The 51,368-nt window shown below is 31.6% G+C and overlaps 1 protein-coding gene and 1 long non-coding RNA gene across 3 annotated transcripts; both read right to left on the reverse strand.

Moving 5' to 3' along the window:
* Positions 1-344: 344 nt before the first annotated feature.
* Positions 345-44,002, reverse strand: Mnn1 (menin 1). Of its 2 annotated transcripts, none has more exons than XM_076456306.1 (6): positions 43,553-44,002; positions 22,825-22,977; positions 19,086-19,270; positions 12,763-13,028; positions 6,676-7,507; positions 345-6,078 (listed from the first exon to the last, which is right to left on the reverse strand). In XM_076456306.1, exons 1-6 carry the CDS (start codon positions 43,974-43,976, stop codon positions 5,842-5,844), a joined length of 2,097 nt encoding a protein of 698 aa, XP_076312421.1. In that variant the 5' UTR covers positions 43,977-44,002; the 3' UTR covers positions 345-5,841. The 2 variants fall into 2 exon arrangements, with proteins under 2 accessions (XP_076312421.1, XP_076312420.1); XM_076456305.1 differs by having other exon boundaries at positions 43,538-44,002.
* On the reverse strand, positions 37,902-41,098 carry LOC143225992 (uncharacterized). Its single transcript, XR_013014244.1, has 2 exons — positions 41,032-41,098; positions 37,902-40,858 (listed from the first exon to the last, which is right to left on the reverse strand). It is a non-coding gene; the product is annotated as an uncharacterized LOC143225992 (long non-coding RNA).
* Positions 44,003-51,368: the final 7,366 nt, after the last annotated feature.

Consider the following 51,368-nt stretch of genomic DNA (forward strand, 5'->3'; position numbering starts at 1 on the left):
TTGTTGCTCTCTATATATTTTTGGTAACTTGTGTTATACACTTTAATTCTAAAATCTCAAAAGTTGGCCTTACCTTACTTTGCAAACTACTTTTTTTCTTTTCTTGGTTATGTTGTATGCATTTTACTTTCACAGTAAACATTTGAAGTTAATAGGAAAATGCATACAACATAATCAAGAAATATACATATAAAATCTTTTATTACAGGAGTAAGGTAAGAGTAAACTTATTTGTTTTAACTAGTTTTGAACAGTGCATTCAACTTGAAGGATTTTGCACAAAAAAGAAATTTGAACATCTGCTTTTGTCATATTTTACAATAAAGAAAAACAAAACAAGTGTGTTGAGTTTTAGGAGATGGTTTATTTCAGCCTGGGAAACTTTACTTCACCCATTTCCAGTGTTATTAACATATTTAAGTATGAATTTTAAATTCAATATCTGACATTTTCACTAGAAACATATTCTTTACAGATGAGGAAGAAATAAAAATGTTAAGGTGAAACTTGATGCTCTTGCATATGCGAGTTGACAGTCTTACTGCAAAACTGTCCATGACCACATGACTTAACTAGAGAAAATAAACTTTGGAAAGATACACTGAAACATCATTAAAGTGCAAAAACTACAAGTTCACTTATCATTGGGCATCAATTGTAAGTACACTATCCAACTAAGAAGCAGAATTTAACAAATTCTTCCAAAATACTTCCATGGAAAAAGACATTTACAAACTACATGTAGTGAATAGTTACATTGGTAATCTAAACAAATGGTAAAATATGAGTTTGTGCAAAAAATCTACAATACAATTTGGTAAACAACATCAAGCAAATTATCTTACAGAAAATACAAGGTTTTTTTGCTTATTCTCCCTATGTAACACATAAACGATCTGCATGAAAACACTGCAGAACTAACAACGATACAAAAACAGATATTAAGTGGGCTACCTATTTGTATGTCCATCAATATCATTTACGCTAAAACCCAGTAATAAAGAAAAGTTAGATTTGAATCCTTTGTGCCAACAATACTAATTCATATATACGGCCTAGTGACAATCAAAATAAATTGAATTTGGTGTATTTCAAGCTTCATAAAAAACAAATCAATAATTTTAATTTTATTTATGAAGCTGACAAACTAATGACATTGACAATACCAACATATATTTCTCTAATCCAGATGTCATAACAACCTAAATAAACATCAATCTAGTGATGTTACTACTTTATTTACAGTGACATCAACAACCATGACATGCTGAGATGAAATGCTTACAATATTGATCCCACCAGCATAGATACACATAATCTGGAACCCTCTTATTATTAAAAAACACATTCTACTATAATATCGATGCCACTAGCATATATCTCACAATTTCAAGCCCAATGACCACAATAATCAAGAGAGGCTACTCTTATGAGCTAATTTATGTAATCATTATAAACAACAAATACCTGAAAGCCTATGATCATAATAATCAAAACATTACTTCAGAAATGGTGACATCAACAGTATACATACACATGATAAGGAATCTAGTAATAGTAATCTTTAATAACATGTTACTAATGGTTTGTAACTCAAGTTCACACTGTGAAATAGATCTCAGTGACAGAAAAGGATGCTTGGAAAGATGGCACACAAAAATCCCATTAAACTGACAAAACATTAAACCTCTAAAGCTTACACTAAACATATTTACACATTAAAAAAAATAATTTTTACATGTTAAATGCACTAAGTTACACTGCTTTAGCCAAAGCTCACTTTCAAATTTCTTTTCCACAATAGTAACATGGAGATAATAAATTGAATGTTCACAAGGAGAGGTTTCTCCAATTAATATATAAATCTATATGAATTTATCACAAAAATCTTTCCAAATATAAACTACTTTAACATTCACACAGCTTTGTTCAGCACTTTTGCCATATTCACTAAAATATTTAAAACTATATTATTTTGATCTTGTAATCATTTTATAGTCTTTAGTTACAAAAATACTTCTAATTATTCATACAGTAAGTCATAAAAATACAGCATAAACAATTTCTTTTAAGATTAACTCGCATTCTGAACCAACTTCTCTTTAAAGCACACTTTTCCTTTTAAAAACTATCAAAACAAATTATGAATATCACACCTTATTTAATTTTACAGTTAAAATCGTACATCGTTTATTACTTAACAGTTATCAAATCTCCTGCAAATAACACTTTAAAACATTTATCCTTCAAATTTTCCAATTGGAATTTACAACCTTTTCAGTCATGCCATAAACCATAATTAAAGTTTTGCTTAATAAAAGTCTCTTTGATAGTAATATTAATAATAAAAAACACATGAATCTATACTATGTCTCGGATTATTTCACAACTTAATACAACTGTGTATTTGACAGTTTTATATATACAAAGTTAGTTGTATACATACCTCAATTTTGGTCCTGTAAAGACATATTTTTCCAACATCAATTATTTGAAGTCATATCTACTACAGTTATTAAAATCACATTATTTAAATTTTTGCTTAAAGTCTGGAAAGAAATGTATATTCAAAAAATAACATTTTAATTAAATGTTTGCAAGCAGATATTTATATATGTAAAAAAATCTCATTAAGCTTTTGCAGAAATATGACTGGATTCTAGCAGGATTTACAGAATACTAATATACATTCCAGGTATTCAAAATAAATACAACTAGTTAATTTTGGAAACCTAATTCTAACATATTTAACATGAGAACACAAGGTCTTATTAAAAGAAGATAAACTTCCTGCACACACACAGAATTTCATGCCAAATTGGAAATTATTCTAATTATGTAATGGGGAAAAAAAACAAACCCACAAAGGAATTATTATTCAATACTGATTTCTAAATGAACAATTTATAGATGTTTGAAGGTTTTTGCATTCTGATTCTAGTAAAACAGTGGTTGTAAAAAGCACACTTTACCAGTGGTAACACAAGATGCACTTTCCTATCTTTTCTAAGATGTCCTTTTAAACAAAACCATTTTTATATATTTATATCTGTACACAAACACAACATATTAAAAATTAAGGTTTTATTATTTTTAATGCTGAATATTGTTCACTTAAATCACTTAACTATCTCTACAATAATATATTGCTAAAAATACTTTTCTTTTAAAAACAAAACTTTCTTTCTCAGAAATGCTGTTCTGAAAAAATTAATACTCCTTTAGGATTTCTGTAGGAATTATTCAATGGAAACAACACAGTATTGTGTTCGTGACTTTAATAACTGCTTTTACTTTTTTCACTCACAGATATTTCAATTTGTGAAATGAAGGCAGATATTAAAATTTTTTTCTTAGGCATATATATATCTGCTTCAGCAGAAATGGATGCACAAATTTCTTACACCCTTTGATATGATTTCCATCTCCCTCAAAATTTTACACACAAAATTTAACATGTTATTTACCTTCTTTTTAAATTCGAAAATAAGGTACTATTTTACGAAGATTTTAATTTCATAGTTATAAAACATCCAGTATTTGTGTGAAAGTTCTTAAGAAAACTTTTCCAATCTCTGAACAACAAGCAACTTTCAGAGGTTCATGGGTATGACACAGATTGATTTTACAAACCCTTACTTTAATAATTTTCTCATTTTAATGAATTCTACAGTCATTTAAACTTTCCCCACTGCCCCTTCTAGCAAATGATGCACACGCCAACCATCCCATTATCTCCATGAAGGCAAAAAATAAATACCATGTCTGGTGCAGGCACACACAAAACCTATAAAACTCTACTGAATGGCAAAATTTTTCATTTTATGGTTTACTAGTGTAAAAGGAAGCTTGTAAGCAGAAAGTTTAGTAATTGTTTCCTATCTATTTATAAGTGTGAAATGTATTATATACAAACAACATACAGTTTCAAATGTCACAGTTATGCACTGATGATAATATTAAATCACCTAAACACTGCCTTAGAATATTCTATTTCTGGTTGTTGTGTAATTTAATTTAAAGCCTATGGTTATTTAGTTCGTTTTTATTAGTGTAAAGTTTCAAACAGTATTTTATTGTGACTCATTTGTTATGCATTTTCATTTGCAAAATCTATTTCATCATATATACTTTTTGACTATTAATGTAAATACATCTAAGTACACTCAATGAACATCCCCAATGGTGGCTTATTTAGTTTAAAATATATATATATAGTGTGTATTTATATATTACAAAAGAATTAATCCCTCTTTTGCAATATGTACTACACACACTAAAATCACATTTTTATCAACAGTCAATAGTCTCTTGGTTAATGTCTTCTACATGCCATGTTGTTTACAAAGTTATATAAAGCTAAAATTATCAAAACCTATGCTATTTCTTCAGACAAAAGTTTAATGATTAAATTCAACTAAGTACATTAGAAATGGCAATTTTAAGTGTAAATATAAAATTCAAGTTGTAGGGGATGTACATCTATATCCTTGCTATCATGAGCACTGATTCTGACACATTTTCCCAAATTTTATGCTCATACATCATTTACAAGATCAGATTTTAGTACTCAATTATAAAGTACAAACAATCATTTTCTAGTAACATAACTGAAGTATTTTTTTATTTTTAAAACGTTTTGGAATTAACATTTTTTGAGAAACAAAGACAATAATAGCAGATGTATAATCTTTAATCAGAAGCAATTATAAGCAATATTTTAACCACCCAAAATCCTATTCCTACACAAGTTTTCTTACACAAACACCAGATGTTATACAGTGCACATGTAATTAAAATTCTGTTGTTCACACCCAGTGTCTTATGACACAGAAAAATATGTACAGTTCTTAAAACATTCAACTTGTTTAACACAGCCCACACCCAAGTGAATTTTGATGATGCAAAGTGGCATGTGAAATGAGTAAAATGTTTACCTATATCCAAATGCAAGTGTAGAAAACACATTAAATGTCGACTTTCAAACACATTTCAGATGCATTAAGTTTAAAACATACAGTTTGATTAAATATGAATCATGAGCTGCATAAACTTTTACAAACATTTTCAATGTTTCTCTCTCCAAACTGTAACACATATCCCAGTCCTTTAAATATATATTGAAGATAACTCATCTCTACACTTATTTACAAAACAGAGAAATTTCAATATATATGAAACTACCACACAAAGTGTACCCAATTGGGAGGGGAGGGGGGGCGGTCAATGCCAAACTTTCAATGTTAAATGAGTTAAAACATAGAGTTTTTTTAGTATTACTATTTATTTAGTTTCACAAGATAATATAAAAGTCATATGTAAACATGTAATATTTCATCTATTAAACCATCAAAAAATTTTGGCTAAACATCAGTCATACAAGTGCATTAAAATATAACAATACAAGATGGCTCAGAATCAAAAAGAAATAACAGTTTTTAAAACTCTAAATAAATAAATGAGTCTGCCTGAATTTTATTCTCTATTTGTAGTGACACACATCAAAGTATGTACATTCTAACAGCAAAATTAGATAGACTGTACGTGTATAAATTATTTCTTAATAACATGTAATGATAAACATACTACACGGATATATACACTTATGCATGAAAGTAATATAACAGGTGACAGCACAAAAGCATTATGAAACAAAGTAACATTATAACCATTATATACAATTCATCACAGAGGGCACAACTTTACACAAAATCCTTATGCATCAATACTTTTCCTGTCAAAAAGAAAAAGAAAAAAACAAGAGCATATACATGCCATGGTCTTGTGGAAAAAAGCCAATACCTTCCTTCTTCAGCATTTCAACTGACTAGGTCTCTCAGACTATTCACGCCGGCTGCGTTTTGTTGTGCGTCCTGTTGTAACAAAATCAAATTCACTGCTGTGTCGTCCACGCTTCACAATTTGTACCTGTGACTGTGCAGTCAACTGCAGCTGAATGGCAGAAGTGTTTAGCTTTTCAGTCAGCAACAGCTCTTTCAGACCTGTCATCTTCTGACTCGAAAGGGTAACAGAGATGTGTTCTGTTGTAGTAGTACCAAGTTCATCATTGCCATCTCCCTAAAAATACACAAGTTTACAAATATCAGATACATTTTTAAAACATTTGACTACTTTCAAAGCCTTAGAAAACACTGGGTTTACAGCAAAATTACTGATTAGTAGATTCTTACAAGTATCTGAATTAAGAAAAGCATTCTGATTAAAAGTTTCTACATTATATAAGGATGGAAAATAGCCATCAGTTTATTCAGGATGTATAAATATAAAACGTATGTGTATATATATGAAGAGATTTGAATGCCAGAAGGTCAGTAATCTTGAATAACTAGTTATTCTTCAGTTAATGTAAAGCCAATATAAATTAAAATAAAAACGTATGAATTACACACAAAAAAAAGATCAATTCTAACTAGACACAGATTTAAAAAAAAATTCTCACTATTTTAAAGACAAAAATACAAGTGTTGATGAATTAACAATAATGAAATATTCTTCAAAAGAATTTTAAAATCCTCTGCTTAATCTTTCTAAACTAAAATTTAAAAAACAACAGAAAGCAAAGCTCTAACACCATATTTTTAAAAATACCTCATAAAAACAAAAACCGTTTTATATTCAGATGCACCACCTGAGTATTCTATACTGTCTACTCACTTGAGTTAATAGTGCTGGACTGTCTGCTTTCAACATTGCTTCCACAGTAAGCCCTGGAAATGGTGCTCCATTTGATTGAGAACTGAGGAGGTCTCTACAGTCACCTGACGATGATGGTGAGCTGGAAGAACGTGAAGAAAAGGGCTCCCCAGACCCAAGAAGATAGTCAGGGTTAAGTATATTATCACTACAAGCAGCAGCCAAAGCAGCAATGTTTGGGTGTGGTGCTTCACTTGGATCATAGTTTGTTACTAATGAATGTAAAAATTCTGTGTCTTGACCATCACCTTGTGTCTTAGCTTGATGTACTGAATCAGCTTCAGCATCACCACTTATTTTCTTTAGTAATTTCTTTTTCATTTTTCCAGCTTTTTTATCAGAAACATTTGTGCTTCCATTAACTTTTGTTTTTACAATGTCTTCTTCATTCTTCACATCATTCTTTTGAAGACTATCCCGTCTACTATGACTATGTCTTCGATTAATTGAACCATTCTTTTCATCATCCACCTTTTCTTCTTTTTCCTCAGAAATCTTAATATCCACATGGGATCTTGTTTTTGCAGGAAACTTTGAAATGGTGGCAACAAGAGGGCGTGCCCAACCAATATGCAAGACAGGAGTAGATGATTCTTCTTCCCATGCACAAAGACCATCATAAAACCTTAACAGGTGAGCAAAGCATTGTGGATCATGCAGACAGTTACTATCTGCTTTCTCAGGAGCTTCAACTGCTTGATTACTAACCACCTTTACTAAATGTGGAATAAGATCATTTGCAATTTCCAAAAATTCTTTGTAAATTTCTTCATCTTCTCTTCCATAATTATATCTGACAAAAAATGGGGGAAAAAAAAAAGACTAAGGAATTTTGAAGATTTCAAATTTCTGTGAAACATGGTGTAGCTTATGGTGTGATGTCCACTGTTATATACTCCTAAAATGTATATTCATTAAAAGATCAAATTAATTGAAAGCTTATGCCTCAGTTCAACAAAAAATACTAATGTAACCATAAAGTTTTTGGAGATGTAAGTAACTTTGAAAGCCCAAAATCTTTTCTTTGCTAATGTTCAAGAAAAGCTTTGAACTCATTTATATCTATCTAAAACATAGAATTGAAAATATCCTATGGGAGATCAATGTTTTCAGCCACATTTTGACAATGGCAATAAACAAATACAACTTAGTTTACCCACTGTGTGAAGACTTGCCTTCAAAATAGAGTTCCAATGAAATGTACTTTTTTACTGAGTGGAAATGTATAAACCAAGATCACTAGGACCAGTTAGAATGTTGGCCTTGCAGTTGTGAAGTTACTAGTAATGTATTACAAATTTATTTACCAATACTTTAGAAGCTTAGTGCAAACCTTTTCTTTGAAAGATATATAATTTCATAATTTATTATTAACATACACTTTAAAGAAGAGATCACACCCTACTTGATCAATTTATATACTCTAACAGGCTAAATTTGGGAAAGGTCACCACTTTTGGGCATAAAATTTCCAATGCTCAAATTAGAAAAATTATAATAAAAACATTAGACCAGAAACAAAAATAATAAAAACAAAAATTAAAAATTTGCTTTGATTCTTTTCTTGATTTCATGTCTTTTAGTATTTTGTTCTACACCAAAATCTACCTGAGAAGGTACATACATATAACACATTTTTTTTAACACATACATATAACACACACACACACACACATATATATATATATATATATATTTTAATACTTCAAGTACCCTTACAGCCTCAGCCCAAATTCTGACAAATAAGACAATAGCAAACTGCTTGAGTTGAGCTCCAAGAAGATGAAAAACTGTATGGTTTTATTTTCAATTACTTAATTGTTAAATTTTAAATACAAATGATAATTTTGGACTACCCTGTATACTTTTGGTTTGAGCTTGAGCACCTTTTTTAAATGAAAACCTAAAAATAAGTTGGTTCTTTAAAAAGAAAGAATGTATTTAACTACAGCAAATTTAATGGCCATTGGTTTGGTATGTAGGATGAATGATCAAGAAAAGTATATAGTTAAAGGATCCCCTTGCTCATGCACAATTTGATTATTAAACAAAAACCCTTAGACCCCAAAACCCATTATAATAAAGCTGGGCATATCCCCTTACACCACTCACAAGATAATGAGCAGGACTACAGCTTGGAAAAAGATATACAAGTTTCCAGTTACACTTCAAAATCAATGGCTATTTCATGAGAAACATGGCCAAAGAAACTAATCCCAGCAATCTCACATGGTCAATTACTTACAGCCTCCTGATAGAGATCAAATGGATTTCTGTGACTGGTTCGCTTAAATGTGTTCTTGGAAGCACGGTTCTTGGTGCAATGATGGTGTATAGAAAAGCTTGTGAAGATTTGTAGTGTAAGGTTGACCTCACTATCCTTAATAACAGATTGTTACAATGAAAACTGCAGAATAAGACAATAATGCACAATCAAAGCCATCACACTAAACAAGTACAATAATGGAAGCAGCAGTTCCAAGAGCAGTATGAGAAGTAAAAATACCATTCTTATAAATCTTAAAAGGTTGGTAGGAACCTTTACCCCCTTATATACTAACAACAGAAATGTTTTCCAAGAATATACTGAAAATAGGGAAAGATTCAATGACATGCAGTAAACATGAATTAAAGAATGTAAGTCCAATATTACAATTTTCAGTCAGTCTTTGTTTCAGTTATATTGGCAAAACAGCTGAAACTATATGAGCAGCAGACCTAATGTTAAAAAACTAAATTCCATACAATATTTTTGATGCAAAGCAAGACTTTAATAGATGTATTATGACAAGAGATAAACAAGTTCATCTTACAGGTATTTAAACATGAGTGTCTAAATAAAATTCTACATATCCCTGGTAACAGTTATCAAACTGCTAAGTTAATATTAAAATGTCCAATGCCTATTCATTAAAATTATGGAGCATGTATTATTATATATTTAATTCTTACTTCAGTAACCATAATAAAAAATTAATGAATTATTAAAAATAATAATGAATATAACTAAGAAATGTGTTCTAATTATATATAATTTTTTTTCACGAATTATGCTTGATACCTATTAAAAACTATATCATTTGTTTGTAGCAAGCTAGAAATGGCAACACCCCAAATACACAATAGCAAACACCTGACTTATTTAAAATCAAATTACGTGTGAAACAACCAACCAATTACATTGTTCCTTACTCCAGTAATGATACAGTTATAACCAATCAGAAACTCCTCAAGACAGTTGCTTTGCACATTAACTCAAATAAATACTTATTACTTAACAACTGTCAGTACGTGCCTTCTCACTACTATTTTCTAACCAATCTAAATATTTTACTTCAAAATGTGACAAAATTAGTAAAAAAACCACGTACCTAAAGATAATTCTTATGCACTCACTGTCTATACTCATTAATATTTCTAATGCTAGTTTTTTAGAAAATTTAGCTGATAGCCAAATATTACATAAAGTAACACAATAAATAATAAAAGTTAAGATTTTCCTAAACTGTAAATGTATTTCGTAAATACTAACATAACCTTAAAATTCAGCTTTTTTGCAATCAGTAATGTTCTCTATCTGCACAAAATTTTCAATGTTCACCACTAGCCTTTCACCTCCTGCTTCTGCATATCCATATGTATATGATTATGCATCAGTTCTCCACCAACCAGAGTGTGACACAACTTCTATCATAACCAGTGCCCTGTCCAAATTTGTACTTGTTAATAACTTTGAGACTTCTCATAGGACTTACTCCTCATATTACCAGCAATGGAGAAGACTAGTATCTATCAGAAAGACATTTTCAGTTTAGAAAAAATGTAAACTTTTGATACATCTTACCTCCTCTCACAAAAAGGCTAGAATTCCACACTGAAAAAGAAAACACTACACTTCAGCCAATTTTTGTTTTTATGACTGTTTAGCAATAGTACACATGTAACCATTTCTAAAAATGGAAAAAAGTGAATGGGGACACTGTGTACATCCTCTCACAAAATAGCTAGAAACTCACACTGGAAAAAACACATCAGCTACTATTTGCTCTTTTACAACTATTTCACAAACTTATAAAAAGGGTGGAAAAACATAAGAAATCCTATAATACATATTACTTATTAATGGGACCCCTGGGTATCAAGTAGCTAGAGTGTAATAGACTGCAGTGTTTGATCTCATCCAACAACTAGCAGTTCACTGGTAGGCAGGGAATCACCTACCTCTTCACACTGAAACAGAAATTAAAAAGAAAAATGAGTTTCTGTACCAAAATTCATCTTCACTTGTATATATTTCCAATCCAACTAATACCACCATGAAATGACATTCAACAGATGGTAGTAACATGGAAAGCCCTGGTAAGATGACATCTCCAGTCTAAAACCAGGCAGCATTAGGTTTTTCCAGGTCTTCATAGGAGAAGGATGCCTGACTGAACACAAGTGGGAATACACGTGCTGCATCCAACTACAGCCAATACCAGATTTGCGAAGGACCAACATCCAGCAAATAGTAAGAAAAGAGACCCCAAACCTCCAGTCCAAAACCTGGAGATAATGGGCATTTTTCATCCAGTCTGCAGTAGGAAGAAGAATAATGGCCAGAACACATGTCAGGACTAATTAATCAGACCATCTCCAACTAGCACCTGAACCCATGGGAACATCTGGAGAATGATAAGTAGAAGGAATGTCATGCCCTTGACAAAATAATTGAAATCATGACCAGATCTTCTCCAAACAACACCAGACCCACGAGAAAGTACAGGAGAGGAAGAAATGCCACAGTGGGAAAAACAGTCTGCCACATTTATGTATATAACTATTTATATACACAGTTGTATAACCAAAATGTGATGGCATCTAGAACTGTACACTAGGTCCAGAGTAGGAAGTGAGATACACCATCAGCACCCATATAATGCCACAACCCTCCTCTCAACTGAGTGGTATAATGGATCACTCAGGACGAAAAGCCTTCATGATCCACTACACCCCAGCAACTGAGAACTGGTAAGCAGCAAGGACTCTCATATTTACTAGAAAAATGTAGGGAAAACATGTTGAAGAGACCAGAGGACCAAACCGCCAGAGACAGTGCAATGAGTGACTGTGATACACTCTTTCAAAAAGCACGAAGGGGATATCAAACAAAATATTTTTCGTATTTATATATACAGTTAAATAATCAAAGAATCATAAATAACTATACTAATACCATAGAATTCATCATTTATTAAACTCGGGAACTAAGTTGTATTTACATCTAAAAATGTAAGAACTATTGAGCACACTTAAGACACAACCTACTTCCTTGTAACCTTCAACTTAAAGGATGTGGTAGCCTTTTCACAGATTAAAATGGCTGAGAAAACCACTAGAGGGACATTCTGAGCTGTCAACTGGTTATTCATATGTATATATTGTAGTAAGAGTATACAAGGGACCATTTCTGAAAATGGAAAGAAGTGAACAGGGCCACTGTGTCTAATTCAATGCATAAGCCATATCTCAATAAAATATAAAGAATAAAAGGACTTGATAATGTTGATGTACAACATTTTTTGTACTTAACAATAAGAATTATAGAACAAGGGGGTACAAATATAATAAAAGCCTCTTCACCTAAGACAATTTTATTTTTCAAATAGGGTTGTTGGCCAATGGAATGGGTTGTGAAAGCAGTACATTTGAGTGTGTTTAAAAAAAGCTTGATAGACACATGAATGATAAGTACTTGCTTTGATTATTTTTAATAGATTTAGTCTGACTCAGAGGATGGACAAAAAGGTCCCTCGTTGTTCCTAAACATCATGATATGATTATGACATTATGATATATGTACATTTTGGATATTTCTCTAAGCATGTCACAAGATCTGAAAATATCAATTCCAAAATATTTTTCACTATACAAATAGCTACAAGTATTTATTTTACATAAATGCCAAAACTTGGTCTTACTAAACACTTGAAAGGTGCTCACAAGATGTGAATGGATTCAAACAACAGATATCTTAAGCACTGAAATAAAATTAAAAAGACATACTTTCGAATGACATCTGCAGCATTTGCCCAAGCTTCTAAAGCATCCTTGTACTGGCCATTTCTGTAAAAAAAGCCTCCCAAATAAGTATATGGGTAGACATGATGGTTAGCATAGTGCGTTTGTGCTGCAAAAATTGCTTGGTGAAACAAGTCAATAGGAGAAGACCTTCCAGGAGTGGGATTAATCTCTTCCAAGTCTCCTAAGTTGCCAATTGCCATTGGATAATTCTTCAAATCTCCCTGATCATACAGTAACCACAACAGTTTCTGCAATATCAAAAAAGTATTCATATCTAAGTATCCTCACAACCAACTAACAGATTGATAAACGTGTAGAGATAAGCAAAATGTGTGTTAAAATTACTTTTAAACATATTTAAAATTGAATAATTGGCAATAATAGTCAGCTAAAACAAAATCTGCCTGGGATTCTTTTTTGTGGAAAATATTTTAAATATTCTTTATTGTTAATACGAACTGGGATATAACATAAACAATGAAATATTAATTATTCTTTTGACATTATTTGAGATAGGTTTAAAAATAATGCAATTTTATGCCAATATAAGCATCATTACACATTACCAGTGTTTTCACATAGATGTTTAATATTTTAAAACTGAAATTCTTAAATGCTTGATTAGTAATTTGCAAAATGTCATGATAAATCTAAGCTTAGGATGTTTTTACATTCTGTCAGTTTCTACTTTAAGTTAAAGAGTTGATCACATGAGTTCATTCTTAGCTAGTCAGTAAAATGATGCAACACTACTTATTGGTAGTTAAAAACACAAGTCACCATTTGCCAATAACACTATAACAAAATTTTTACTTTTTCTTGTTCCTGGACAGAAAGTGTTATTTTCCAATTGCTTATGCCTAAAGTAAATGGAAAAGACCTATTTTTCTCTTCACACTTTACTTTTGTGACCTGGATAACAAAGTTTTCAAATTTATCCATTTTCCAGAACATTCCAGGTAGATTCAGTGCTTATTAGCTGATAGAGAATTTTCTCGAACTTACAAGAATTTTCAAGAACTTTCTAGAATGCTGTAGAACTTACAAAAATTTAGCTATGTATGTGGCTAATTTATCAAAACAAGAGCAAAAAAGTACTGTAACAGCATCTGCTAAAATGTGTGAAGCCTACAAGACATATTTCGGCATGCCTGTCAGGGATCAAGACAAACCCTGGAAACCTCATTTTACCTGTGAGTACTGCAAAAAAACTAGAAAGTAAGACGGATGATTTTTGCTTGCTTGAATAGCAAGATTTTATATTATACAAATTTTAGACCTTTTAAATTCAATTTTTTTTTAAATTTCCAGTAGTATAGAAAAAATATCACATATAAAATATTTTGCATGAACCTCTTACACATCAGTTGTGGATGAAATAAATTTATTCTTCATAATAACAATTTTATTTTGCTCTTTTGCAGGATGGTACAGAGGGGAAAAGAGAGCCAGGAAGTTCGTTATTCCAAGAATTTGGTGTGAACCCACTGATCACTCAAACAATTGTTACTTCTGCATGGTGGACCCTTCCAAATGTCAGGTTGTCAAGAATGTATCTGCTATCATGTATCTGGACCTTCCATCATCCATCGCCCCAGTGTCACACTGCCCTGAGCTCCCTGTACCCACTCTGCCAGAGAGAAAGAAGCCATCTCGAAAAACTACTCACTTCTAAACATTTTTGTATAACTTTAGTATAAATACATGTAAATCTTGATTCATATGTTGTTTTATTTTTATTCAGACCTTATGTAAATGAAAATGTGCAAATTTGCCTGTTTTTACATTGAAAACAGTTTAATTTCTAAATTTCATTATTCAGGTCACAAAAGCAAAGTTTGAAGAAATAATGGCCATTTTCTGTACTTTTACAACATAAGAAATTAAGAAATAATACATACTATCCAGGAACAAAATCTGTGTTACATAGTGTAATATACTTGATAAAAAAACAGAAACTGAATGAAGTATCAAGCAACCAAATAAAAAAAAAGAAAGAAAAGCTTAGTCTGAAAAATTGAGACACCAAAGTTTAAATTTTTCATATCAATTACATATCATGCATGAAATGATTCATAATTGATTTGAGTTATCAATGATTATGAATTTTAAGAACTATGGACACCACATCATAGAGCTGGCACTGGATACTGAAGTAATTAAGCCCATATTTTCCTTCAGATTGAGTTCTTTCATTTCAAAACCTTCAATCTTACTAAAGTAGCACAAAAACCTATACTTTAAATGGGAATAAAAGCCATAAGGAAGCTGACATTAATTCTATGAAAGTCAAGGCTCAAATGGACTTAAGTTGAGCAAGTAGTACAAAAAGAGAAAGAATAAAAATATGACTATTAAAAAATACAGACACTAAAATAGTTGGAGTCAAGAATTCAAGAATCCACAAAACGTAAGACTGAGGAGCTACGAAAAGATTGTGGAAGTTTCACCCCTCACAAGTTATGGCATGTTTTGCCCAATGTTACCACTGACCAAAGAGTTATACTCATCCATATGTTCCTTCTCTGCATGCTGATCATTTTCCTTGTCAGTGTCACTCATGCTGAAAGGTTGTTCTCTAAAATAAAATTGATTAAAATAACAAGAAATTGACATTCTTTAGTATACCTTGATCACTTAAGCACTGTAACAAAGTCCAAAGGAAGAATTTACCAATGGCACTCTACGATACTTCATGACTGGCCTTTAAAGAAATCCTAAGATGACAATAAAACTTGAATTCAAACTTATTTTGTAAGTTTCAATACTTTTAAGATAAAAAGTTTTAACCCATTTACTGTAGCTGGACCATATATTACGCAGTGAAATAAAGGGCAGCAAACATAATCTAACAATGGTCTGTCAGGCTCATAAGAATTACATAAAAGATGATCAAAAGAAAAATATGAAATTTTGAGCAGACTAAAGACTCAACTTGCCAGTTTGAAGATTGGTTATTCACGAGTCACAGACAGAAGTAAGTGTATATAAGGAAGCATTTCCAAAATGGAGAAAGGTGAGTGGGGCCAGTGTGTTGGATTCCATACAAGAGCAATAACTCAGCAAATAAGAGGTGCTTATTTGGTATTCTAACTTTTCAATATTGTTAATTTGAGTTCCTAATTCATAATAAACTATTACATTTTGTATTTAGACATCACAAACAACTCATACAAATCAATGCTGCATTCAACTGAAAACAAATATTTGAAACATATTTTGGAGGTTTTAAAGATTATGCAAATAATATTTGAGATTTCTGGGACAAAGAAAATTTTTTTAATCATAACATTAAATCACTTTGCACCCAAACTAGAAATGAAACAGATTATTTTCACAAACAAATCTTTAGTAAAAATATTTCATTAAAAAAATCTGACTTTTAGTACAGAAAATATTTGTAATCTTTACTAAATGTCTTCCAAATTTTGTGAGGATACATATGCTCTTTCAAGAGTTATAGTGCAAATACTTAACATATGCAAATGGGTAGATGAATTCATCTATATTGTATTGAGGCCACAGCAATAGAGTTAAAAGAACAGATTTAAACAGTGATAACATAATTGAATGTATGATAAAATATAATAAAAACAACACATCAAATGTAGAATGCCTTGTCAAAACTAAATTTAAAGATGTGGCATTGTCTAATTTTATAAATTCAACTCCTCAAAAAACCCTTCGTCTATTACACAGGTTGCGTTTTCTGCCTTAAAAGATCTTTAATACAGAAATTAATACATGTAAGCTCACGTGCATGTGTGTGTGTGTATACACGCACTAGCACAAATACCCAGCTTTTTTCAGGTTAATAGGTTGATAGTGTGTGTGTATTCTGAACCCATTTTAGCATAAATATATAACCTGCCCAACTACATTGCTAAGCACCATAATATAAAAGGCATTGTTGGAATATTGTTACCAAAACATGTTGGCTTATGTATATAGATTTGAAGTTGTTATACAAGAAACCACTTGTCTTCCATGTGATTTTTGCTAACTTGCCTTATTAAAATATGTATGCGTGCATATGGATAATTAATACACAGAGGTGCACACCCACAAGGTCCAACTCACTATGAATATAAAATTACAGGTTTCCAGGTTATTTCTTCTTGAAGCTACAGCAGTCACAGTTCTTTTCTGTGTGGATTTTTGTCTCATAAAAAAATGTGCATGCACACACATACATGGATAAATAACAGCATCCAGTTTCACATTTTGGGTCCATTCAACATAGATACAAAATCTCAGGTTTATTAATTCTTTGTTCTTAAATCTACAATGGTAAAATATAATTTTTTATGTATTTTGTTGTTATTTGGAAGATTGCTTCACAAAGAATCTGTGCATGTATGTAGATAAGTAATAATACCCAGATGCACACCCTCAGGATCCACTTAAAACATGCAAAAGGTTCTTTCCTCTTGGAGCTGTGGCATGCGTGTGCACACACACTAAGATACACCCTTTTATTATTATAGATTATTTATTTTACCTACAGAGACACCTATTTTTACATTTCAGTCATTTTTACAATAAATATTAAACATGAAAAACAAGATATAAAAATACATACCCACATCTTTTGTTTTGTTGTTGACAATATCACACTTGTTTTTTTATACTAATGGTTGTAATGCATTAAATAATGCACCAAAGAACACAAAATAACAACATAAAAAAAAATCACAATTTCCTATAACTTTTACAATTTTCTGGCTTTCTAGCTATGGGACAAGACACATTAGAAAATTATCCAAAATAGTTGTTCATGTGGGGGCAAAGCTTGTACTAACAGAGAAATTAACAATTCTTCTCTTTCAGAAAACAATGTTATATAGTATGTTATTTAATAGACGAGAACCTTGGCTTTCTATTGGTTATACAAACTGTAGAATTAAATGTAAAAAAAACCTTAAATCTTGAAAGAGAGAATGTGACAAGAGTAGTCTAATTTTCTACTTGATAGCTCTGTAACGATAAAAATTGAAGGCCATGAAAATTATGGTTTGTCTGAGGAATGATGATTTTATAGTGAGTAACTTACATTAAATTTCACACTTACTGGAGAGGTGGTGAATAAAACAGAAAAAAGAGATAACCTAGAGAAAGTGTCACATTTCTCACACCAGGGGAAATTCAGCATCTTTTAAAATAGTGCCTTACGAAATTAAATTTAAATGAGTTAGTTGTTACAATTTTATGCTACACGAATAATACAAATAATATAATAAAATTTGAATGTAGGTCACTAAACCCTTGTGATGTGCAGTAAATGATGTCTGGGAAGAGAGAGTTAATTCTGGTTTTATTTACTACAGAAACAATACTTTCAGGGACCCTGCAGAAGTAGAGGTATTATAAATAATTTATCATCTTTGGTAACATTTTGCTATTGTGAGTAAAGATGGATGTTGCTTTATACTTTTGAGAAAAACACAACCCCCACCTCATGACTCAAGATTACTTATGAATTCTACTATACATGGTAAGCTTGGGTATAAATATCTTAACTGTATTCATTTCTTTTTTTTTGGCTTCACAACCTTGGACTAACAGATACTTTTGAGAAACTGTAGTATTGATACAGAACAAAATTTGACCATTAATAAAAGAAAATTAGCTACAATAAGAGGATACATGTTTTTATGTGCTCATTGACCACAAAAATAAAGGAATGTACAAGCTTTCTGCCTAATTGATTTATCAGAAGACCAATTTTCTGTCCTAGATCACTAATAAAATCTTAAAATTATTGGAACCAAAATATGTTTATATTTTAAAAAGCAACACTTACTAATTATAAGACATCTGTTTTTGTTTACCATTACAGTGAAATGCCTTATCCTTTTCACCAAAGCCCTTTTTTTAACACACTATATCGCCCACATTTTGAAACAACTATTTGTGGAATAACAGATTATTTTTGAACCATAAATCGCCTCTAACAAAGACATGTAATTAGATGATGTTTCAAAACTTCATACTGTTTGCAAGTTAAGTAAGCACCTCTTACAGAATAAAGCTTATTTTTATGGAAATGTAAAAATACTTATACATATGGATTAGATTGGTTGAAAAAATAACAGGCTTTATAGGTAACTGTTAGAAAAAAATAGTACTACTTTCAAAACTTAGGTCTTTACAAGCTTTACAGGTTCATTGGAAAGCCAACAGAATCACATTAAGAACTTAGAAGTCATGACAATGTCTTTAAACTACAGAAATCACAGAAGAAACATTTAACTAGGTAAAGGAATTTGTATTACACTGTATAAAACAAATAAAAAATGAAGTACCTGTTGAAGTGTAGCCAACTCTTTGCTGTCAGCTGTAGCACTAATTGAAGGATTGATTCCTGAAACCAAAGCAGCTACTTCTGTGTGCCGGTTACATTTCACAGGGTGGCCATTTAGATACAACCAAGACTTTTGTGCTGTTGGACCACAAACTGGTTGTCCACGCTTATCTTCATTACCTTTTCCTATTGAAAAAAATTATGTTTTAGCATAAATATTGCTTACTTTACTTCTGATTCAGTGTAAAATAATCTAAAATAGTGTGCCCTAGAGAAAGAGCAGTCTAGAAGTCACACAAAGGAGAGGATGTAGGAAAGTGACAGATAGGACAAACAACTTCAACAAAGAAAATGTGGTATTCTGTTAGTTTCTGCCATAGTTAAATTAACCACACAAGACATGCAGTGACCTCTAAACAAATGTTTAGCCAAACCTTTTTTTTCAGGATATAACAACCAACAGTCAAAATGTGGCTGAAATTTACAAACCAAAAAATAATACAGACCTCCAATTCATTTAAAAAAGATGAATGTGTTTTTAATACTTGATTTGAAATTCAGCTACTGATAAAATATCCAAACACACTAGGTTTTTATCTTAACTAAGTACATTTGTTTAACTTTCATGTCAGGTCACTAGTCAAAGGCCACATCATCACATTTGTTGGTTTGCATTCACAATTTTACTGAGCTACTATTTTATGAACTTATGTCAATAAGTCTGAAATCAAACTGTAGATTAGAATTCAAGCTTTAATATTATATTTGAGTTATTTTCTTATTTTAAAAGTAAATATTAAAAAAAACATATCTAAATATAGATTTTAGTGAATTACATGGTATGTTCAATGCAGCACTGTTTAAAATTAGATGTTTATGATGTCAAAATATTAAGTCTATAGCTTTGTACAAATTAGGAACGCAAAGTCAGAATATAAAATCGGAACCCCATATCCTTTTATTTTACTGAGATATGGCTTAGGTACTGAATCATACACAGTGGCTCCATTCAACTCTTTCCATTTTATTAAAACAGTCCCTTATATACACTTACTCCAAAATATGACATCTCAATAAGTAATCAACAGCTTAGAATGCCCCAGAGTGGTTTTCCCCACCATTTTAACCTTTGAAAAGACTTCCACATTCTTTCAATCCAAGATTTCAATGAAGTAGGTTGTGTCTTTAGTTTGCTCAAAGTTTCATATTTTTAAAATCTAAATATATCTTAGCTACTACGCTTAATAAATTATGGTGGAATTCTATGGTGTCAGTGTAGTTAGTTACAATGTTTTTGGTTATTCTTCTGTATGTATAAAACCTAATAAAAATTTTGTTTGATATCCTCCATGTGTGAAATTTTAAAAGGCTTAGCAACCAATGTCCAGCAGCAACTGGGTACAAAGGTGGTAGTGAGAAGAGATAACTGCTTGCTTTACTTCTTAATTTATAGTTCTATATTTTATGAAAAATAAGTTTAATAATCTATTTCTAAATAATTATAATAAATTAATATATATGTATGTATATAATGCATAACAATTGAAATGTGACTGCGTATTGCAAAATACTAGGTCACTAAAACAAAACCAAGACAGGGAACACTAAAGATCAGTTTTATATCACTGGATATGTAACCTGCATGCACACATACTGCATAAGTGCAAGTTATGTAACATTAGCTAGGCATGAATGAAAGATCACTATGATAAAAAGTAATAAATACAAACATATAATGTTATAAGACTTAAGTTATTTATAATTTATATTTCCTCATTTTTTATGATCTTTATGAGGTTGGTCAAGTGACAGACCCCTAAGTGCAAAGTGATTTCATATTACAATTAAAAAAACTACACTTCATCCAAAAAAATTTCAAATATTATTTGCATATTTTCTAAAACCTCCAAAATACATTTCAAATATTTGTTTTCAGTATGACTTTATATTTTATGTGATACTCTATTTAATAATATTTCTTTGTCCTGGTATCAAAGAACTCTAAGTCAGGAAAAATAAAAATACAAAAATACCTATCTAAAAAAAAAGAAGAAAAGGCTGCCTTGAAAGTTAACATCCGAGATTGCCATGATGAAGAAAGTAGATGAAAACAGGTCCCCTCAAGAAACCTTAACACTTAAAAAAAACAAATGCCCATACGGTCGTGTCCACTTCTTCATAGTATAATGTTTAAAGCCATCTACTATAGCTTTTTGGAACATTTCGAGCTAAAACCTTTAATGCTTTTGCTAAGAGGTTTTTGTTTCTTTGTAGTTAAGCACAAAGCTACATATAACAGGCTGTCTGTGCTCTACCCACAATGGGTATCAAAACCCAATTTCTAGTGTTGTAAATCTGCAGACATACAACTGTGCCACTGTTGTAAGGTAAATACTAACTTTCTTGTTAACAAAAAGTAACTTAAATGTGAAAACTTTAAACTTTTCTACTTAAGTGAATAATGCTTCTGAAGGTAACTTGTCTAAAATTACAACAGCAGAGACCTCTAATGGTTCTTGCATGAAGTAGGACACTAAATCACATGAACTAACAAAAAGCTCTACCAAAAATTATCTATGAATTCCCTTCATAGCTTGTAACTTTTTATTCACAGTAGTGGGTTCAAATTAAAGTAATATTATCATAAAATTAAAATACAACAGAAATGGAAATACTTGAAAGTGCAGTTGCATTATTTCACTTTAATAAACATAAGGAAAGTTATAAACTGCCTTCCCTAAATTACCTAGAACAGCAAACTGCTTACCTATGAACAAAAATTATTTTTTGTAGTACTCATTGATATCTTTATTTTGATTGTCAAAAATCAAGCTACATAAAACACAGTTTTTTGTCCTATACCATTAAAAGTTATCACACTGCACGAAAGCAACCAAAATAGAAAATCATATGTATGTATGTTTAATATTAATCTTGTGTATGGGTTATATTTCCTAACAAATAAGTTGTACATTGCATCTACTTTTGTCATAGTGAATATTTATATAACACTGATATTGAGTGGCTCTATTCTAGTTGGATATCTTCTACTGACCAACCAGAGCAGTCTGTCAATCTTCAATGTAAATGTGTCTTAAAATGAATCAATTTTTTACACATTCATCATCAAATCATGTTGGCTTGAAGTTTGTTACATGATCAAAGTGAGTGAAATTCTCATTTGATATGCTGATTGTGGTACTTCAAGTGAAATATGAAAACTGTAAGTGAAAGAACTATTTTTTATTCTTAGAATAAAAATAATTTTTCTTAGACCATCACTCAAGCTATAACAAGTTAAAAAGGGTCTTGAAATACACTCATTCTTATTTTATAACTATATAAGAAGAGAACATTATTTATTTTCTTCTTATTAAAAAGGGAAACTATGTTCTCATCTATTCCTTCTTACCTTGAACACTTATTCAGTAAGGGTTCTGATAAATCTTTAGTAAAAATACTTTATTACACAATCTTATTTTAATCTACAAAAGATTTGTAATGTTTGCTAAAAGCTTGCAGAATTTTATGAAGATACATTTAGTTATGCATACTTTCATAGTTACCAGATAGTTTCAAAACCAAATGCACTGATAAACTTCATACAGAAAAAAACATTCATCTGAATTTTATGCTACATTTACACAGATAAATTTTATTGTGCTAGCAATATAAACTAAATGAAAATTACAGATTCTTCTTATATTTTAAAACTGGAAGTTTGATACAGGATACATTACCATGCCATGTAACTTCAGCTGTTTCCTCTCCATCTTTTCCAAAAATCACCCAAGCATGATCTTCTGATAAAGCAAGATGAACATCACTATATCCAAGAATTTGACAAGCAGCAACAACAGCAAAAGCAACTCCAAAACAGTCCAGTTTGTTCCCTACAAATAAGTGAAAGACAAACAATTTTATCATTCAGAACTGAAACACTTCTACATAAATTGAAAAACAAAATTCCACACATTTCATTCAACATGTGACACTGATTTTCAATTATCTTTTCCAAAACAAATGGCTTGTAAAGATAAATTCTCCTAAACCAGAGATATGATCACGTGTACCATTATGCAAAAGAGAAATATAATGTGCTTGTCCACCCACAGATGAGCTTCCACTTTGATTTTATAAATGTAAATATACAACATATATGACCTACACTAGAATGTCTACCGATATCAATCTTCTAGCTACAGGTAAATCAATATGTGCATTTCACAACCTTTTACAGCATCACATTCAAAATTTAAACTACTTTATTATCCTTGTAAGCAGTCTGTACTTTATACCAAAGGGTAGTGTATGTTATGTGTTTGCAGAATGATTCACAACTTGTGTGGCAGGGTTATTAGTTATGCTTGGTTCAAAGTGCAATAAATGTTAAAACTCTTATAAGTCTTAAGCTATTTACAATAAGAATTGTAGTTTTCTGTTACAACATCTAGTCAATCTTGAAAGAAAAAGTAACTTAAACATATCTTGCATTTTTTGTGGTGGTTACAAGTTGTCAAATTTAATGAGTAGATATAGAGAAAAATAAAATAAAATACAGAGTTTTACTGAAAAAAGTTTTGGTACTTATTCAGGTTTTAGAAGTTACAAAAATGAAGTTTTAAAATTCTGAAATGAAGTATTTTTAATCTGAACATGAAAATCACTCTCTATATTTGTGAACAAATCTTTAATAAATATACAGAAAAATCTGAATTTTTGAGTGAAAAATGTTTGCAATATTTAATAAAAGCCTGCTAAATTTCATAGATATAAAGTACTTTTATACAGTGTTGTGTAAAATATGCAAGCCTAAGTCCATAAGGTTAAAATGGTAATATGTTTTAACAATAAGTGTACAATATATCTTTACTTTTGTAACTTTTTCAAGATTCTCAGCTTTTTGCATGTAGTTATTACCTTTCCAGTAAAACATGCAATATAAAAAAAGAAGTCATAAATGTACACTAATCCTTTTGTTTAACCAATCATTATCTTTTGAAAATGTTGAGTAACTCGACTTATTTAGTATACATTGGGAGTTTATCTTCTTTGAATAAGCTTATTTGGAGCAGTTTTTCAAATTAGAATTCCAAAATATTGCAGGTTACCACATCTTGATTTAATATTAAAATGATGTACCTCAAAGATCCTGTTTCTCTCTGATAGTACATCTTTCTCTGAACTATTAAAAACTGGTCAGCAAAGTAAAAAACTTCATTACTTTTTCAAATAAAGATTGTTTTAATTTGTTAAATTACATACTTATGCAATATGAATTTCTTTGCTTTACATGTTTGAAATATTACGACTATATATATTTCCAGAATTTGCATTTTGTGGATATTTATAACTATCTGGTGTATTACTATATGTGTCAAACAAATTAAAGAAAGCTAAAATCTCAAAATGATTAAAGTTAAATAAATGATCTTGAAGTGGTGTTCAGAATCCATATAAAACAATGACAATTAATTAAAGATAACTGCAACAGAAGCATGTCTATTTGTATTATTTAAGCCAGTGAAAATAATGGATCTCTGACTTTTCCCTTTTCACAATAGAAATACTCAACTAAATTTCACAAAACATTACAAACTTGCAAAATAAGTTATGTATTAAAACTATTTGTTTTTATCATTTTTAAGTTGTAAAATTTCTAAATTTTTGTGAAAGCTTGAGAAAACACTTCCTTTATTGCTAATTAGGAAGTTCAATTATATATACATATACAAAAATCAATTTCACCTTGACTGATATTTCCTAACATTATTTTCAATATTTTATTTTGTCAAATGTAATAATCAGCACTTCCAGCTCTAAGTCATGAAAAAAAAATATTTATTGGTAACCTAGGGTCTCACCTATCAAATTTACATCATTGTTACCTTTGTCAGTTTATGCTTAGGTACTGTGGTTTTTGCTACTCATATTTTTAGTCAATATTAATGTATTTCTGATAACTATGATTTTCGATAAACAAGTTCATTTACCTGTACATGCTGTTTGAATAAAATAAACTTAATAATATTCAATTAGTAAAAACATCTGACTGGAATATTTTGCCATCACATACTTTACACTATGTCTTGTCTTACAAGAAAATTCCTATAATTTTTAAACATACAACTTAACAAGCTCAACAGGCTTATGAAAGAATGGCTGAGTAAAAAATGTGAATATATTTTTATTCTTAACATTCAAATACCCTTTCAGTTAAGTTTCATTCAGACTGATGAAACAAAATATTTGGAAATACAACAGAGAAGTTCTTGGAAGAAAATCTATACTTTTTTTCACATGCAGCTGATTTAAAGTTTACTAAAATCCTTAAATTCATAGTTCTGGTACTTATAGCTTAAGAGTTCTAGAGGTCAATCCAATGGATATAGTCACGTTCAAAGACTTAATGTAAAATAAACAAATTATTCTTTTACTTTTAATAGTGTTTCCATGGGTCAGATACTGAGGATTTAGCAGAAGCTAAATTTTCAAGTTATTCCAGACCATTTGTTTATTGGCTAACACTTTTACCAAAACCTAATTGGACAAAAAGGAGGCAATTACCACACCCTTTGTGAAAACCAGATCCACAGCTGGCCACAAAAAAAGATATTCACAATAATTCTGGGATTTTTGAAATATTGCCTTAAAACAAATTAAGAACTTAAACTTGTATATTATTAAAAAATAGTGAGTGTCCTTTCCCTAACCAAAATAACTAAAAGAAAATCTTTACATCACTGTAAGTACAATTTGTTCTTGATTCCAGATAACCCCTTACCATCTAGGTGACATATTTATCAATAAGTTGTCAAACACTTTTAATGAAAAGACTGAAGTATTGTGTACCTGAAACTACACCTAACTTTACAGCAATCAATTCTTCCATATCCTAAAACAGCTGTTAATTAGTTGTTCAGGAACTTGAATTTGTAATAAGAAAAATCTTCAAATGAGCAACATATGGAAAATATGCAATAGCTTTAAAATGGCTGAGGTGGTGATGTATTAAACCTAAGTTAGTGTTGTTTTATATTCAAAATAAACCAAGAAAGGAAACCTAGTATGTATTAGTGTCAATGTCACATGATTTCCCAACATTCATTTCACAGATTCTTCCTTCACCCCTTCTTTCTCTCTCCTGCACCTGCTTCTCAAACTGGGCCCTTCCAGCATTTGATCATCTTACATGAAATGATCCTGAGTGCCAAAGATGGATAACTTTTATGAGATCAAACTCACTTATTAAATGCAAATAGTGAATGCCCAGAAGCTGAAAAGTTATCTTGTCAGCTCCCAGATAAGATCTCAAATTAGTTTTGATCATCTTCATATTTCTGAATCTTCTCTTTGCCTCAGCAAAGCTGCCTGTACAGACAAAAACAGTTCAAAGAGGTCAGAGATGTTAGGTAACTCCTCCTTAACCCTCAGAGATAATCACAGCCCATGACAGATAGCCTTTCTTGCTATACCTGGTGAAATTAAGTAACAAAATAAATGTGGAAAATATATCAGAGGTCATTATCACAACTGGATCACCATTCTTATTTGTACATCATTATTTTTTTGTTCATTTAAAATTATTATTCTATATTATGCAGTTTTAATGACAACTGGTTAAATATTTGGTATCAGGACAATTATTACATAACAGAACAACAATGGAAGCCAGAATAATTTGTCAAATTTCCTTACAATGTAAAACTCATTGCAAAGGAATTAAAAACACAACTAACCAGGGCACCTTATTCACAACACAATATTTTGATTTGTAAGTATGCTTACAATCCTATACATTCCCCTTTTACTTTTGACATAAAACACTATTCAACACAGAAGAAAATATTATCAGTTAAATAATATCTGTAGTTTATCATTTACTTACATACTGATACACTAAATGAAAAAAAGGTTAAAAACAATGCTCTACACATTGCAAAGCACAACCATTTCTTCGGGGGCCTACATCAGCAAACAATCAACAACAGCACCTGATGCACATAACTAATACATACTGTGTACTTGTTACAGATATATGAGAACTTTTCCCACAAAGTTCTTGGTATGATACACCACATGGCTCCCATTTACAATATTTTCATGCAAATAATCCATACATGTTAAATTAGTTTTCAAAAATGCCAACTACAAGGTATACTCATGTGTTGGTAATACATTATTTTCTTTCTTTTTAGGCTGAAATTGCCAATTTTCTATTTTGGATATTCATTTTTGTTATTCTCATTCAACACAAGGAAGTATACATCAATCAGCCAACAAAAATGTGTAACAGATGTTCCAGTTATTCTCTGGTGAAAGAAAAAAGTATAAATGTATTCAGCAGTATTTGAATAAATTACAACTGTAATGTAACTGCTTACATATTCCAAGAAGAGTAAGTTACACACTGAAGGTGAAACTTACTCTTCTTGGAATATGTAAGTGCCCTGGTTGGTTGTGTTTTTAATTCCTTTGCAATGAGTTTTACATTGTAAGGAAATTTGACAAATTATTCTGGCTTCCATTGTTGTTCTGTTATGTAATAATTGTCCTGATACCAAATACCTAACCAGTTATCATTAAAACTTCACCATAAGACATAACCAAAGGAGATGTCTGTTTAGTAAAGATTTCATTGTGTTTCTGCAATGTAAAAGGATTAAATTTTCTTTTCTTCCAAAATTTGGAACAACCAACCAGGGCACTTACATATTCCAAGAAGAATAAGTTTCACCTTCAGTGTGTAACTTACTCTTCTTGGAATATGTAAGCAGTTACATTACAGTTGACAAATTATTCTGGCTTCCATTGTTGTTCTGTTATGTAATAATTGTCCTGATACCAAATACCTAACCAGTTATCATTAAAACTTCACCATAAGACATAACCAAAGGAGATGTCTGTTTAGTAAAGATTTCATTGTGTTTCTGTAATGTAAAAGGATTAAATTTTCTTTTCTTCCAAAATTTGTCTGTGTCGCAAACTTGAAGGGCCTACAAAAGTAATACATGCCTAAAATTTTCTTAAAGCACTTTTTTGTCAGGTGTAGGATACACCAGGGATCAGTTATTTATGTGAAAATACTATAGCACTGCAAGAGTCAAGAAGGTGGGCAACTGACATAACACCTGCCCTTGGCACATGTAACTAACAGGGGAGTATATATGCCTTTGTTGACAGTAAAAGCTAATATTTGGTGCTATTAGACAAATATAAAATGTGACACAGTGCAAGTACAGCCTGCCAACATGTCTGGGGACCATTGGCCCTTGGGTCCCTGCTAATTATGAGTCCTGCCCAGGCATGGCCATCTAAAGTATGCAAGTGTTACAACATATTGACACCAAAATGTAATTGGTTCCTAAAATAACCCACATGAGCCCCAAATATCTAGAGTTAAGGAGTTGAATTACTAAATACTGAAACCAAAAAGGGCAGATAAGGAAACAGGAAAGAGGAATAAATCATAACTGAATTATTAATTTGACAAAGAAAAGTGGAAGCCTGAGCATCTCCCCTGAAATGAAATTCAACAGTCAGGTATAATCAGAAAAAGGCTATCAAAATTCTTATCCAAGTTCATGCATACCCTCACCCATCTGGTAACTCAAAAGAAAGCATAAAGGTAGCCAACTCGCTTCAAAGAGAGCAATTACATCCTTAACAAAACAACTTCCCTTGACACTATTTTAAGCTCCAAATGCAAGTAAAAAAAAAGGTTTTAAAAATATGGAAAACGTTTGGTGCAACACTTGAGATTTGAGAAAATATTTTTGACCATTTGAAAAAGAAACAATCAGTAGGAAAGCACAAGAAAAGACATGTCCTATCAACAGGACTGCCAATTGGGAAGAGATTACAGACTATCCAGAAGGTAAGGCACTCATGATAACAAGAGTTGTTCTATTGGTGCAAGGTTGTTGCATGAAACTATGCAGATATCTCATGAATACACACAAGGGTAGGTGGAAATAAAAAGACTAGTGGTGGACAAAAATTTGCACCTATACATAGCAGTATAAATTGATAAAAACTATTTGTGAAAAAAAGGTAAAATATCATACAGAAAAATGAGATGTTTTAAAGTATTTGTGGTAAAATTTGTCTGTAATTTTATAAAGCCTTTATTATGTACAAGGTGATTTTTATGCAAAGAATAAACACTTTTCACCTTACTGTTTTCATACTCCATACAACTAATTTCTATAGTATCCTAAATAAATATCAAGTTCCTTTAATGGTAAAAGTTTGTATATTTTACTTCTTATTTTCCCCACACTCACATTAACATGAGTGACATCATCAATATACAATGATATGAAAGCAGAAAATTCTGAAATAAAATGAACAATGATTTGTTTCTTTCTCTTTAAATATTTATCACCATATCTGTAATTTCATTATACTTAGAACTTTAACTTTCACCTTTTCATATGCATTTTAATTTCATACTTTTATTGCCTGGCTTGGATAACACTTGTTTTCTCTTCATTCTTGAAAAGCACAAATTCACAACTGGAACTTATCCATACACTTGTGTACATGCAAGTGAAGCTTTGGATCCATATTTATACTTACTTAATCCTAATGCTTTTTCTCTAAGTCTTTATAAACAGAAAATTCACCTATCAAATGTGCATTCTAAAATATAAATTGCAAAACACTGAAACATGTCCAAAATTAACTACAAGCTACTGGTTTTCCAACTAAGGAATATAATGTAAAATAATATAAAAAAATATGCACATGTGTGCACACACACGCTCAAAACTTTAATGATATGTTGGTCTCAATTAAAAAAGGATCAATAACAACTTCAAGCTTAAACAAGCTTTTTCTATTAGTGACAAATATGTACAATCACAGGAGCACATGGTTTTGAAAACTGCCTTGGAAAATTGGTGTAGCTAAGCAGAGCTTCTGTCATGGGTTGAAAAAAACAACATTTTATTCTTACTACAGGAAATATTTGAATAATGAATGAGTACTTTCACCTTGGAATTGTATGTATGTATGTATTGTATCTAAAATAATAAAGCCAGTATAACTGCAGTAACACAAACAAATAAAAGGAATATATTTCAAAATGCAGACACCTCACTTGACACAAGAATGAACTGAGAATTGTTTAAATATATTTTGAAATTAATAAATCAAACTTAGATACTATAAAATTTTTAATTTTAAACTACACTGATGCTAACTTAAAGACATATAATCATGATAAAATTGCTTAAGTTTTGAATATAATTTTCTTTCATTTACTTTGATTTTTGCATAAGACTTAGAATTGTGAGATATGCAGAGAACAAGAAACAGCAAGGTTCTTGTAATAATAAAGTTACTGTGGCATTCTTGTTTGTTTAGCCCACTGGAAGAAATACATGTGCAAGTAAAATGAGAAAACCATCTGGTACAACGAAAATCATTTCAACCCAATATTACATATTTATGACAACTATAATATTTTTTCCATTTCAATAGCATGCTTACTTTATTACTTATTACTGCAAGATTGGCAATTTTTCAAACTTTACACTTAAAACTGTGTATGTTAGAGGCTTTTTGGTGCTCACAATGGGTCTGATATTGGACCATAAAAAATCAGCAAAGGAAAATCCTGGAGTTTAAACACATGAAACTAAGCATGGATGTAGATGTTTTGTAAAAATTACACTACTTTCTAGAGATTAAATACTAATTGTATTGTAATATGACAATATTGTTATATATACAAATAATATTGTTATAGTTATATTTAGAAGTTATATATAAATTGAACTAATTAATAATAATGCTTTTGAAAAACAGATATTAGCTGAGCCTACAAGAAAAGTATACTGAAGTAGAGATGTGCCAATACATTATACACTAAACAGTAATCAGTATAATCTACCAAAAAGCAAATTAACAGATATTTTGCACCAATAACCATTAAAATCCTCTGCAATAAAATTGAAGTTCATTTGCAACTATGCTGAGTATCCCTTAAGAAGAAGAAAAAATTGTGCCTTGTATAAAATAGTGTCCATTATCTCTGCATGCAGTGATCATTTTATTGAAACAAGCCCGTACTTCAAAATTTAATAAATTCTACAATTCTTAAGTTACCTCATGTATCTTCAGAAAATTTAGCAAGGTTTTAGTGAACTCTACATGTCATAAACAACATAATCATAAATTCTAATAAATATTTCTACTAAATCTTTGACTCAGACTTGTCTTAGTGATTTTAGTATAAGCATAAAAATACCTTTGTCTGATTTTACAATTTTTATACTTTATTCACATTAGCTCTATAGCCTCATAGACAATATCAAAAGTTTTGTTTCCATTACACTTTCTCTCTTACTTTCTCTATCCTAACATTAACATCAATGTACAGTGAAGAGTTGAGAAATATGGAGTAACATGAAATATTTTGTTTGTCAATATTTGCAAACTGTAATAAACATTTACAAATGTTTTGCAAAGAGCCTCAGATTTCTACCTTTTTAATAACCTCTTTTTATTTAATTTTGATTAATTATTATTTGAATCATATTTAACTACTTTAGCAAACTTTTCCTTGGAGAGTTCACAAAAATCTTAAGTTTTCTTATCTAAGTTTCTAATTTTTTTTATATTTTAGTTACTTATTTAAAAAAATATAAACCAATAAGTAAAAAATATATACATAAGAAATTTATCACTTATCTAAGCCTTGATGCTTTTTGCACTTAGTTGAGTAGTTTAGTAAATTTTTTTTAATGTTGGCTGTCTTAAGAAATAATGCATGTAGCTTTCAAATATGATTTTAGAACACAAAAAATATATCAGGCAATAAAATAGAATATCCCAAAACTATTATAATTTACTTGGCTTTATAAACAAGTTATGAGTGGATTTCAAAAAATTCCATTACTATTCAAAGAAATATCTTTAGTTTGCAAACTACCAGTTTTGAATGCTAAGCCAAAAAGACAACTGATTTACATAATTCAAAATATGCTCTTTCTATTGGTTATGAACGTGTCTTATCTAAAAATTACAGAAAATTACAGATAGATGTGCATATCATATAAACTGAAAAAAATATAGTAATATCTATATATTAGTAAAGAAGTATGAAGTTGAAAATTTGTATTCTAACTTATCAATATGTACAATACATGTGTGTAACTGATTGAACACTGAAGAGAAAGAAATCTATAAATGAGAAGTTATAACTACCACATCATATACCATCTTTATATAAGATTGAGAATTTAGTTATATTGTATTTAAAACTTGTATAAACAGTTATGAATTATAAAATATACTTTGATGCCTAGTTTATTAATTTATATCTATAATAATTAGTTTACATTTAGATTTTAAAACATAAATGTAAAACAGTTGAAACACACTCTGACCCTCTCATATGCATAGAGTTACCTCAATTATAGCCAGAATACCATTAATACCATGAAGCATCTATATACTAATTGACATCCATACTTGCAAAAGATATGCAAAAGACAAGAGTTATAATAAATAAGTACAATGATATTTTTTTCCATTTCCTGTGCTATAGACAGATATATTTTGGTTGTACTGAAGCAAATTTTATATTTTTACCTATCTTATTGTGTTCAAATTTTTGTGTCCACCTTGACTGACAACTGAATGTCACAAACCCTGGCAATGCTAATACATTGTGTCAATTTTGCATTAAAATAAACAAGAATGAAAAATCTCATAGTGATAATTCTTTTTCATTTTCTCTGCATCATGAACCCAACACTACTATACCTTATCAAATGCTTTATGAAAATCACAATATTTCATCTAAATACCTTTCATACAATCAGAAACTGTATTTAAAAAACTATTCAAATAGTGAAGCAGAAAAACCCTCTAACAACTGTCAGTACAACTGCTCTCATTCCAACTTTTTCAAATAATCACCAACAATAGACTATAACATCATATTAACAACAGAAGTCACCTTGCTTAACAATTATTTTATGAATACATTTAGTATAAATATTTATTATATTAGTACTAAACTATGCATATTCAAACTCCTGCCTTAAAACTTAACAGAAATTACACATTTTAAAGAAAACAGCTTGTAAATTTATACATTCTGCATATCAAGCTTAACTAAACATTATTAACATAGCCTATCATATGATGGTACATGAAAGTGAAAGATGATAGCATTCAAATGGAATATAAAAAGATGCTTTCAAATAAACAATACATTTTTAATTAGCAGTCCATTTCAAACTTCAAGATAAGTGTTGCCAAAATACTGAAACATCCAACTGCATAAAAACTGATGAAATCTTGAGTTACTATTTTACAACAATCTGGTATATCTCTAAAATTATAGAAACTTATTTCTATTTCTGGTTTCCAATTAGGCACTTTATTATATTAAAATAGTATACACAGCCACTAATAAATGACAAAAGTATTTAAGGCACATCAATCCTACTGAACAAACTGATATATCTCTAAAATTATAAAAACTAGTTTTGAATTAGGCACATTATTATATTAAAATGGTATATACAGTCACTAATAAGTGACCAAAGTATATAAGGTGCATTAACCCTACTGCAACAGGAATATATATTTGACATGACTTCATAACCATGGCATTATACATACTAAGATTTAAAATTCTTTTCTTCATCTGAAAATTTTCAAAATTTTATTTGCATAATCTCCAAGTCTCCTATTATCAAATGTCTTTCAGAAAAATTTTATATCTTATCCATTATTTATTATAATTTTATACAAGATAGGTCATACAAGTTACAAATCACTCAGAAAATATGCAGTTCACAGTATCCAATCAAAATATGTAATGTACACATTCTCAGACAAATTATATAAAGCATTTTTACTATTATTCTTTAGTTAAACAAACGAGTTTCTAATGTTTACATTTTAATTTGTTTTATACTAATAATATAAAAAAAATCTACTTGAAAAATACAGTGCTCATCTCAGTCTTCTTTTTTTTTGCTGCTGACTGTCAATGTAGTATTTGATTAATCAAATCTAGTAGTATTATTAGTATAAAAGTAGGCTTAAGTATCAACTACTGGTATAACCATATTAATCAAATGCTGCACCTATAAACACAAAATACTAACATGTAAATAACAGAAAATGTCCTATAACTATCATAATTTTCTGGATTTCTAACTTAACAAAAAATTAAGTTTCTCCATGTTTTTCCAGTTTAAACTGGAAGTAAAATAGATGCTTATCTGTGCAGAAAACAATATAATACATCATTTTATAGATTATAGCTTTGGCTTTATATCTTGTTATAAATAACAAATTATTAAACATCAAAGAGAACTACTAGCAATTTATGAAAAAGAGAATGTGTCAGGTGCCTGGTTTTTAGCTTATGGTTTTATAACCAAGTAATTTTTTGCTCAACTGGTAACTTTATTATAATGAGTAATTTGTGTAAAATTCATTATTTTTCAGATGGATCATAAATAAATTAGAGAAGAGGGAAAACCTGGCTTGTGTTTATACTGTTCACTATCTGTGGAGTTTATATAATGCATCACATTAAGTTTGTTTTATTTTCCTATCAAGATAATCATTGTAAAGAACCGACCAAAAATTTGGGTGAAATCACTCATACCTGTGCATTAATCACCATTATATTAAATATAATACTAATGCTAATAATCTCACTACTTGGTAACAAGAAGTGTTAACACTTTTATTTTAGTAAAAAGTCAGTGGCATAATGGTAGTAGCAGCTTTAAAACAATCTAATCAACTTAAAATTATAGAAATATTTGACACTTTTAGGAATAGGAAATTGTATCAGACCAAAGCATTAAGAGAAGTGTGGCTTTGTTTAACAATGACTGAGTGATTATTGACCTTTTATTATTTTATTGACCACTTACTTTATTTATTCATGATTCAAGATTTATTCATGAGTGATTTTTACTTAGTAATGCAATAAAAAACAAATCCTATTCAAATTCACTTGAAACCACACCCACTATTTAGTCAAGGTAAAAAAAAAACTTGGACAGTTTGAATATTTGAAAATACCTCTTTTTACAACTAGAGATAAAAAGCATTTTTAGAATCTGGATTTCTTAGCTTTCCTTCCATGTATTTAAAGTCAAAAAGTATAAAAATTAAAAAGGTCTTTTACAAAAAAAAAAACTATAAAAACCTTATTCTGGGACAAAAATGCATTAAACATTTGCTGCTGTTAAAAGAATGATAGCTCAAATGGAAACAGTATTTTACAGTCTCCCTAGTATCTAATAACAAGAATAAGCAATTTAATTGGAGTACTGAAGGAAGTAAAATAGCCATTAAAGGTTTCTACAGGTAATCCTTAGTAGACTTTAAATTAAAAGATCTCAAATAAACATAACAGGCACTGCTTATTTGAATTTTTTAGTTTCCATGACATCCACAAGAACAGGAGCAGACTTGCTTTAGGGACAAAGAAGGTCATGGCCTAGGGTGGCACATTTTAAAGGATAGCAAATTTTGAGCAAAATGTAAATTTAAAAAAATCAGTAATAACTGAGGTAATTGATTGTTTTGAATTTTGCACAAAGCCACACGAGAGTTATTTGCACCAGCCATTCCTAACTTTGCAGTGTAAGGCTAGATGGAAGGCAGCTAGTCATCACCACCCACTGCCAACTCTTGGGCTACTCTTTTACCAATGAATAGTGGCTCTGACCTTCACATTATAACACCCCCACAGCTGAAAGGGTGAGCATGTTTGGTGTGATGGGGATTTGAATCCGTGACTCTCATATTACGAGTTGAGTGCCTTATCTGACTGGCCATGCCAGGCCTAATTGAGGTAATATTCTTCTACTTTCTACATTTTAACAGAAATAATCATATACTTTAAGCTTTCTTAAAAAATTTTCATAAATTTTAAATCCTATTTAATTACCCTTTTTTTGCAATATTTTTAGCATCATCTTAAAATTGCAATTTTATAACGAGTTATAAAAGATGTCAAAATATGACAATAAATTCCAAAAATAAAAGAATGATAGCATATAATTTTCCTTTGGTTAAAAAACAAAAAGCAAAATTCAGGTCGTGACTTTTCAAGATCTGCAAATAATATTCTAACAAAGCACAAGCACTAGCAAGAAGTTTGTTATTTTTCAACAATTGCTGAAAAAAGAAACAGAAAATACCTTGCCATGATACTTGTTCTAACTTTAATGAAAACTGGGATGGCATTATAACATCTTCGACATCAACAGAAAAAAATAATACTGTAAACCTAACCACACAATGTGAAGCTACTATATTCAAATGCCAAATGAAATGGTTAGAATCAACTTTCACGGCCTTTTTTTTTTTGGAATTTTTTTTCTGAGTGATTTATTGCAGTTAATATAAAACATCAGTGTTAACATGAATTTAGGGATAATGGTAAATTTGCATGATTCAATAATACAGTTTATAATCTTTTCACAATTATATTCAATGAATCTGAAGAAATAGCAAAAATAAAATCCAGTTTTCAGAATTATGAACTGTAAAAACTGAAACACACTGCAATTCGATGAAACTTGAAAAGGATAAATAGACGTGTCACGAAAAGAAAAAGGTAAATGACAAACTTTTTACAAACATTACATCATCTGCTCTTGAACCTAACAAGAGTTGCAAAATATAGATTTATGAGAAGGTTAATTTCTTATTCTACATAAATATAACGTCAGAATTAGAAATTTTGGTATCAGTTGGGAATCTATTACAGTATCTCAAATATGATTTGTAGGAATCTTTTTTAAATGAATGTTTTCATTTTCAAAATTATTTGAAAAAACTGTAAAAATGAACAAACTACCAATTTACAATTTCTGTAAAATACTTTACAGTAGATACTTGCACAGCATATATCCAAACATGGACATAGCTTTACAAAGGTTTTTTTACCAATAGGCCTAACAAATTGTATTGCAGAGATCTCCCCCCTTCCTTTGGAAAGATTAAAAAATTCCTGAAGATCGGATATTTTAGAAGAAATACCAAATAACCTTTGCTATTTTGACCACTGAGAATTATATGATAAAATTATTTAAATAATGACAATATATAAATTTGTGAATATATATACTGCAAAAGTAATATGAACAATCATGAATAAAAATTTAAAACGTAGGATGCAAATGTGTTAATAACGAATATTTTTATTTGCACCAAGAGATAAAACACTTAATCTCTACATTTGTATTTTTAAAATGTGGAATAAAATAACACATAGAAGACCCTATAAAAGGGGCACAATACATTTAGCAAAAGGGCAGTAAACCGTTTCAGTCTAAAGCTGAATTTTGAAATGTGAGTAATACTGTGATTAATTCCTAAAACTTTAGCATAGATTATTCTGCGTACAAAATAAAAATTAGCATAAACACTATTCATGCCTCTCCTCCAGTAATTTCAAAAGTGAATATTGAACTGTGCCTGCATGACCAACTTTTCAAATGGGAGACATACAAATGCTTGAACAGACTACAGTTCACATGATATACAAGGTTATTGGTACTGTAGTCATACTGACATTTTTCTTACTTACTTTTGATTTTGATGTGTACTGTGGAAATTACTTTTATTTGTATCTTCAAAACTTCAACACAAAATTCTGTTGCTGAGATTGTTGATTGTTCAAGCACTATCTGTAGTTTATATATAACATTCTTCTAAAGCTAGTAATTCAAGTAAGTCGCATGTGATATATATGCAAAAACGGCTTGTTTGGGTTGAGAAAATATTTTACACAGAAGAGCGAACAACGTTTCGACCTTCTATGTAAAATATTTTCTCAACCCAAATGAGCTGTTTTTGCATATATATTTCTCTACAAGAGGGTTTTCTCGACATCACTGAAGTCGCATGTAATGTTTTCCATTAAATGTCTAAGTAGTTATATCTATAATAAACACATCCACAAGTTTCATTCTCTAGTTTACAAATAAAATTAATTTACATGCAAAATGTATATACACATAGTTAATACATCATTTTGCTAGAATATAACAGTCAAATCATTATGAAGAATGAAATTTTAAGCTGGTGTCATAAAATATTTTTGTCATCTCCAGAGTGGTACAATTTCATAATTAGCTCACGTTTAGTTGCACAAGTTCTGCAAACTTTTCATGTCAATACGTGTAATCCTATTTTTTGGCTAAATTCACTTCCAACTATAACTGACTATTTACACAGCACTGATTTCAGCTTTTCATTTATGACTGATCAACAACAAACAGAAGATAATCTGTAAATATATAAGTTGCACTTCTGCAAAGGTTACCCAAATTTTTCTCTTAATTAGGTACTTATACTGGACCTGAACTTGACATTTCAGAGCATTTCACTTTACAATTTTTGGTTTTTAATTTTGCAAGTTCAGCCTTCGCTCTTTCTTGAGATTCCCAGAATCTAAGTGTTGGCAATAATAATTCCATCCAGTCATGTTCTTTTCTTCACTTTCAGCTTGTTACAGGTACATTCTTTTGATTTCCTTAGTGCAGTAACACTATTAAAGTTTTACTTCTCTCTTTTTCTCTAGCTTATACTTCCTTTTGATTCAGATACAGTACTAGCAATGTAATGTTTCTTCTCACATTCTGGAAATCACAAGAACCATTGAGCAATCTTGTTTGTGTGAATCAATATTAAAACACCAAAAATAGATTTATTGTATGCATCTGCCCAGGCAAAATGCCTCTCATCACTGATACCACCAGAAGCACACAATCTTCTCTCTCTCTCCCTTTTTTCAGGTTGTCACTTAGGTTTCAAAATTTGTCACCCAGAAAATGGTCAGCCATCTGCCTAGTGATGACTCCTGTGATGGCTGTCACTATACGTAACAGTGGCTTATAGCATTTAGAATCTTGTCAGCACCTCTTGATTTTACTATGTAGCAGACATTTTTCAGAAAGTCTACAAAACTGAACATGGCAGTTTTCCTCTCATCTAGTAAAAGAAACAGATGTTCTGGTGAAGCTAATAACTTTTCTAAAGGATGATTTGAAGCAAACATCTTTTCACATTAATATAAACCTTATCCATGGACAGTTACATGATTGCTAATGGTTCCTACTACACAGAGGCTTAAACTACACTCATCACTCTTAATAGGATCATAAGCTATTGAGATTTGTTGGAAGATGCACCTTTTCAAAAAATTCAAAAAATAGGTCTGTGTAGTAATTGTATAATTATGCACTAAAAACTGAATATAAAACCAGCTTCTAACAAAGTAATAAAAGACCTTGGTTATTGCACAAGTATCAATGTTACATCCTGATGCTTTTATGAATGACTGTGCTCCACTTTGTATCCTATTTTTAAACAATTTTGATATCCTGTTAATTTAGTTGCTATCTCATACTGCTGAATTATTTTGTCATACGATACATTCCACATTTGTAACGGTTCAGTGCACTATTTATCTTAAGATTTATATAAATGCATGGGTTGATAATAATTCCACGTATAATTACATTTGTGATGTTAAACAGAACATTCACATTTATCTGTGAATCATCAGTTTTGTCCAAATTACTTGGATAAATTCCATATATTCCTCAGTCCAGCCTCCAAGCAGTTTTCTCATTCCAACGGTAAATGCTGCAATTCTTCTGCAATTTATTTTCTATGCTGGTAAGTTTTGATTGTTCCGTTATATTTGAAAATTAGGTCTATTAAGCCTCTGAATTGACTTTCTATATCCTAGAAAGGGTTTTCATCTCTTTTCTGAATTTAAGTTAGTTTTGTGGGCAAATTAGCTTTTTACCTATAAAAAATCCCATATAATCGAGCAGTGATATCATTATATTTTGCCTCTGCAATTCTCACATACTGGAGGCAATAGGAATCTTCCAGTATCCTGTTTGTATTTCCTTTATTCAGGCTTATGGTCAGCTTGTCTACTATAGTTCTTCAGATATTTCTTCCACTCAATTCTTTTTCACAACTTACAAACTTTACTGTCATGAATATTCTTTCCAACAAAACCTTTTTCTTGGCACATTTGAGTTTATTACTCTTGACTTTGTCATTTTCTTTAGAAATTGAATTCAACTTACCATGCACTTGAAAGAACTTTGAATATCATTTAAAATAACTGTTGAAAATATAAACCTATCCTGATTTAACAGGTTTAATGCAACTTGTTTCTTCCTCTGCTTGGCATTAGCTTTTTCTATCTTTAACATTTTTTCTTTTCAGGTACCTTATATTTTGAGACTGATTTGATAGATTCATTTTAAATTCACTGTGTTACCAATTTCCTGTTTGAATAGCTGGTTTTCTTTTTTTCATTTAATTGTCAATCTGTCCACTACCAGTGCCTTTTTGTTCTTATGGCACCTAAAAACCACGTGGAACAACTGACTTCTCCATAAAAGCTTAAGCATTTTTCTTGTGTTGAAAATAATTATACTTTAGAAACTAGACTTCTGCTGAAGCACTTCAGACAGGTAAAGATTTTTGCTCTGTAATATTGTATCTAGGGTCAATTTTAGTCAAGCATCATTTAATGTCTTTCTAAGAAAGAACACCCAGGAACTTTTCCCTTTTCTTACTAGATTGTTTCATATACTGGATTATTTTACAGACAATACCATTTATCACTTGATTGATATGCATGCTTAAAAGAGATTCTTGGAAACTTTGTAGGTACACATTGATAAGGATTGTTGTCTTCCTACTGTTGATGTTTTTAACTACACTTGTGATGTTACCATTCATCTGAAAAAGACAAACATTTCGTTACTGTTGAACTCATACATTAATTTAACAATTTTTAGAAGTAAAAATCTTGTTTCATATGTTTATACTTATTTTGTGAAAATAAGATACATTGATAAAACACAACAAATAAATTAGTAATAAGAAATTTCTTGTATACTTAGGCTACTTACTTTATCTATAATCCTAGCAGTCACTCTTGGCACTGCCTCATCCATGACACTACCAATACCATTATTAGCCATCTGAAAATAAACTTTTAAAATGAATTACTTTAAGGAAATAAAGGTCTTACATTAATCCACTAAACTGTTTTAAAGCAAGAAAATTTTACAAAACATTACATAAATCAATTTTTCATTGAAAATTATTTAAATACTAATAAAAATTATCAAAATTTCTCTTTAAACATATTTATTTACTTATTGTTTTATTGTTTCAATTAAAAAAAGGTAAATTTAGCCATAATAAAGTAAAAAACTTTCAGAAATTAATAATAATAGCCTGGGCTTAATCATCTTTCCATGCTAAAACACATCTAACAGCCCATATTTAAAGTAGCAGTAAACACTCCTTGGGAATTACACACACACAAAGAATGGACATCCATACCGACATTATTACACATTTTATTTATCACATTAAAATCTGATTTAAGACATCCTTACCTTATTCACTGGCATCTGAAGACTTCAACTTGTGTAGTTAGATGGAAAAAAAACTGATTAAAACCAATGAAGTTCAATACTGAGCCTTGTGGCAGTCTTTAATTTAGCAACACAGCATCCACAGCAACGAGTTACCAATCTAACTTGTTTTTCCATTACATTTACATATTACTATAAGCCAAAGTGCAAGGGCCTTCCCAGCTTTAATACATAAGCCACAGCGTACAAGTAACACATATAACATGGGCCTCTGATGGTTTTATTGTCTTGACATTTTTACATGTTATAGAGTAATTTCCGTTTGACGAATTAGAAAACAGTATCCATTTTTCTTCATTACGTACAGTTTTCACAAAATTTCACGTGCAATGTTTTCAGAAGTAAATCATTTTCAATGCAATCACATCACTTTTCATTATGCTTAAAATGTTGGCAACCATCGGCTATGGATTTCTCTAAACTAATTGCAGCATGAGTCTTATTGATTGCCCTAGAACTCACAAGAAACATTGCTATTATATAAATTGTTAACATGCATTTCTGGATGGTATTTGTTTGTACATGCACTTTAACATTATTTTTTTCTTTTCAAGGACAATGAGTCAAGTTGAAAAAAAAAGCATGGACTGTCTTAAAAGACATTATTGACAAATTCTTATGAAACATCACAGACTCTAATTACAAATATATTGTCAGTAACATGCTAAAAGAGTTGGGTTGTAATATGAGCTTGAAAGTTCATTTCATCTACTTACATACTGACTATTTCCCTGAAAATCTCTGTGCTATTTGTTTATTAAGTCATCAGGAAAATGGACAGGAGTTATCAGAGAAGGTGCAACATCAGCATGATGGCTGTTTAGTGCTGGTCATTGAAATGAGATGCTTCTGATGCAATACATAAAAGACCCCAACACAGTTTTGAAACTAAAATCATAGATTTCACAAAATCATTTTGGATGAATAAGGATGCATATTTGTTTGGCATCAATGTTTTTCCCTTTTCTTCAGTTTGTATTTTTGTTAACAAACATAATTAAAAATGTTCACTGTAATATATGAAATAATAATTTAATCTAATTTTTTTTCCTAATAAGTAAAACATCCTTACATGATTGAAAAAATTAATATTATTTTTGAAATCTACACAGCTGATTACAGAAATTTAGCAGTGTAAAACTAGAGAAAAGACAGCTAGTCATCTTCACCCACTACCAACCCTTGCACTACTTTTACCAACAGTGAGATTGACCATCACATTATAACACCCTCATTACTGAATCAGTGAGCATGTTTGGTGCAATGGGATTCAAACCTGGGACCCTGAAATTATGAGTCGAGTACCCTAACCACCTGACCATGCCAGGCCTAGAACTTTGGCTGCTACAGTTCAATATTCCTATACATTCATCAAATATTTCACTGTTTCTCAATAAACTACATACCGTTTACATTTTTAGTATAATAAATGCCTCAGTGCTTCTTTCCGTTACCTACTGGTACCTACCGAGACCTACTGGTAATTTTGTTTTGCTATTATTACATTTTTAATAAAGGTCTAATGATGTATAAAACACAAAAACACTGCAGGCCAGAAATTTAAAACTCCACTTTTTTCTCTGTGAGAAATTGACACTTTTCAGTCTATTTTATACATTTTACCTTTAGGCATAAAAAATTTACAAAGATAATCCAGTCTTAATTAATGATTTTTCTCAGTATATAGGCAACTTCCTGAACAGTATAACAATTTAAAACCTTTCATAACTGTAGCACAAAATACAGAGAACTTAAAAAAAGTATGTATGAGAATTGTTCTTAACCACAATCACGAGTAGTGAAATTAGTATTCAATGATCACGTGTGTTTCAAACTTGTGCAGTCGTGTGGACCCTAACTAGGTTTCGTTAAGCCTAATTAACGTTAGCATTCGGCGTACATTAGCACGCTTCAACGTTAGTTACAGCTTAAGGGTACGCCAAGTCATTCAGTGCAGAAGCCTCTAACTTACCGAAATTTTTCTCACCTGTCAAATAACTGTAAAGCGTTTGTAAATGTGCTCTATCTTTACAGTAACTGCGAGTCAATGAGCTCCAAATAATATCTGATGTCTTCTTTACAAGCTCTCGGGAAGCATATGAATTACCACGGTATTGGGTTACATCGACACATCCTTTAATTTGACTCTCGAATTTGCAATATAACGCTTCTACAGTACTGAGCTCCAAGATGGGAAAGTTCGGTTTCACGTTTTGGTCACTTTCAGTTTCATTACGTGGTGACAAATACCTGTTGCATGTCAGCATGTTTTCTATACTGCCAACAACGATAGAGAGAAGTGCGAGATTGGGTTCATCTCCTCTTTCCAATTCAATTCTGAACAATTTAACGACATCTTGAATACTCTGAAGAGGAAATGGGCACTTTTGATCATCACGAAATCCCGCCATCTTGATACTGTGATGCGCACTTCTACCACGACGTTGCGTCATTACTTTTTCCTTAAATTCACGCGCATAAATTCAACGTTATTTGGTTGGTGGAAGCTACGAACAGCAAGCAAGAAGATTTGTAAAGTTCTAAATTGTTTCAGTGTCGTAAAATGTTTACTGCATTTTATGGTAGATTAGATATCAAAATTTTAAAGTATGCTAGAAGAAATAAACAAACACTCCTATTTATAAACAGAGATTAAGATATATAAAAAAATCATTATATTATTTCATTCAATTTTTTTAAAACAATGTAAATGTGAGATTTCCTCTTTATATATAATTATAAATTTTTGGTGTGTTTGTTATCAAACATAAAGCTTTACTCCTGTTTGTTTGTTTTGGAATTTCGCACAAAGCTACTCGAGGGCTAACTGTGCTAGCCGTCCCTAATTTAGCAGTGTAAGACTAGAGGGAAGGCAGCTAGTCATCACCACCCACCGCAAACTCTTGGGCTACTCTTTTACCAACGAATAGTGGGATTAACCGTCACATTATAACGCCCCCACGGCTGGGAAGGCGAGCATACTTGGCGCGACTCGGGCGCGAACCCGCGACCCTCAGATTACGAAGCGCACGCCTTAACGCGCTAGGCCATGCCGAGCCCACTTTACTCCTGAGCTATAAGTGAGCAGATGTAAATGAATTCGCGTTGTAATCAAATTACAGCCTTATTTAATCACTGTGTATATCCCTTTCACTGAATAACATGTTGGAAAAAACAATAACTTATCGTACCAGGCTTGTGGAATTAAATTTGTTCGCTGCATGCCCATTAAACGTAAAATTTCTTATAATCACACATCACCAGCAAAAGGTCTTCACAACATAACATAAAATATAGTCTTCATAATAATGCCTTGCAGTTTTTAATTTTTTAGCTTTTATACTGTTTTGTGCACAACACATTAAACGGTTTACAAATTTATAAAACATAAAACATTTGTAGTGTTATTTGGGAAGGAAAGATACCGCTTGATGTTCCTTTGCTCTTTTATACTGGGCCCGGCATGGCCAAGCGTGTTAAGGCATGCGACTCGTAACCCGAGGGTCGCGGGTTCGCGCCCGCGTCGCGCCAAACATGCTCGCCCTCCCAGCCGTGGGGCGTTATAATGTGACGGTCAATCCCACTATTCGTTGGTAAAAGAGTAGCCCAAGAGTTGGCGGTGAGTGGTGATGACTAGCTGCCTTCCCTCTAGTCTTACACTGCTAAATTAGGGACGGCTAGCACAGATAGCCCTCGAGTAGCTTTGTGCGAAATTCAAAAAACAAACAAACAAAACAAACAATTAAAGGCTAATTAGGCTCATAAACAGGATAAAGCATTTAAAGAACAAGGACTGTCCTATCATTTCATCAAACACACGTCTACCAATATCTACTACTGGTATTTTAAATATTCATCAAGCAGTCTCTTGAATTATCCCAATCTTGTTGTGTCTAACATGCCTGAAAGCAATCGATTCCAAAAGTTGTTGGAAAAATACAATCACTTAATTTACAAACATCTTCTACCCTAACAAATCTTGGATCTACATTCCCTTGTCGTACCACTCTTAACATTAAAAAGAAAAGATAAAGTAAGGACAATCCTAACTATTTTCTATAAACTTGGAGCATCTACCTTTTGATGTACATTATGTGGTTGCAATATTATTGTGGTAAAAATATGTTTATTTTTGCATGCTTAAAATAACAATCAGCATTTTAATTGTGGAGGAAGCTGCTTACAAAATATATTTTCTTCTAGCAACATAATCACCCAACTAAAATTTCACCACTTTGTTCCGATTTCCGCTGAACTTGAAACCATATTGGCTTATACAGTCAAAAAGACTAAAATAGCTTTCATTACGTGTTATCGGCCTATGACTTCTCGAAGACGTAGACAGAGGTGCAGGTGGCATATTAAAAGAGAAAAACCAAGGTTTATTTGACCGAGCTCAAGGAGGGAACGTGTGTCACGAGCGTACTCATCACGGCCAAGGTTCTGGGCTTGGCATCGGGCTTTGAAAGCTTTTGGGTTTTGGATTAAATTTTATGCACTCTCCTATTTTGCTGAGAGTAATCTTCCTAACTGTAATACATTTTTATTGGGAAAGACTGGAAAACGGGACGGCTTCCCTTCCCAGTTCCTACGTTACTGGAAAATAATTATATTGCAACATAACACCAATATTGTGAAACTATGTTTATCTGAAAATCGATAAAATTTGTATTTAATTTGCATAACGTTTGTCTGTTTACTGACTTTCGCGCAAAGCTACTCAAAAGCATCTGTACTATCCATACCTAATTTTGAAATGATAGACTAAAGGAAAGATAGCCATTAACACCATCCACCACAAACTCTCGAAACATTATCTGCCAACAAATACCAGTATTTACTATCACATTGGGCCTGGCATGGCCAAGCGCGTAAGACTCGTAACCCGAGGGTCGCGGGTTCGCGTCCGCGTCGCGCCAAACATGCTCGCCCTCCCAGCCGTGGGGGCGTTATAATGTGACGGTCAATCCCATTATTCGTTGGTAAAAGAGCAGCCCAAGAGTTGGCGGTGGGTGGTGATGACTAGCTGCCTTCCCTCTAGTCTTACACTACTAAATTATGGACGGCTAGGTGCAGTGGGCTAACGACCTACTCACTTAAATACCTGTTGAAGAATCCGCAAGCGATTGCGGCCCTATGTTCCCTGATGGAATCTAATGATGATAACTAACTATCACATTATAACGCTCCCACGGCTAAAATGGCGAGCATGTTTGGTATAACGGGGATTCGAACTCGCGACCCTGAAATTACGAGTCGAACGCCTTAACCCACCCGGCCATACCGACTCTATGGATAAAATAATTTAACGTATGACTATAATAAATTGAATTTATTTCCTTTTTGACATTTCTTTGAAGATATTTTCATTGGACATGCTTGTAAAAGAGTAGCCCAAGAGTTGACGGTGGATGGTGACGACTAGCTATCTTCCCTCTAGTCTTACACTGATAAATTAGCTTTGCACGAAATTCCAAAAAAAACAAACAATTTTCTCCATATAACGTAAAAGAATTCACTAACAAAATAACAACGTCACAATACACGTGTCAGAAGTTAGATTTTAGTGAAATTAAAAAAGATATTTAAGTAAATATTTCTAAGATGATCACAAGGGCACAAACTGAGATTGCAAAATGCTAAAAATAACGGGATAATGAACAAACTGAAATAGACAAAGTATTTTAATAATAATAAGAAGGGCTTGGCTTGTTTTGAATTTCGCGTAAAGCTACACGAGGGCTTTTTGCGCTAGGCGTCTCTAACTTTGAAATGTAAGATTAGAGGGAAGGTAGATAGTCATCACCACCCACCGCCAACTTTCACCAACGAATAGTGGATTGACCGTCACATTATAACGCACCCACGGCTGAAAGGGCGAGTATGTTTGGTGTAACGGGGATTCGAACCCGCGACCCTCAAATTACGTGTCCAGTACCTTAACCATGTGGCCATGCCAGGCCAACAAGAATGAACATGAAAAATAGAGACTAAGAAGAAATTTACAAAAAATTAAAATCTAACAAGCAGAATGTGAGAGGAATTTAAAGAATGCCAAGATAAAGGTAATAAAAGGTTAAACGAATGCCAAGAGTTCAGAGGCAAAAATTTAAAACGAGTTAAAATAGAGTTATGTGTTTTTCTTAAACCAAAGTCACATCGAGCTATCTGCTAAGTCCATCGAGCGGAATCGAGCCTCTAATTTTAGCGTTGTAAATCCGTGGACTTACCACTGTACTAGTGGGGTATATATAACAACATTTAAGGTTTGCTTGTTTTGTATTTAAACATAAAGCTATACAAATTACTATCTGTGCTCTGTCCCTCACGGGTATCGAAACCCGGTTTCTAGCACTGAAAGTTCTCAGACATGCTGCTGTGCTACTGGTAGGTATTAATAAAGTTGCCATTTAATTAAGAAATAATTCAATTCAAACGTAAGTTTGTTCAAAGACAAGATCGATGAAGGTATTATAGGTGGCCTGGCATGGCCAAGCGCGTAAGGCGTGCGACTCGTAATCCGAGGGTCGCGGGTTCGCGCCCACGTCGCACCAAACATGCTCGCCCTCCCAGCCGTGGGGGCGTTATAATGTGACGGTCAATCCCACTATTCGTTGGTAAAAGAGTAGCCCAAGAGTTGGCGGTGGGTGGTGATGACTAGCTGCCTTCCCTCTAGTCTTACACTACTAAATTAGGGACGGCTAGCACAGATAGCCCTCGAGTAGCTTTGTGCGAAATTCAAAAACAAACAAACAAACAAGGTATTATAGATGTACTGAGAAATTGCAACAGTAAGACTGAAAAAATGTTGAAAGGCTGTAATGAAACATTAATGAAGTTATAAAAGAACTAAAGAAAGACATCAATGAAGAAGAAAATAATACAGATCACAGAATACAAAATATTAAATGCGAAGAGTAAACCAGCCATATCTCTTACTGCATTAGCAAGAAACGCCATCTGCTGCGAGAAATGGAATAGAAGAATGTATTTGATTTACATCTATTTCCACTATTACTGTATCATCTTTTCCTGAAAGACTTTCTTGGACAACTACAGCCATGACATTATCAAATCTATTTCCAGAAATTTGCTGGCCAGTTCAATATCTGTCGAAAGAGAAACCAATAGACATGATGGAAATGTATTATGGAAGTCATATCAAGCTTAATTTGAGATTATTTCCAAAGTGAATGAGTGGATTAAAGAAGAAAATAAGCCATTCTCCAGCTTTGACTACATTAGGTATCCTTATAGCCAAGAGCCATAAGAACTATCACGCATTAAGAATAGGCTTCTCTAAGAGGTTTGAAGTAACACATCAAAAGGAAGTATCTAGAGCAAGGTATAGTAGAAAGAAGAGGCCTCAGCGAAATTTGCGGAAGATTTGAAAAGACTTGTCCTATCATCTTATTCATATGCTTCTCGTAAAACGACTGATTCATAAAACGTGTTGAAGCAAAACACGACAAAACAATAATTATGTTGAAGCAAAATAGATATGCATCCTTAAAAGTAGATCTCCATGTGGTGATGGAGCTTGACCTAATTAACATTGCAGATAAACTACGAAAAAAATTACCTAAAAGTATCAGGAATATCAGATCTTATAGTATTAAAAATCAACTCCTATTATAAATAGTTTAGAAGACCTAAAGTAATTAATAAGACAGCTGGTCACAGAAAGAGAAAAAATAAAGAAAATAATACATTTTTAGGGGCTGCAGACAAAATCTTGTAGGGAAAAAGAACTTCTCTTAAAAGCTATTAGGAAAAGGAAATGTTATAGATGTGGAAGGCTTGGCTGTTAAATCAGAGACTGTGAAAAATGAATAACCATTAATACATCAAGAAGATAATACCATAAGGTGAATTTTTGATGCAGTTTGAAATCAGATGCCGTGAGACAAGAATTAGCTAGATTTGGTGGCAACTTTCAGCTGAGAATTCCCATCTGCCCCAAACGAGGTAAGGATACATTGTTTAGATAAACCAGTCTACCTGCAAAATCACGTGCTTATTGATGGTAAACCTTGCAGTATGCAGATAGGCCGAGTGGTGATTTGACTTAGTTACTGAAACTTCGACTGATACTACCTGTTACACAGTCATGTATTTTAAGTGAGGATGCAGTCTTCGAATGGAGCACACAAGCACTAACTCAAGGCTTTACAGTTAATGCAAAGAAACTGACTCTGAGACCAGGATCCTAAAAATATGCATTTCTAACGAGATTTCTCCAAATCTCGAAAGCATACAGTTAACTTCTCATATTCTCTTACTTTAACAACAAACTTTTTAGTTTGTTAAGCAAACACTTTTATGGCAAAGATTTCATATACGTTCAAATTAACTTTCCTGTAATATGTTATCAAATGCTAGATAAGATGGCAATAAACTACTTACAGAGAGCTTAGGCGCAACAAAACCAAAGGACTCGTAGTTGAGGCATTCATCCTTGCTTGTTAAACTGGCATAGATTCTTCATGTTTCTTTTCTCAGTGCAGAAGAACTGACGTGGAGTCTGCATATATTAGTGTTAGTTGCAGGATTGTTTGTTTGTTTTGGAATTTCGCACAAAGCTACTCGAGGGCTATCTGTGCTAGCCGTCCCTAATTTAGCAGTGTAAGACTAGATGGAAGGCAGCTAGTCATCACCACCCACCGCCAACTCTTCGGCTACTCTTTTACCAACGAATAGTGGGATTGACCGTACCATTATAACGCCCCCACGGCTGGGAGGGCGAGCATGTTTGGCGCGACTCGGGCGCGAACCCGCGACCCTCAGATTACGAAGTGCACGCCTTAACGCGCTAGGCCATGCCAGGCCCAAGTTGCAGGAGAACTGACATGGAGTCTGCATACATTAGTGTTAGTTTCTTCTGCTCGTTATGTGAGGTTTTATTTGATTTTTCCTTAGTGTTCGTGCGATTTGCCAAGTAGTATATACAAGTACCCCCAAATAGTTCTAACTCTTAAATGGATATTTCTCTCGCAATTATTATGCAATATCCAGAAGCAAAACCAAAACAACTTATTCATTGGTTACAGATGGAGTCAGTAAGTTGGCGGCCTCTTCTCGTGTATCTATGCACACATTATTGTCATTGATCCTTCATCAAAGAGCCTTCCTTTACTGACAGTTTTATACTTGAAAGTGATTAATCAATTGTAGCTTTTACTCATGCTATGACGTCTTCAAACTGTCGAGGAGTTTTACAGATCCATCTTGCTTATTAGGCCTTCATAATTTATCATACTCTCTTCCGACCTTAATTACCGTCAGCTTACGACAGCATACACATTCCAGCGAAAATGTCCTAACACGTTCTCCTTTTAAACAAGCGTCATTATACAGCTTTTTATATATATATTCGTGAATATAGTTCACATTTTCTATAAATATTTAATATTCGAAGCATTTTAAATGCCCCAAATGCTTCAATTCACAATTTGTAACAGAAGAAATTCCTGTGCAGTGCATGACAATTAACACTATAGAAATGGAAATTCCCAAGACAACTAGAAGAGTCATTGTTTCATCAAGAAGTGCAATACTTATACCAGGATTTGTAAAAATAAATATACGTCTATTGACTGAGCTATAATACAACCATAAACTTAAGAGTGTTTTTATAAGTTTAATAGTTAAAAGCAGCCCTTCAGGACAGATTTCCTAACTGGGAGGGCCAGTATCCTGACCTCTCTGAAAAAGTAACATCATATCTTTGTTATTAAGAATCAAAAACCGTAAACATAAATTTTTATTGCAGTTGGTGTTTTTACTTTTCCAATGCATATAAC

Source organism: Tachypleus tridentatus, chromosome 9 (assembly GCF_004210375.1).
Source record: "Tachypleus tridentatus isolate NWPU-2018 chromosome 9, ASM421037v1, whole genome shotgun sequence".
NCBI lineage: Eukaryota > Metazoa > Arthropoda > Merostomata > Xiphosura > Limulidae > Tachypleus > Tachypleus tridentatus.

Excerpts from the sequence above, each read along its gene's own strand:
- Mnn1 (XM_076456305.1), bottom strand. The coding sequence starts at position 43,976 with ATGGCGGGATTTCGTGATGATCAAAAGTGCCCATTTCCTCTTCAGAGT. Across the intron at positions 22,978-43,537 it reads GACAGGTGAGAAAAATTTCG|GGAACAAACTGGACTGTTTT; the intron begins GTAAGTTAGAGG and ends ACTTATTTGTAG. Across the intron at positions 13,029-19,085 it reads AGTTGGCTACACTTCAACAG|AAACTGTTGTGGTTACTGTA; the intron begins GTACTTCATTTT and ends TTGATATTGCAG.